Genomic DNA, 72,089 nt, shown 5'->3' with positions numbered 1-72,089 from the left:
AATAGGTTACCACTGAGAACAACTCATATTGTGGGTCTCATACCCATCTCCCTCGATGCATTATCTATCATATTATGTGATAGACCCTTGGTAAAAGTATCTGTCAGATTTTTAGACGTTTGGATATAATCCAACGCAATAACTCCGGAGTTTTTTATTTTCCTGACAGGCTTTAACCTTCTCTGAACGTGTCTTGATGACTTCATGTTATCCTTTGAGCTGCTCACTTTCGTGATCACAGTTTAATTGTCGCAGTTCATAAGGACACCCGGTACAGGTTCTCAACAACCGGCAAGTCATTCAAGAGCCGGCGAAGCCAATCTGCTTCAACCGTAGCTGTATCTAGTGCTGTGAGTTCTGCTTCCATTGTTGACCTCGTTAAGATGGTCTGCTTGCAAGACTTCCAAGAAACAGCGCCACCTCCATGAGTGAATACATAACCGCTCGTGGCCTTTATCTCATCAGCATCTGAGATCCAGTTTGAGTCACTATACCCTTCAAGCACCTTTGGATGCCCGGTGTAGTGAATTCCATAATTTGCAGTGCCTTTCAAATAACGCAAAACTCTTTCTAAAGCTTTCCAATGCACATCTCCTGGTTTTGAAACAAACCGAGTCAGTTTGCTAACAGCAAAAGAGATGTCAGGTCTTGTAGCACTGGCTAAGTACACAAGCGAGCCAATAATCTGAGAATACTTCAATTGGTCTCTAGCAATTCTTTGATTCTTTCGAAGCAACACACTAGCATCATATGGTGTTGGAGAGGGCTTGCAGTCACTATAGCCAAAGTGACTCAAGATCTTTTCCATATAGTGAGATTGAAGCAATGTAATCCCACCATCATCGTCTCTCAACAACTTGATGTTCAGAATGACATCAGCCACTCCTAAATCCTTCATCTCAAAACAACGAGATAGGAAATCCTTGACCTCCTTAATAACATTCAGATTGGTTCCGAAAATCAGTATGTCATCAACATACAAGCACAGGATAACTCCCTCGCCCCCACCATGGTGATAGTACACACATTTGTCAGCTTCGTTCACAACAAAGCCTGCAGATGTTAAAGTTCTTTCAAACTTCTCATGCCACTGCTTGGGTGCTGGCTTAAGTCCGTACAAAGACTTCAGCAGCTTGCACACTTTCCCTTACTAACCATCTAGTACAAACCCATCTGGTTGTTCCATATAAATTTCCTCGTCCAACTCTCCATTTAGGAAAGCAGTCTTAACATCCATTTGATGAACGAGAAGACCATGCGAGGCAGCTAGTGAAAGTAGAACTCGAATAGTGGTCAGTCGAGCCACAGGTGAGTAAGTATCAAAGAAGTCTTCACCTTCCTTTTGGGTATAACCCTTAGCCACGAGCCGAGCCTTGTACTTTTCAATAGTACCATCAGGCCTAAGCTTCTTTTTGAATACCCATTTGCATCCTATAGGTTTGCACCCATAAGGACGATCAGTTATCTCCCAAGTTTTATTCGCCAAGATGGAATCCATCTCGCTATGAACCGCTTCCTTCCAGTAGTCAGCATCTTCAGATGCATAGGCCTCTGAAATAGAATTGGGAGTGTCATCTATGAGGTACACAAGAAAATCATCACCAAAGGACTTTGCAGTCCTCTGTCTTTTGCTCCTAATAGGAACTTCATTGTTCTCCTCCACAGGACTTTCAAAGTGTTCTATTGAAATGGCAGGTTTGGTAATTGTAACTGGTTCCTGATTCGATGAACTAGGCATCTCCTGATTAGATGAGGTAGCCATATCCTTCATGGGAAAGATATCTTCAAAGAAAGTCGCATCATTCGACTCCATGATCGTACCGACATGCATGTCAGGTACCTCAGATTTTACAACCAAGAATCTATAGCCAATGCTATGAAAAGCATATCCCAGGAAAACACAATCCACTGTCTTTGGTCCAAGCTTCCGCTTCTTTGAAATTGGATCAATGACTTTCGCCAAACAATCCCATGTTTGCAGATAAGAGAGTTTTAACCTTTTCTTCTCTCATTCCTCGAATGGAGTTATCTCTTTGTTCTTTGTGGGGACTCGGTTCAGGACATGACATGCTGTCAATATCGCATCCCCCCACCATGCCTTGGAGAGACCCGATGTATCTAACATAGCGTTAACCAAATCAGTTAGAGTATGGTTCTTTCTTTCGGCCACCCCATTTGACTGAGGTGAGTAGGGAGGAGTCCTCTCATGGATTATACCATGTTCCGCACAAAAAGTATCAAACTCTTTGGAAAAATACTCTCCACCACGGTCGGACCTAAGCCTCTTGATTTTTCGATCAAGTTGGTTTTCCACTTCAGCTTTATAGATCTTGAAAAAGTTCAAAGCCTCATCCTTAGTTTTCAGAAGATACACACGGTAGTATCTAGTGGAGTCATCAATTAACGTCATGAAATATTTCTTTCCACCTTTTGTTAACACACCATTCATTTCACATAGATCTGAATGTATGAGCTCTAGTGGTGCAAGATTTCTTATTTCCGCAGCCGTGTGAGACTTACGAGGTTGCTTAGCTTGCACACACACTTGACACTTAGATCCCTTGACGGTGGTGAAACTTCAAAGTTAACATGACAAAGACGTGAATGCCACACATTGGATTCACTATTGTTGCAAATATGATTAACAACTTTATTGCAAACGTCTGATAAGGATAAACGAAACAAGCCTCCTGACTCATAGCCTTACCAACAAAGGTTCTGTCGTGGATTTGTCACGGCAGATGTCCTTAGTGTGAGGACTTAGTCGCGAGGCCAACGCATCTATGTGGTAGCTTGAGAGGGGTTGAGCGGAATCGAGAGATGCAACACAAGATAACGGTTTAGACAGCTTCGGGCCCCGGGAAACATCATCCGGTAACAAGCCTACGTGCTGTTTGAGGCTATGTCTCATTATGATCATGAGGAAGTCGACGTAAACCGGCTCTCCCAGTTAACCCTAACCCTTTAAGATTGTTTCTTCCTCCTTATCCCTCTTTTGGGGAGCCCTGCCCCTCCTTATATATGTTGAAGGGGCGGGTTACATGTAGAGTCCAACTCGGACTTAAGGCTTTAACTATTATGACTTCTCTTCTTGGGCTTCTTAACATCTTGGGCTTCATAACTTCTCGGGCTTCATAACTCCTGGCAACCCAGTTACCACTGCCTGTCGGGAGTTAACTGGTGCCGGTTTAAGATAGTCTGCTGGGAGTTAACTGGTGCCGGTTTAAGAATGTGTGTTGAGTTATCATCTGACTTAACTCATGTCTTAACTGTCAGCCGGTTTAACAACCTGCCGGTTTTACCGTCTGACTTAGCACCAACCGGTTTACCACCTGCCTTAAGACCTGCTGGTTTACTAAGTCCCAGCCGGGTTATAACTCCGACCGGATCATACCGCAAGGTATATCTCCGACATTAGCCCCCAGTTTAATTTGGAATTATGCATGTTAAACTGATCTTGATTATCCTTAAGTCCTTGTCACTTCCTTCTTCTATAAAATCCGAGTCAATAGACCGGCTTCATAATCAATTTGCTGACATTGGTTTGTCACAGAGAAATATTGCGAAGAATAACTCCTTCGACTTCAGCTCCCAATGCTTAACAAAAATATTGGCCTTTGAAATACTCATTTGATCTTCAGCCGGTGTAGAACTTGCCGGTTTAAGAATGTAGAACTTTTCCGGTTTAAGACTTAAACTTGCCAGTTTATCATTGCCGGTTTACAAATATTGATAGCACTAGGTCATAATTGTAGTTAACATTAAGCTTGAAAATATACCTCTTTATATGCCTATCACTTGTAGCCCCCAAGTCTTAAGAAGGTAGCATAGCTACAGCTTAAGACTTGCTTCAATATGAATGTCACAAGTTTGAAGAAATTCAGGTTGTTCATCTCAATCACCAGTCAGAACTGAGTATTCCACATATGTAGCCCCCAAGGGTCGGGTTGTCATGCTTGCAGCAACCTGGGACTTGAAATTGCCTTATGCTCATAAAAACTTCAACCAGTGTAGGCCCCAAGGGCCGGGACATTATGCAATAATGAGCAGGGACTTTGTAAATATAATCATGTAGACTTTGAACAGCAACGTGTAGTCCCCAAGGGCCGGCTCAGTAAGGTAATATTGAGCTTGGACTTTATATATAGTTCATTGCGAATAACATTATATAATGTAACCCACATCCACAAGGTTGAGAGCTTTGTGCATACCAACTGAGCAATGGATCTTTTAATAATAGATGAAAATTTATGTACCTTGAATTGTTAACAAGAGCAATTGGTAGCTCCCAAGGGCCTGCTCATTACGATGTGATGAGTCGGATCTTTAATAAGATGAGCAAATAATGACTTTGCATTAGCCCCCAAGTCTCATGGTGCATGCTTGCAGCGACATGAGAATTGTGTATTTGACGTAATCCCAATTTGAATAATGTAGCCCCCAAGTGCCGGGTCATAAGCCTGCAACGACTCGGGACTATTCCTTCAATTGTAGAATAAATCATATCCATTGATAATATGATAGCCATTGCGCTAAAGCGACTTTGAAAACCTTAATCATAATACTGGTTATTGATAACCGTAATAAATCCAGCCATGTTGGCTATTAAAGATTTTGAATAATATAACCTGTTTTGAAAACTGATACCTGCCATATAAACCGGTATATCCATGTAATGATGATGCAACGTATGATGCAATATCAGATGATGTATATGTATGATCAAGAGGGTTTAAGCTATGGTTCGGATACGACCAGAGCTCCCATGTAGTCATAATTGTGGCAATGCGCCGATCAAGAGGTGTAGCTACGGTTCGAATATGACCAAGCCCCCAAGTGATTTTCCTAGTGCCCTTATGCCTATCAAGAGGTGCAACTATGGTTCGAACCCATAGCTCCCAAATGATTTCCCTGATGGCCTTATGCCTATCAAGAGGTGTAGCTATGGTTCGGATACGACCAAGCCCCCAAGTGATTTTCCTGGTGCCCTTATGCCTATCAAGAGGGTATAAGCTATGGTTCGGATACGACCAGAGCCCCCAAGTGATTTCCCTGGTGGCTTTAAGTCTATCAAGAGGTGTGACTATGGTTCGAACATAGCCCCCAAGTGAATATTGCGAGCTGTGCTCAAGGGATACCCATGTTTGAGCTGTGCTATGCAACAGACTCTCTTTGGCCCCTTATGATAATACTGGCTTGATAGCCGGATTACCGAAGTAACCAGAGCTATGCTCTTATGGTAATATTGGCTTGATAGCCGGATCAAGAGGTGTAGCTATGGTTCGAATACGACCAAGCCCCAAATAATACTGTGAGCTATGCTCAAGGGGCACCTATGTTTGAGTTGTGCTGTGCAACAGACTCTCTTTGGTCCCTTTATTTTTTCCTGAGAACTCGAACTTGCGAGAGATTATTCTTTTTGAATCGGAAATTCTTAAACCGGCTACTGAGAGCTTCAAAGCTTTGTGGGAGATAGCTTTCCTTTGAGCCGGATTTTAAACCGAAATCCTTCTTAATAAGCCGAAAATTGACGGCCTTTAAATTTACACCAATATGGCGGTTTAAGGCCCTGCATCAGATAACTTTGCAAGCCGGAGTAATTGCTCTTTTAAAAAAAGCAATATGTAATATAAAAAATATATTGGATAGATTTCACCTGATATGTTAAGCCGGAATTTATCCGCCATGGAGCTTAATGATTACTTCAGCGAAGCTGAGATCAATATCGGGTGAGTCAGAGTAGTTTGGGCCACAGGGGTGCCGTCTTGCGCACGTCCGTTGAGTAGCTTTGTATGAATGGGTGCAATCCTGATATGCCGATATGGATTGTTCTGCAAGGGCAGCAACTTGGGTGCTTCTATTGAGTGGTATGGCAAGGACAAATTTCCGCGATATAACGTCATTTGGAAATAAATAATTGCCTTGCATACAAAAAAGATACAGACCAAAGTAATTGTTTCTTTGATGAAAACAATATTGTACTAATAAAATAGACGGATATCACCTGATTCTTATTTATGACGGATCATCTGTTCGTAGATAATTTTTCAGTACTGTTACTGAATTCCCTTTGATCCATATATTTATCCAAAGCATATTTGTGTTGATGCTGCCGATCTTCTTTTTCATTTGATCTCCACGTGGGTCGTAGCAGTACTAACTGATTTTGCTTCCATGCATGTGTATGGGAGTCAAACATATATCCGGTTTGACCCTCCTCTCCTTTTATCATGAGCTTCCTGTAATAAACCGCCCGCAGCGCTTTTCGGTCGTGGGATGTTTCCCCCTTCTTCTTTCTCTTTTTAGTGCCCATACCCCTGTCCTAACTCACCGGTTTAAACACCCCTTTTGCTTTGCACCAGCGAAACGGGCAGCAATTTGTGGCCGCAGGAGTAAAGCGGCGACATGAGGCCAAGGCGGGACGGCTCACGGTAAGCACGAGTGAGCGAACCACGGCGGCGACAGAATTGAGGCCGCTCGGGGCGTTCAATGACCCGGAACAGAGGTAGAGTTGTAGCCACGCGGCAGAGACGAGCAGCAGTGCCTTCAACCCGCCGGCCCACGAACCGTCTCGCCGGCTCGGCCCGCGGGCGGTTTATGGCAGCAAAAGCCACTGGTCGGCCACGGCAGCTCAGCAGTAGTGGAAGCCAAGGATTCCCATAGCAGAAGCAGACGAAAACGAGTTGGCGAATGGAGGTCATGGCTCGGAGGTACCGGATCATGGTGGTCTTGGCGGCTCACAACGGCGGTCGATGCTGCCCGCGAGGTGGCGTGGGCGGTTTAGAAACGGGACCGGCGCGGCTATGCGACCGGCGGCGGGTTGAGGATGCACCGGCGGGTTGGGTGCTAAAGCGCGGCGACCCAGCATGCACTGACACCGGCAGGCTCGACGGATTAGAGCAGCGGCTGTTCGAGGCCACTCCAGCAAGGGCGGCGCAAGGCGGAAGCTACTTACTGCCGAGGCGAGCAAGGGCAGCTTGAGGCCATAGCGGAAGGTGATTTCGAGGCGATGGAGGCCGGCGGTTTAGTGCGGGGCGGTTCAGCTCGTGACGGGCGCTGCTGTGATTCAGGGCTGGTTCTGGAGCGCCAAGGTAACTCAAATCGATCTCAAAGAAAGGCCGTACATCCACATACATAGACCATAGAACCTTTAAACCAGTCTCCAGGTAGTTTTCTTTTCAATGACGCCTCAACATGCATGGATTTGATTTTTACTCGAACTCAATCCTGCCTAGGACATCGTGCGCAGATCGGACAGGCCTGACTCGAATCTCCTGTTCGTCGTGACAATAGCTCCTGCGCCCCATCCGTCTATACCTGACAGCTTTGGAACGATGCGGCGGCGAGGCTGCGGGAGTAGAGGCGAGTCAATGGAGCACTTGGGCGAGGTGACTCAGAAGGACGACGACTTGGGCCATAGCGAGGCAAACGATGACCATTTGAGGCGGCTGAGACAAGGCCGGCGATTTGGCGAGGGATAAGGTTGCGGGGCAGCTCGACACGAAATCGAACAGAAACGTCTGGCAACTTGAAGACGGGGCCGCGAAGGCGGAGGCGCGCCGGCGACATCATTGTAGAGGTGATAGCATGGACCGGCGGCGGTTTAGAGACGGACTTGGCAGCAGGTGGCTTGAGGCAGATGCGACCGGAGGAGCATCGAAACTGCCGGACTGGCGCAGCGGCCGCGGCGACTCACGGTGAGAAGAGCAGCCGAGGCGGGTCATGCAACTGGCGGCTCAGCGACGGCGCGAATGGCGGGTTAGCAGATCTGGCGAAGTAGCATCCGGTTTACGATGACTTGGCAGAGGCGAAGCTCTGAGCAGTCAAGCAGCTTCGGCATGCGAGGCAAGGGCGGCTCGAACCATGGTGGTTTGGAGTAGGCCATGGTGACTCCACAGTGCAGGAAGAGTCGTCCGAGTCCGTGTTTACACCTGGGTCCTTCTCCAATTCGTGACTGGCTTGACCAATCCGTCCGACTTGTGGCTGATTTCCAATTATGCATTTGACTGCGTGCGTGTGGATCCGAACAACAGCGTAGCTTCCTGACGAATAATAGTATTACTAGATTGATCTTGACGGGAGTAGTCGGCCTATGTTTGATCTTCTCCTGGAGTAAATAGTAGCAGCAGTTTCAGTTGATGGCCCCTGGAGTCCTCCTTCAAGTCGTGGAGGTTTTATTCCCAATTGATTGGTGTATCAAGTTTTTCCAATGCCTTCACGTGAGTACTAAACCGGCCACTAGTACTTAGTACTGATTCTGGTTTGATGCTTGGACGTAGTGCGCAGTAACAGCAACAAGGTAGCAGCTTTCGGGATTTGAAGCGAATCTGCATACGTCAACTGTCGTGGATGCAATTTTCTTCACACGCACTGGCTCTGACAGTAGAAAACGGCAACTGAATAGCGGAGTACTCTGAATTAGTCTTGGTCTCGCCGGATCTAACTACTATTTTGATGGAAATCGACCCTACTCAGACGAGCGGACCGACTGGCCGCGTGCGGCAACACACACGGAATCCTAGCTTTTTTTGATCTCAAACCTTGTATTGCCAGCCCCAAAGTTAATCACGATCCCGATTATAAAACAACGATCTTGCCGGTTCTTCCTCATCTGACGAAATCACGAGCTCTTCGATCCCTAGATGAGATCCCTCCAAAAACTCAACATCACCGTGCGTGAGCCCCACGGTGTGCGTCAACTGTCGTGGATTTGTCACGGCAGATGTCCTTAGTGTGAGGACTTAGTCATGAGGCCAACGCATCTATGTGGTAGCTTGAGAGGGGTTGAGCGGAATCGAGAGATGCAACACAAGACAAGGGTTTGGACAGCTTCGGGCCCCGGAAAACATCATCCGGTAACAAGCCTACGTGCTGTTTGAGGCTATGTCTCATTATGATCATGAGGAAGTCTACGTAAACCGGCTCTGCCAGTTAACCCTAACCCTTTAAGATTGTTTCTTCCTCCTTGTCCCGCTTTTGGGGAGCCCTGCCCCTCCTTATATATGTTGAAGGGGCGGGTTACCTGTAGAGTCCAACTCGGACTTAAGGCTTTAACTATTATGACTTCTCTTCTTGGACTTCTTAACATCTTGGGCTTCATAACTTCTCGGGCTTCATAACTTCTGGCAACCCACTTACCACTGCCTGCCGGGAGTTAACTGGTGCTGGTTTAAGATAGTCTGCTGGGAGTTAACTGGTGCCGGTTTAAGAATGTGTGTTGAGTTATCATCAGACTTAACTCATGTCTTAACTGTCAGCCGGTTTAACAACCTGCCGGTTTTACCGTCTGACTTAACACCAACCAGTTTACCACCTGCCTTAACACCTGCTAGTTTACTAAGTCCCATCCGGATTATAACTCCGGCCGGATCATACCGCGAGGTATATCCCCCACAGGTTCCATACTTGGATATTACAAATTTATTCGACTCAAAGACAAGCTTGTAGCCATCTCTACACATAAGAGATCCGCTAACAAGATTTTTATTGACGGAGGGGACATAATGCACGTTCTTCAGCCGCACGATCTTCCCCGAAGTAAACTTCAGATCGACCGTGCCAACACCATGAACAGAAGCACTTGAACCGTTGCCCATCAGCACGGTTGAAGTCCCTGCGGTCTGATAAGACGAAAACATGGAAATATCACTGCATACATGCACATTAGCACCCGTGTCAATCAACCAGTTAGGAGAATGACATACTGAAAGAATAGTGGGAAATATACCATACCCAACATCCTTCATGTCAGTGTCTCCAATGACAACATTACCGGTCTCGCCGCCTTTCCCAGGATGACACTTGTCATAGCGATTAGGGCAACTAGGAGCCCAATGATCAGGATCCCCACACACATGACAAGCACCTTTCTTCTTGCCATTCTTCTTCTTGAAGTTCGTGTGTTGCACAACCTTGTTCTTTCCATCAAACTTTGCTTTTCCATCAAACTTGCCCTTGTTCTTGAACTTGTTGGGCTGGAAGTTCTGCTTCTGTACCACATTGGCACTAGATCCTCCCTCAATACCTCGAGCACGTGTGTCCTTTACCCTCGCCTTTTCTTCCACATCAAGAGTGCCAATGAGATCCGGGACAGAAAACTCCTGCCTCTTATGCTTCAGCAAGGTAGCAAAGTTCCTCCATGAAGGAGGAAGCTTAGTGATGATACCTCCGGCAACAAACTTGTCCGGTAGCATACAACTGAAGTGCTCAAGTTCTCTAGGAAATGACTGTATCTCATGAGCTTGCTCAACCACGGAGCGCTCTTCAGTCATCCTGTAATCATAGAATTGCTCCATGATGTACAGCTCAGTGCCAGCATCCGAGACCCCAAACTTGGCCTCGAGTGCATCCCACATATCTTTTCCATTATCAATTGACGCATACGCATCAACTATGTGCTCACCAAGAACACTCAAGAGAGCAGCCTTAACCAGAGTATCCATTTTCTGAAAAGCTTGTGCCTGTTGAGCATCAAGCTCTCCTTCAGGTTTGCCGAGAGTGGCGTCATAGCAACTCATGGTTGGAAACCACAAGACTGCTCTCACGCGCCACCTCCTATAGTGGATACCCTCAAACATAGGAGGTCTCATGGAAGAAGCAAAACCACTTGGGGTAAATTGCCTATAATAAGGTTTTTGGATTGTTGGAAATATGAGCAATTTACCAAATGATTTTATTAACAGAAATACTAGATAAAGCATGACTAATATAGTAGAGATAAAACAAGTCATGCGTTCTGACAGAGAGAAGGTAAATAGCTTCTGCATATATGAACCGTAGCCTATCATATCTAAAGCAGATAGTATAGCAAGTAGTATATATGAAGTAGAACCTATCATGTGTAGGACAAGGACTAGAACAAGGAACTGCGGCAGAACCTTTAACAGGAGAGACAAGAACACGTACGGGACAGCAGCAGCAGAAGCGCTGGACTTGGGGTCAGTGTCCTCGCCTGCCATGTCGTCGAGGAGGTCATGGACGTCGGGGAAGAAGTCGTCGTCGGGGAAGTAGTCATCGGCGACCGAATCGTCTGTGATGAAGCAGCCAGTAGTCGCGCTGAGCGCTTTCCAAAAACCTTATCACCCTTCTCCCGTACAGGACTCAAAAGGTGCGGTCTCGGAGGCCTACTGTCCCAACCTGCGGTGCACGCCACAAGACAGGATGGGGAAGAACGTAGCAGCAGCGCAGTGGTCGGAACTTTGTGGCGAGAGGAAGAGGAGCTTCTGTTGTGTCTCTCTGGAGAGGAGCGACCTCTCTTATATAGGCACAGGAGAAGGACGCGAAGAGGCTGCGGCAGGAGGTGAAGCAACGAAGGGAGACGAAGCGAACAGGCAGCGACCGAAGAGGCGCGCCGTTCGAATTCAGTGTCCACTACAGAAAACGTTTCAACTCCCACGTGACCTTTCGTATACCCGTCGTGCGTGGCAAAAATTTAGATATCGGCTCGGCTCATTCCCGCAACCTGTGGCGCGGCGCGTCGTGACCAGGCGTGGCGTGGCGAGGCGGGCGGCGGAGGAGGAGCGCGCGTGGATATCCCTCTTGTTCTCATGCTCGTACAAGTGGGGAAAGAACCTCCCTTATAAGGAGGTCCAACTCCCACTAAACTAGCAATGTGGGACTAAACTTTAGTAGTATCCCTTGCCTTGCACAAATGGGCTAAGTGGGCCTCTAGGATTTATTAGGAATTTCTGAAATAGTTATTGGGCTGCCCAAAATAGAGTAAATTCCAGCAATCCCCCACCAGACCCCAGAGGCACACAGAAATTTGCCTTTGGTTCCAAAACACTGTTTTATATACCGGTACTGCAGTGGAGACTGTTAAGTTGAACTTCCACCTAGAACTCTATGCTACACTAGTAATCAACTTGAACAGTGGACTGGGCCTTGAACTGCAAGTTTTCTACGAATCTAGCTTCACATAAAGCCTTGACCGATACGTGGCTACCGTGGATCTTCCCCGCGGGTGGAGCTTATGCGTCATACTCTATGACCTTTCATGAGTTTACTAGAGAGAACCCTACTCTCATAGATTGCGATGTTTGACAATCAGACTCATATAAGTGTGTTCTACAAAAGATGTTCTGCAGGATAACATCTCTACTTAAATAAGCCACTTAGAACACATTAAGATATACATCAACCTGCCATGCAGATTAGGAGAGTATTGCATCTTCATGGAGTGGTATTGTGAATAGTAAGGATACTCTCCTCTCAGTTGACCAACAGCTTGTCTTCCACATCTAATTCACGGGATCTCCGATCACAAAGAATATCTTACCACTGTGAACAACTCATATTGTGGGTCTCATACCCATCTCCCTCGATGCATTATCTATCACATTACGTGATAGACCCTTGGTAAAAGGATCTGCCAGATTTTTAGACGTTTGGATATAATCCAACGCAATAACTTCGGAGTTTTTCATTTTCCTGACAGACTTTAACCTTCTTTGGACGTGTCTTGATGACTTCATGTTATCCTTTGAGCTGCTCACTTTCGTGATCACAGTTTGATTGTCGCGGTTCATAAGGACACCCGGTACAGGTTTCTCAACAACCGGTAAGTCATTCAAGAGCCAGCGAAGCCAATCTGCTTCAACCTTAGCTGTATCTAGTGCTGTGAGTTCTGCTTCCATTGTTGACCTCGTGAAGATGGTCTGCTTGCAAGCCTTCCAAGAAACATTGCCACCTCCATGAGTGAATACATAACCACTCATGGCCTTTATCTCATCAGCATCTGAGATCCAGTTTGAGTCACTATACCCTTCAAGCACCTTTGGATGCCCGGTGTAGTGAATTCCATAATTTGCAGTGCCTTTCAAATAACACAAAACTCTTTCTAGAGCTTTCCAATGCACATCTCCTGGTTTTGAAACAAACCGACTCAGTTTGCTAACAGCAAAAGAGATGTCAGGTCTTGTAGCACTGGCTAAGTACATAAGCGAGCCAATAATATGAGAATACTTCAATTGGTCTCTAGCAATTCTTTGATTCTTTCAAAGCAACACACTAGCATCATATGGTGTTGGAGAGGGCTTGCGGTCACTATAGCCAAAGCGACTCAAGATCTTTTCCACATAGTGAGGTTGAAGCAATGTAATCCCACCATCATTGTCTCTCAACAACTTGATGTTCAGAATGACATCAGCCACTCCTAAATCCTTCATCTCAAAACAACAAGATAGGAAATCCTTGACCTCCTTAATAACATTCAGATTGGTTCCGAATATTAGTATGTCATCAACATACAAGCACAGGATAACTCCCTTGCCCCCACCATGGCGATAGTACACACATTTGTCAGCTTCGTTCACAACAAAGCCTGCAGATGTTAAAGTTCTTTCAAACTTCTCATGTGACTGTTTGGGTGCTTGCTTAAGTCCGTACAAAGACTTTAGCAACTTGCACACTTTCCCTTCCTGACCATCTAGTACAAACCCATCTGGTTGTTCCATATAAATTTCCTCGTCCAACTCTCCATTTAGGAAAGCAGCCTTAACATCCATTTGATGAACGAGAAGACCATGCAAGGCAGCTAGTGAAAGTAGAACTCGAATAGTGGTCAGTCGAGCCACAGGTGAGTAAGTATCAAAGAAGTCTTCACCTTCCTTTTGGGTATAACCCTTAGCCACGAGCCGAGCCTTGTACTTTTCAATAGTACCATTAGGCCTAAGCTTCTTCTTGAATACCCATTTGCATCCTATAGGTTTGCACCCATAAGGACGATCAGTTATCTCCCAAGTTTCATTCGCCAAGATGGAATCCATCTCGCTACGAACCGCTTCCTTCCAGTAGTCAGCATCTTCAGATGCATAGGCCTCTGAAATAGAATTGGGAGTGTCATCTATGAGGTACACAAGAAAATCATCACCAAAGGACTTTGCAGTCCTCTGTCTTTTGCTCCTAATAGGAACTTCATTGTTCTCCTCCACAGGACTTTCAAAGTGTTCTATCGAAATGGCAGGTTTGGTAATTGTAACTGGTTCCTGATTCGATGAACTAGGCATCTCCTGATTAGATGAGGTAGCCATATCCTTCATGGGAAAGATATCTTCAAAGAAAGTCGCATCATTCGACTCCATGATCGTACCGACATGCATGTCAGGTACCTCAGATTTTACAACCAAGAATCTATAGCCAATGCTATGAAAAGCATATCCCAGGAAAACACAATCCACAGTCTTTGGTCCAAGCTTCCGCTTCTTTGAAATTGGAGCATTGACTTTCGCCAAACAACCCCATGTTCGCAGATAAGAGAGTTTTAACCTTTTCTTCTCCCATTCCTCGAATGGAGTTATCTCTTTGTTCTTTGTGGGGACTCGGTTCAGGACATGACATGCTGTCAAGATCGCCTCCCCCCACCATGCCTTGGAGAGACCCGATGTATCTAACATGGCGTTAACCAAATTAGTTAGAGTATGGTTCTTTCTTTCGGCCACCCCATTTGACTGAGGTGAGTAGGGAGGAGTCCTCTCATGGATTATACCATGTTCCGCACAAAAAGCATCAAACTCTTTGGAAAAATACTCTCCACCACGGTCGGACCTAAGCCTCTTGATTTTTTGAACAAGTCGGTTTTCCACTTCAGCTTTATAGATCTTGAAAAAGTTCAAAGCCTCATCCTTAGATTTCAGAAGATACACACGACAATATCTAGTGGAGTCATCAATTAACGTTATGAAATATTTCTTTCCACCTTTTGTCAACACACCATTCATTTCACATAGATCTGAATGTATGAGCTCTAGTGGTGCAAGATTTCTTATTTCCGCAGTCGTGTGAGACTTACGAGGTTGCTTAGCTTGCACACACACTTGACACTTAGATCCCTTGACGGTGGTGAAACTTCAAAGTTAACATGACAAAGATGTGAATGCCACACATTGGATTCACTATTGTTGCAAATATGATTAACAACTTTATTGCAAACGTCTGATAAGGATAAACGAAACAAGCCTCCTGACTCATAGCCTATACCAACAAAGGTTCCATACTTGGATATTACAAATTTATTCGACTCAAAGACAAGCTTGTAGCCATCTCTACACAGAAGAGATCCGCTAACAAGATTTTTATTGACGGAGGGGACATAATGCACGTTCTTCAGCCCCACGATCTTCCCCGAAGTAAACTTCAGATCGACCGTGCTAACACCATGAACAGAAGCACTTGAACCGTTGCCCATCAACACGGTTGAAGTCCCTGCGGTCTGATAAGACGAAAACATGGAAATATCATCGCATACATGCACATTAGCACCTGTGTCAATTAACCAGTTAGGAGAATGACATACTGAAAGAATAGTGGGAAATATACCATACCCAACATCCTTCATGTCAGTGTCTCCAATGACAACATTAGCGGTCTTGCCGCCTTTCCCAGGATGACGCTTGTCATAGTGATTAGGGCAACTAGGAGCCCAATGATCAGGATCCCCACACACACGACAAGCACCTTTCTTCTTGCCATTCTTCTTCTTGAAGTTCGTGTGTTGCACAGCCTTGTTCTTCCCATCAAACTTTGCTTTTCCATCAAACTTGACCTTGTTCTTGAACTTGTTGGGCTGGAAGTTCTTCTTCTGTACCACTTTGGCACTAGATCCTCCCTCAATACCTCGAGCACGTGTGTCCTTTGCTCTCGCCTTTTCTTCCACATCAAGAGTGCCAATGAGATCCGGGACGGAAAACTCCTTCCTCTTGTGCTTCAGCAAGGTAGCAAAGTTCCTCCATGAAGGAGGAAGCTTAGTGATGATACCTCCGGCAACAAACTTGTCCGGTAGCATACAACTGAAGTGCTCAAGTTCTCTAGCAAATGACTGTATCTCATGAGCTTGCTCAACCACGGAGCGCTCTTCAGTCATCCTATAATCATAGAATTGCTCCATGATGTACAGCTCAGTGCCAGCATCCGAGACCCCAAACTTGGCCTCGAGTGCATCCCACATATCTTTTCCATTATCAATTGACGCATAAGCATCAACTATGTTCTCACCAAGAACACTCAAGAGAGCAGCCTTAAACAGAGTATCCATTTTCTGAAAAGCTTGTGCCTGTTGAGCATCAAGCTCTCCTTCAGGTTTGCCGAGAGTGGCGTCATAGAAACTCATGGTTTGAAACCACAAGACTACTCTCACGCGCCACCTCTTATAGTGGATATCCTCAAACATCGGAGGTCTCATGGAAGCAGCAAAACCACTTGGGGTAAATTGCCTATAATAAGGTTTTTGGATTGTTGGAAATATGAGCAATTTACCAAATGATTTTATTAACAGAAATACTAGACAAAGCATGACTGATATAGTAGAGATAACACAAGTCATGCGTTCTGACAGAGAGAAGGTAAATAGCTTCTGCATATATGAACCATAGCCTATCATATCTAAAGCAGACATTATAGCAAGTAGTATATATGAAGTAGAACCTATCATGTGTAGGACAAGGACTAGAACAAGGAACTGCGGCAGAACCTTTAACAGGAGAGACAAGAACACGTACGGGACAGCAGCAGCAGAAGTGCTGGACTTGGGGTCAGTGTCTGTCGTGGTTTTGTCACGGCAGATGTCCTAGAGAAAGGACTTAGTCGTGGAGCCATCGCGACGGGTTAGCTTGAAGGGGTTAAAGCGGACACAGGGACGCAACAGAGTTTATACTAGTTCGGCCCCTTCGATGAAGGTAAAAGCCTACGTCTAGTTGTGATGGAATTGATGGGGTTTCTATGACTAGGGAGCAAACAAGCTTCGCCTATGTCTCGAGTTGTTTTCTGTCTTTGAGCCGCCGCCGGGTCGTCCCCTTATATACACGGGTGACGCCCGTCGGTTCACAGAGTCCCAACACCGGTCGATATTCATATCCGGGTTGGTCTCTCCTTATTCCTAACTTACAATACAAGTTTATATACAAATCCGGTTTACTGCTACAAGTCTTAAACCGACTACGGGCCTTAAGCCCTCATCTGTCTTCCTGGGCTTTAGCACTCTTGAACTATTGATGAAGTTGATCCGGCCCAGATAGGCCGGTTTACGCCCGGCAGTAATATCCCCAACATTAGGCCCTAGATTGATTTGAACGGGTTCATGTCAATCCCTTAACAAAAGCTTCATCTTCAACATCTTCTCATAAATTGGTAAACCGCCATGATGTCATCTTCTCTGATTGCAGTAAACCGGAGTGACGTCACCTGTCATAACGAAGCTATCCATTATGCTTCCTTGTTTAATAGATCTGCGGAAATCGAGGCAACAGCTCCGTTTCGTGGCCCCTTGATTGTCGCGCCTGACACATGTTCTTTTGCCTTATAAATAGGACCGAACGGTCATTTCTTTTCTCCCCTTCGTGCCTTTCTTCTTTGTCTTCCTCGCGTCGCCAGCCTCGGAGCTCCGCTGCCGCCGTCGACCTCTGCCTCAACCTTGGCCGCTGCATCAACCTGAGCGCACCAGAGCATCGCGGCAACCTTCCGCGTCTTTCTCAGCTCCAGTAAATCTTCTATCCTTTCCCCCGCAGATCTGCTCTAGGGTTTCACAGTTCTTCAGTGTTCATCGTCTGCCTCTTGCTCATACGATAGATCTTTAGATGAATCCGCAAATCTTTATTCTGTGCAATGGTAGTTGTTTAACCTTCGCCTTCACTTACGCATCTCAAAACCATAGATCTATGTGTATGTTTTCCTCATTGATTCAGTACTGCTCCTTTTGGACCTCTAAATATTTATCTCTTTTCTGAACTTGCTTCAGATCCATCGCTGTAGAGAAATCTTATGAAATCTGTTTCTATAAACTTACTCATCTGCTTCAATGTTTAGACCAGGCGGTTTAACCTTGTAGAAAAAATTGCCAAACCGGTATATACCATTAGTCCCCTTGTTGAACCGCCAGATGTTGTTGCTTCATAAACTCCGGTTCAGATAGATCTGTCTCCGGTTTAACATTACTTAATGCATTTTTGAACCGGGATCTTCTACCTTGTAGATTTCATCATGGCCAAGCAAGTATATGAGTGCAATTGGGTTCCTTCTCGCGTCACAGAAGCTCAGCTGGACGATTTAGTCCTGATCGGCACTTTAGGCAGCAAAGATACCATCCATTGGAGAGCTCCTGGCAAAGAATGCCCTCCTACACCTCAAGAAGGAGAGGTGGTTGTTTTCGTAGATCACTTAGCCCGGGGCTTTAAGCCGCCCGGTTCTAAATTTTACCGGGATGTTTTAGCCGATTTCCAACTCCATCCACAAGACACTGGCCCCAATTCTGTTACAAATATGTGCCACTTCCAAGTGCTCTGTGAGGCGTTCTTTCAAGAGGAGCCCATAGTGAAATTGTTCAGAGACCTTTTCCATCTAAACTGCCGTACTGAGTTTATTGACGGCTCCAATATGGAGTTGGGTGGCGTGGCGATCCAGAAAAGGAAAGAGGTCACATACCCTCACGCCAAACTGCACAGCCATCCCAAAGAGTGGAATCAGACATGGTTCTATTGCAAAGACACCTCCCCTGCTGGTGAGAATCCCTTGCCTGGCTTTCGTCTGGAGCGGCTCAGCAATACACACCCCTTTCCGCAAAGATTGACTGCCCAGGAGAGAAGCAAATATGCTCCTCAACTGTCGAAGCTCAGAGCCTTTATGGCCAACGATTTAACAGGGGTTGATCTCGCTCGCTGTTGGATATCATGGAGCATACTGCCCCTTAGTCAGCGCTCCGGTTTGATGTGCGAGTATACTGGCAGTGTTGATGACCCACTGCGACATTCCAAAATCCAGCTCACCGATGAAGAAATCACAGAGGCTGTGAATAAGATGCTGAATAAACCGGAACACATCTGTGCTAAAAACGGCCTGCTTCCCTTCTGTGCCACCAACAAACCGCCAGCTGTAAGACTTTGATTTTTCTTTTTGCTGAATCTGTTATTGATATATCTGGTCATTGTTTAATATCGGTGTCTGTGTAATCAGGGCAATGATCCGTTTTGGAGCAAGAAACTGCCGCAGGAGAAACCAGAAAAACCAGACAAACCGGAAAGAGCAACCCGGCAAAAGACTAAAGCTGTGAAGAAGACTGCCCACAGAAAAAGAATCACTGCATCCTCTAATCCGGCCCTTGATGATGATGTGGATAATCCGGACCTTGAGGTAGAGCTTGACTCACTTGGCTTATTTTTCATGCGTCTTATTGATGATGATATTTGTCAGGATGATGCCGAAGCCAGCCACGCTGATGCTGCAGAGGTAATTATTCTCTCTTCTGATTCAGAACCTTTGCCTTCACTAAAAATCCGTCAGGCAAACCGGAAAGTTAAATTTTCCCAAATTTCCTATGAAGACCCAACAGCACGAAGCTCGTCGCACAACCCGGCATAGCGGCCAGGTAGGTACCTCCACCGGTTTACCGAACAGTCCGGTTCGGAAATGCCGTTCAGAGGTCTCTAATTTGCTTGTCAGTGCTTGTCCTAAAGCGGGCTGCTTTTGTCTACCTCTTAATCCATCTGACTCCGATTACCAGGTTACTTCCCACTCATCTTCTGGCGAGTCATCGGCTACTCAGCTGCCACCGCTCAAAACGGTGCTTGGGTAAGCTATACTTATCATAATATTTGCAGCACATCGCCTTAGAACATATGCTGTATTTGATTTTGTTATTCCTTTCAGGGCCAAATCTAGGCCAAGCAAGAAGGCTCGCCTGGACAAAGCGGCCGAAGAAGATGCCGTCCTTGAACCAGGCAAGACACCAGATCTTGAAGTAGCTATTCCTGAGGATATACCCAATGATCCACCGCAGCAAGACGACAATCTTATTGCTGAAGAGAGACCTACTGATGCCTCAGGTCATGTCAATCAGCCCACAAGCTCCATCCAGATTGAGAGATCCACCGGTCCAGCAAAGCCTACTGACAAGCCAACAGCCCCAGTGCAAACCGACGATACCCAGGACGATGAGGTTGTCATTACTGGCACTGGCCATACCGAGCCAAGCAATCCTGTTGATTTGTCCAAACATTCTGCCAAGGAAGAATTTGCTGCCTTTGGTAAAGGCAAGTGGAATGCTGATCTGGCGACTTACGCTGCTCTGAACGCCCAAGATATCCATTCCGGCTACCTGAACCGGCTGTATACCAGTCGTGACTATGAAGCCGGTCTGGTTAATATGATGAAGGATAAATATGAGGTAACTTCCATATGCTCTTTCCTGCTTGTATGCTTCAATTCTTGCTGACTCTCCTAGCCCCCAAGGGCCGGTTTGTAATATTCTTTCAAACTGGGACTTACTAATATAAATGTTAATGCTTTGAAATTCGCTGATGTAGCCCCCAAGGGCCGGTTCAACTTAGCATAGTTAAACCGGTACTTTAGGTAATTGAGACTGCTGCATCAGAATATTTACGAGCAAATAGCCATTAGCCCCCATGTGCCAAGTTGAATACTTGTATCGATCTTGGGACTTGTAAGCAATTGAAAGATGAAGATCAAATATGCATTAGCCCCCAAGTGCCAAGTGCATAACTTGTTATGTGGTTGGTACTTCAATCCTTGTACCGTTTTGTTGAAGCATATAACTGTCTGCATGCAGGCTGAGCTGAAGACGAAAGAAAACCAAGTCACCGATCTCCAAGAAAACCTGAAAACCCAACAAGCTGAAACCTCCAAAGCAAAAGAGGAATTAGCCAACGCTTTAAGCGCCATGGAACAACTTAAGGAGAGCTTCAAGAAGAAACGAGCAGATTGGGCCACTGAAAAGTCCGCTTTAATCAAACGAGCAGAGGATGCCGAGGCTGCACTAAAACCGGTGGCGGAGGAACTGACCAGCATAAAGCGGCACGTGCATGCCATGCCCACCGCTATCTTTGGTAAGCCAGTTTGACTTCTGAATTGACTCTGCTTTCTTACAGAGCTGCCAGTTTATTAACCCTTTATGATATTTCAGGGAGACGCATTGGTCACTTGGGGTTAGATGTGCGGAAGAAATTGAAAGCCGCCTATACGTTGGTTGAACAACTGTACACTGGTGCCCAATGGATCATCTGTACCACATCCCACAACAAACCGGCGCCCACTTTGATTCAAGACACTCTGATGAAACTGTCGGTGCTTCCTGCCTGGGTTGAGGAGCTGAAGAAATCTACTGCTCGAACTGGTGCGATCAATGCCTTAATCCGGGAAAAATCCTGGGTGCCGGATTTTGATCCTATTGAAGCGGCTCAGGGCTATCCCAGCTTGAAGGAAGACGGGTCAGAGTTTGGTGAAGCGAATCTGCGAGCAATAAACCGGGAGGTGCGTCCGCTAGCTTGTCAATTGGCTGAAGAAGCAGACTTGTCTCATTATCAAGCCCAATATGACAATCAGAACAAGCGAATAGCTGCACCAATCCATGAATCGAAAAATCTTATCCCTCCAATCCGTAAGCATACTTACGCTCCCGATATTGACCCGTCATTGCTGATCCATGATGAAGCTGTTTTTCAAGCATTAATGGGAATCGACTGGACAACTGTTGATTTCTAGCCGCTGGGTAGAGAAACTGAAGCTGAAGCGGTGCAGGATGACCCACAACCATCAGGCCAGGCTGGTGACCAAGCTTGAACCGGGTGCCGGTTGAAAACTGCTTCTCCTTTGCAAAAAACAATGATCTTATTATGGGCCCCATGTTGCCTTGTAATAGGCTAGCTGATACTTTTGATGTTGATATGCCTTCGTGCATAATTTGCTCTTCCTTTGGTGATGAACTTTCCAAAGTACTTTCTGCAGTAAAAAATTCTTCAAGTGCCACCGCGGTTGTACCGTCCGGTGGAATATGATGTCTGCATACATGAAATCAAAACATCCGAATTTTTTTAAGTATATGACCAAATTTTTGAGATACATAATACCTGCCATCGTTGAGCGTGAAGTTGGCTCGGCCAATCCTAAAGCGAAGTTTTGTAAACCCACACTGTTGGAGGAGATAGAAGCTCCCATATATATATAACGCCGGTTTACCATGTAAACCGTACCGGGTTATAATAAACACTGTGTTACTCCATAAGAGGATGTTTAACAAAAAAGATCAAACCGGGCAAATAGTCTCCGGACTGAAAATGAACCGTGTTCCGTCAATTGACAGTATGAACCGGTTGAAAACTTGTCGGTTTAAAAAAGACAATAAAAAGAAAGAAGTATCTTGCAAAGAAAAGTGTGAAGCAAATGCAATGACAAAATCGTTTGCAAAAAAGGTTTATTTGAACTGATCAGATGGCGTTACCATGGCCGAGCACGACCAAGCTCCCGTTAGGTGTAACTATGGTTCTAGTCAGCCAGGTCCCCAAATGAAACCGTGGCATTTATGCCGATCAAGTGGCATGGCAATGGTTCGGGTTCGACCAAGCCCCCAAGTGATTCTGTGGCCATAGGCCGATCAAGAGGCATGACTGGTTCAGACGTGACCAAGTCCCCAAGTGATCTGGTGGCTCTCGCCTATCAAGAGGTATGGTATTGGTTCGGACACGACCAAACCCCCAAGTGATATAACATGATGCTTTTAAAAAGCTAACTCAAGGGGTAAACCGGAGGCCGCTTTAGAACAACTCCGTGTAACCACACATGATGTAAAAGAACAGATACCCCGCTTTAGCTGAGGTTCCAGTTTATTATATTTAATCATAATATATACATCGTCGTAATATGTACATAAGTAGAGCCAATGGCTCAGGTATAGTAAGGCCAAAGATGAGCTATGTTCCACGGCTTGTTGGTCTCCTCCTCTGATGTACGTGAGTCCTTATGCTCTCGAATATCAATCAGATAGTATGACCCGTTGTGCAGATTCTTGCTGACCACGAAAGGCCCCTCCCAAGGTGGGGATAGCTTATGCATATCAGTCTGATCTTAGATGAGCCGAAGCACCAAGTCTCCTTCCTGAAAGGTTCTGGTTCTGACTCGGCGACTGTGATAACGACGAAGATCCTGTTGGTAAATCACCGATCGGGCGGCTGCTATGTCACGCTCTTCATCCAACCGGTCCAAAGCATCTTGCTGTGCTGTCTCGTTGTCCGCTTCAATATAAGCCGTCACACGAGGTGAATCATGACGGATATCACTGGGGAGAACCGCCTCCGCTCCGTAAACCATGAAGAACGGTGTGTATCCTGTTGATCTGTTGGGTGTTGTATTGATGCTCCATAACACAGATGGTAATTCTTCTACCCAACAACCCGGCGTTCTCTGCAAAGGAACCATGAGCCGGGGCTTGATGCCTCTCAAGATCTCTTGATTAGCCCTTTCTGCTTGACCATTGGACTGTGGGTGTGCCACTGATGAAACATCGAGCCGGATATGCTCCCGTTCGCAGAACTCCTTCATGGCACCTTTGGACAAATTGGTACCATTATCTGTATGATACTGTGTGGAAAGCCAAACTGGAAAATCACTTTTTTGATGAACTGAACCGCCGTGGCCACATCGCACTTACTAACAGGCTCTGCCTCCACCCACTTTGTAAACTTGTCAACCACCACCAGGAGGTGGGTCTTCTTATCCTTGGACCTTTTGAAAGGCCCAACCATATCCAGCCCCCAAGTCGCAAACGGCCAAGTAATTGGAATCATTCTCAATTCTTGAGCCGGTACATGAGCACGTCTTGAAAACCTTTGGCAACCATCACATCGTCTGACCAGATCCTCCGCATCAGCATGAGCAGTTAACCAATAGAAGCCATGGCGAAACGCTTTAGCCACCAGAGACTTTGAACCGGCGTGGTGACCACAATCTCCTTCGTGGATCTCACGCAAAATTTCACGGCCTTCTTCAGGAGACACACAGCGTTGAAATGCTCCTGACACACTGCAATGATGCAACTCGCCGTTGAGAATAGTCATGGACTTGGATCGCCGGATTATCTGTCGGGCCAGAGTCTCATCCTCTGGTAACTCGCCCCGGTTCTTGTATGCCAGGTAAGGAAGCGTCCAATCCGTAATAACATGAAGAGCTGCCACCAATTGAGCCTCTGGATCAGGAATAGCCAAATCCGCTTCACCAGGGATCTTGACCGACGGGTTGTGCAGCACATCCAGAAAGACATTGGGCGGGACCGGTTTGCGCTGAGAGCCCAGCTGGCTTAAAGCGTCCGCCGCTTCATTTTTCCGCCGGTCCACGTGGTCCACCTGATAGCCTTTAAAATGACCTGCAACAATATCCACCTCACGACGATATGCTGCCATGAGTGGGTCCTTGGAGTCCCAAGTGCCGGACACTTGCTGAGCCACGAGGTCCGAGTCACCGAAACACTTAACTCGACTTAGATTCATCTCCTTAGCCATCCGGAGACCATGGAGCAAAGCTTCATACTCAGCTGCATTGTTAGTACAAGGGAACATTAAATGGAGAACGTAACAAAACTTATCACCTCGTGGGGAAGTTAATACGAATCCAGCCCCCGAGCCTTCCAATTGCCCGGATCCGTCAAAATGGATGGTCCAATATGTATGATCCGGCTTTTCTTCAGGTGCTTGCATTTCCGTCCAATCATTGATAAAATCAACAAGTGCTTGAGACTTAATCGCCGTCCGAGGCACATACTTCAAATTGTGCGGCCCAAGCTCTATAGCCCACTTGGCAATCCGGCCAGTTGCTTCCCGGTTCTGGATGATATCCCCCAAAGGAGCAGAACTGACCACCGTAATTGGATGCCCTTGGAAGTATTGTTTAAGCTTCCGGCTTGCCATAAAAACTCCATACACCAGCTTCTGCCAATGCGGATACCTTTGCTTGGACTCAATGAGGACCTCGCTGATATAATAGACCGGACGTTGAACCGGATGCTCCTTACCTGCCTCCTTTCGCTCCACCACAATAGCCACGCTGACCGCGTGAGCATTAGCAGCAACATATAGCAGTAACGACTCCTTGTCAATGGGAGCGGCGAGCACAGGCGGATTGGCCAATTGCCGCTTTAAGTCCTCAAATGCTTCATCAGCAACAGAACTCCAGACAAACTGATCCGTCTTCTTCAACATCTGATACAAAGGGATTGCCTTCTCACCAAGACGACTGATAAACCAGCTTAACGCGGCAATCCGGCCTGCCAGGCGTTGAACATCATTGATACACTTCAGTTTAGCCAGGGAGGTGATGGCGGTGATCTTCTCCGGATTAGCCTCAATTCCCCTATTAGACACGAGAAAGCCCAATAACTTGCCCGCCGGTACACCAAAGACGCACTTGTCCGGATTAAGCATCATCTTGTATGTCCTCAGGTTATCAAAGGTTTCCTTCAAATCACCAATCAGAGTCTCCTTCTCCCTGGATTTAACCACGATATCATCCATGTAAGCATGTACATTACGGCCAATTTGTGTGTGTAGACAATTTTGCACACAACGTTGATAAGTTGCCTGGGCACTCTTGAGCCCAAAGGGCATAGACACATAGGAGAAGGCTCCAAAGGGAGTTATGAATGCCGTCTTCTCCTAGTCCTTAACTGCCATTTTGATCTGATGATAGCCAGAATATGCATCCAAAAAACTTAAACGCTCACAACCCGCTGTAGCATCAATAATTTGATCAATACGGGGGAGGGCAAAAGGATCTGCTGGACAAGCTTTATCAAGATCTGTGTAATCCACACACATGCGCCAGGTGCCGTTTTTTAAGGACCAGCACCGGATTGGCAAGCCACTCAGGGTGAAAAACTTCAACAATAAAACCAGCTGCTAAGAGCTTGGCTACCTCTTCTCCAATTGCCTTGCGTATTTCTTCGTTAAACCGGCGGAGGAACTGTTTCACCGGTTTGTATTTAGGATCCACATTAAGGGTGTGCTCAGTGAGTTGCCTCGGTACACCTGGCATGTCAGAGGCCTTCCATGCAAAAATGTCCCGATTCTCACGGATGAACTTGATGAGCACGCTTTCCTATTTCGGATCCAAATTACACTGATGCTGAACTGCTTGGACGAATCGCCAGGTACAAAGTCAACAAGCTTAGTTTCTGCTGCCGATTTGAACTTCAGGGCCGCATCATGCTCCGTAGTTGGCTTCTTTAATGGAGTCATGTCCGTCGGATCAACATTGTCCTTATAATACTTCAGCTCCTCGGTGGCACAAACCGACTCTGCATAGGCCGCATCTCCTTCCTCGCACTCCAAAGCGATTTTGCGGCTTCCGTGAACCATTATTGTCCCCTTGTGACCCGACATCTTGAGCTGCAAATACACATAACAGGGCCGTGCCATAAACTTGGCGTAGGCCGGTCGCCCAAACAGGGCGTGATATGGACTTTGGATTTTCACCACTTCAAACGTCAATGTCTCCGACCTGGAATCATGATCATCCCGAAAGGCCACTTCCAGAGCTATCTTACCAACAGGATATGCTGATCTGCCAGGTACTACACCGTGGAACATCGTATTAGACGGTTTGAGATTTTTATCTGTTAGTCCCATACGACGGAAGGTCTCATAGTACAAGATATTAATGCTGCTCCCTCCATCCATGAGCACCTTGGTGAACTTGTAACCTCCCACCTGAGGCGCCACCACTAGAGCCAACTGACCCTGATTATCAACCTGGGGAGGGTGATCCTCTCTGCTCCATATGATTGGCTGTTCAGACCAGCGTAGATAACGGGGTACGGCCGGTTCAACAGAGTTGACCGCCCGCCTCTGAACCTTCCGGTCTCGCTTGTCCAAGCTAGTGGTGAAGACATGGTACTGCCCACTACTCAACTGCTTTGGGTTGCTCTGGTAACCTGACTGTTGCTGCTGTTGATTGTAACCACCCTGGTTGTTCTGACTATTTTGATTGTTATGTCCGCCCAGATTACCGTTAAATCCTGAACCAGAATTTCCTCCACCGTAACCCGGCCCGGACCCCGAGCCACCACCGGAGCCGTGATCATACCGGAAAGCATTAGAATTCTTGAACTCTTGCATAATGAAGCAATCCTTCCAAAGGTGGTTTGCTGGCGCTTCCTTCGTCCCATGTCTTAGACAAGGCTGGCTCAGTAGATAGTTTAGGCGGTCCAGGTTAGGGTTGGGTGCCCCATTGCAATTTTTCGGCTTACCCTTGCATCGCTGGCCATTGTCCTGCGTGTTGGTATTAGCCACAAAGTCCATGTTACCATCCGCTTTATGCTTGCCTCCACCACCATTACCTGCCCAGTGATGCTGCTGGCCTTTGGAGTTGTTGTTCCTCTTTCCCTTCCCTGCCTTGTCATCATCAGATTCGGGATCCTTGGTACTATCAGAATCAGCATACTTTACCAAAGCAGCCATGAGGGTTCCCATGTCAGTGCAATGACGCTTCATCCGTCCCAGCTTCAGCTTTAGGGGCCCAAACCGGCAGTTGCCTTCTAGGGTTAACACAACGGTGTCAGCGTTGATGCAGTCTGATGAATGCAACACTTGTGAAACCCGGCGCACCCAATGAGTCGTCGATTCTCCTTCCTCCTGGACGCAGACAGCTAAGTCCACTATCGACATAGGCTATTTACATATATCCTTGAAATTGCTGATAAATCGGGCTCGTAATTGGGCCCATGAACTGATAGAATTAGCCGGCAAGCTTTTTAACCAAGTACGGGCCATTCCTTCAAGCATCATGGTGAAGTATTTCGCACACGCCGCGTCATCCACATCAAGCATCTCCATGGCCATCTCATAGCTCTCCACCCATGTCTCTGGAGGTTGATCCACCGTGTAATTTGGTACTTTGCGCGAGCCTTTGAAATCCTTGGGCAGGCGCACATTGCGTAAAGCGGGGACAAGGCAAGGCACCCCCAAAGACCTAGAAGTAACACCAGGTTCGATCGAGATAGTTGGACGAACCGGCGTGAGCTGCCGAGCCTGATGCTGTGTGGCTAACTCGGCCTCCCTGCGCGCTCGGGCCCGGTCCACCACTTCCTGAGCGTTATCAGCACCACCCGTCGGGTTGTTGCCATGGGGTGCTCCACATCGCTCATTACTCGACACTGCCGGTTCATCCATATGTCTGCTATAGCTCCGGCTTGGACGAGGGGTTGAGTGGATCCGGTTGCGGCTGTACGAGTATGCTTCCTGTTGGACCAAAGCTGTCCTCGGAAGCTCCTTGACCCGTTGCGTTTCTACTGCCTGCGGCGAGTCACCTTCAATTGGAATGGCCTCCAACCGTGCAGCGGCGGCGACGAGATTGTCCATTGGGTTGGAGTAATGACCCAGAGGTGTTAAAACAGCCTGAGGTATCACGGTGTTTTGACGAGGCGGGTCCATCTAACGAGGCTGAACCGGTGCACCGGTCCCAGGAGCTTCCACCCGGTTTCCCTCTAGCGGATTGCCGGTTCCTGCTCCTGGAGTGTTGAAAAGGTCTCTGGCCTCGAAAACCGGAGGCAAACGGGATCGGTACTTCCTCCTCATGACTTCCTGCGACGCGCTCTGGTCCAACATGAGCCTGTAGGCTTGTGCGTCTAAAGCGGCCCGCTCTGTGGCCATCCTGGTGTCCTCAGCTGCCAGATCTACCTTGGCCTGGGTGATCTGTTCCTTCACCTTTGCAATCTCCGCGTTATGAACGCCCTGATCCGCCGGATTAGCTTCCGCCATAAGCACAACCAATGCATCAAATAGCTCTGATAGAACTTGAGCCGGTGGGCGCACACGGTCTCCTGCCCCGGTAGCCGTCGCCGCTGCTGAACCGGAGGTTGTTGCCTCAGCGGTCGAAGAATGAAGCGCTGCTTGTGTGCCAGCCATGAATATTCCAACCCGGTTGAGCAGATCAGAGGGGTCCAGAATATTGTCGCCATCGGAACAGCCCCCAATCCGGCCGTCTTGTAGCTGATAAAGAGATTCGGTTTCTCCGGTCGATGACTCGTCATCGGAACAAACAGCGGTATCGCCGTGAGATTCCGATCCATCCTCATAACTTCCTCCATGGATGACTCCCACGAAGGCACGCTTCATGGCCGGTTTAACCCGGGCGGATCGCGCACGCTTAGCCGTCTCGACGAGGTCGGTGCAGATGTCCGGCTCAGGGCCCGGTTCACCGATCTTGCCAATGAAAATGTGAATGCCACCAAAGGGGACCCGGTACCCGTACTCAATTGAGCCGGCCTCGGGGCCCCAGCCTGCGTCGTCGATGTAGAGCTTGCCGCGACGACTCTTAGTCATCCGGCCTACAGCATAGCCCTCGAGTCCTTCAAAGCGGCCCTCCAAGAACCTGAAACCATCATGCGATAGCCCCACGGTGGGCGCCAACTGTCGTGGTTTGTCACGGCAGATGTCCTAGAGAAAGGACTTAGTTGTGGAGCCATCGCGACGGGTTAGCTTGAAGGGGTTAAAGCGGACACAGGGACGCAAGAGAGTTTATACTAGTTCGGCCCCTTCGATGAAGGTAAAAGCCTACGTCTAGTTGTGATGGAATTGATGGGGTTTCAATGACTAGGGAGCAAACAAGCTTCGCCTATGTCTCGAGTTGTTGTCTGTCTTTGAACCGCCGCCGGGTCGTCCCCTTATATACACGGGTGACGCCCGTCAGTTCACAGAGTCCCAACACCGGTCGATATTCATATCCGGGTTGGTCTCTCCTTATTCCTAACTTACAATGCAAGTTTATATACAAATCCGGTTTACTGCTACAAGTCTTAAACCGACTACGGGCCTTAAGCCCTCATCTGTCTTCCTGGGCTTTAGCACTCTTGAACTATTGATGAAGTTGATCCGGCCCAGATAGGCCGGTTTACGCCCGGCAGTAATATCCCCAACAGTGTCCTCGCCTGCCATGTCGTCGAGGAGGTCATGGACGTCGGGGAAGAAGTCGTCGTCGGGGAAGTAGTCGTCGGCGACCGGATCGTCCGTGATGAAGCAGCCAGTAGTCGCGTTGAGCGCTCCCCAAAAACCTTATCACCCTTCTCCTGCACAGGACTCAAAAGGTGTGGTCTCGGAGGAGCTTTTGTTGTGTCTCTCTGGAGAGGAGCGACCTCTCTTATATAGGCACGGGAGAAGGACGCGAAGAGGCAACCTACGGCGCGTCGTGATGAGGCGAGGCGAGGCAAGGCGTGGCGTGGCGAGGCGGGCGGCGAAGGAGGAGCGCGCGTGGATATCCCTCTTGTTCTCATGCTCGTACAAGTGGGGAAAGAACCTCCCTTATAAGGAGGTCCAACTCCCACTAAACTAGCAATGTGGGACTAAACTTTAGTAGTATCCCTTGCCTTGCACAAATGGGCTAAGTGGGCCTCTAGGATTTATTAGGAATTTCTGAAATAGTTATTGGGCTGCCCAAAATAGAATAAATTCCAGCATATGCTTCTTGTAGTATTTCCTCTCCGAGTCCCACCTGTCGACGGAGTCGGCACGGCCAGTGCTCCCGGTGCCTTCCGACGACGATGACGACGAGGAGGAGGAGCAGATGGAGCTGCATGGCTTCTTGCACTTCTTGTTCCAGTCCCACCTCTCGACGGAGTCAGCACGACTGGTGCTCCCGCTGCCCTCCGACGATGAGGACGAGGACGAGCAGATGGAGCTGCATGGCTTCTTGCCCTTCTTGTTCCAGTCCCACCTCTGGACGAAGTCGGCGCGGCCTGCCATGGTGGACACCAGCATGGTGAGGACGATACCCTGCAGCATCGGCAACAGCGGCAGCATCTTGCTCCTGGGCGGCGTCGGGAGGACTGGCAGCATCTCGCTCCTGGGTGGCGTCGGGAGCAGCGGCGGGAGAAGAGCTTCTACTGCCATTGATTTTGGTGGATCAGCCACCACGCTCACGTACACGCGAGAGGGAGATGTCGGTCGATAGCTTGTTTGATGGAGATGGAGAATCGATGAGTCCACGAGATACCTCGGGGAACTTATTTATTGTAGCTCGATCGCTATGTGCATGGGTCCGTTCTCGACTCAGTTCGAGTCCATAAAGCTACTGTCGGAATCCGACGAGTAGGGGACACGCAAATGAGGCCACGCGCCAGTCCGGAACTAAACTGGGTGTATCCGCTTGCGACTAGTGATGCATATTTTATTTCTTTCAATTCAATACAGATGTTATACTTTTGTATTCAAAGAATAAACGAGTACACACATGATATGTACACTGCCCATTCTATAAAACCTGAAACTATTTTCTTTTTGCGAGGTAAACCTGAAACTATTTATCCTTCCTTCACGTGACTTACTCTCTCGCATGTCGGTGTTAGAAAACCACATGATTTTTTTCAAAAAGGTTATAGTGAGTGTAATTTTTTCTTTAAAATATAGTGCAATGCAAGCTTTAGAAAATTTTCCTAAAGATTTCAATTCCTATAATCAAATAAAAAAGGTTACGCGCAAAAATTACAAAGAATCAAGTCCTCAATAAAATCTGAAATTGCTCAATGAAGGTTTTCGAACTAACCCCTTGATGCAGGCTCTAGCCAAGGCACCATGCCTCGACGATCTTCCCGAGGTGGGCATGCTCGCCGCTGGTGCTCGGCAGACGCTGCCTTGACTGCTTGATATTGTCTTGGAGCTCCACTGTGTTTATGGAGTACCTTTATGAGATTCTTGATGATGTTTGGGTCTCCTCATGTTTCGTGGAGCATGCCGGCCAGTGCCGTGGAGACTTGGAGGCTCCGGGCTGGCATTTGGAGTAGGGCGGCTGAAAGGATCGATATAGTTGACTAGAGGGTGGGGGGGGTGAATAGGCAACTAACAATTTTTAGCTTTTCTTTATCAATTTAAACTTCGCATCAAAGTAGGTTGTCCAGATATGCAAACTAGGTTAGCAACCTATATGATGCAACAACAATAAGTACACAAGCAAGCAAGGGATGTAACACAAGATAAACTTGCACGAGTAAAGGGATGAGATAACCAAGAGTGGAGCCGGTGAAGACGATGATGTGTTACCGAAGTTCCTTCCCTTTGAGAGGAAGTACGTCTCCGTTGGAGCGGTGTGGAGGCGCAATGCTCCCCAAGAAGCCACTAGGCCCACTGTATTCTCCTCACGCCCTCACATAATGCGAGATGCTGTGATTTCTCTATTGGTACCCTTGAAGGCGGCAACCGGACCTTTACAAACAAGGTTGGGGCTCTCTCCATAACTTAATTGGAGGGTCCCAACGAAACCCCGGAGCTTCACTAAAATGGAATGTGCTCCGAAGTGACCTCTTCCATCTAGGGCGCCCAAGCACCCAAGAGTAACAAAATCCACACAAAAAGTATGGGGGAATCAAATATCCTTTGGTGGAAGTGTAGATCTAGGTCTCCTCCTTCAATCCGTAGCAAATCAACAAGTTTGAGTGGCTAGAGTGTCACACCCTAGCTAGTTCATGCATTAGAGTGTTGCATCATGTTTATTCTTTCATCTGAAACCTGAAATGGGGATGACAGAACCCACAGCCCCCTCTGAAACCAACTAGGGTTTACTAAAAACTTTTTCAATGAACCTGAAATGCCCTTCTAAAATGCCCATCATTTTTGTTTTGGTTCAGAACCCCTGCCAAAAGTGATGCACATTTTCCTAGGTCATCCTAGGGTCTTTGAATTAAATCATAGATATTTGAATTTGGGCATTTAAAATGATATAAAATATTCAGATGCTCAAATATCTCCAAACTAAAATGTTTCATGTTGGAAATAATCCAACTTTGGACCAGGAGTAGTTTGGTAATTTTAGGAGTTGCCTAAGTATTTTTAATAAGTCAACAAAGTTGCAGAAGTATTAAAAAAATAGAAAACAGGAGAAATAGCAAAAAACCTACCTGGCGCCCAGCACCCGGCCCACCTGCCGGCCCAGCCCAGCACCGCTCCAGCGAGCTGCTTGCCGGCCAGGCAGGCAGGCAGGTGCCCGACGGCGACCGCAGAGCGCGCCACGCAGCTGGCCGTCGCCCTGCTTCACCTCCTCGCCTCGGGGCTGGATGGATGAGCTCCACGTCGCGCCGTGAACCTGCAGGACACCTCCATTCTCCCCCAACTTCTCTCTCTCGCGCTCCCCCGCCATGGCCGACGCCATCGCCGCCACCACCTCGCCGTAGCCACGCCCTCCGTCAACCCCACGCCGTGCCGCCGTGTCCAGGAGCTCCGCTGCCGTCCACTTCATCGAGCAAGCCGAGCCCCGAGCGCTCGCAAGGCCCGAGCCCACTGCATCGACCTAGACCGAACCGCCGTTGTCGGAGATCCCCTTCAACGCCGTCGTCGCTCCGGCTCATTCCCGGCCGCACCAAGTGCTTCGTCGAACTCCCCGTGAGCTTAGCTATCTTCCCCTCCCTTCTTTTCTTGCTCCCGAGCTATGTAGCGACCTCCCGGAGCTCAACCGCACCCACCGCCGCGGAGCTCGTCGCCGACGTGCTCCCGGTCACCCTCCGGCCACAAACTGGTGTCCATCATGTTCACCATGTCACGTAGCACCTAACCAGCTACTCCCCGCACCTCACCGACCCCTCTAGCGTCAAGTTCGTCTTCGGCCGAACTCCGGTGGCCGCCAAAGTCGTCGCCGGCGCCAACTCCGGCCACCCCGACCCCAACGGACTCCACCAAGAGCTGCGGCTCGTCCTCAGCTCCACTCCGATGGCCTCCGCGACCCATTTGGTGGCCGGAACGGCCAAAACCACTTCCGCCGCCGCGTCGGGCTCGCCGGCGGCTAAACGCCGGTGCAGCCGACCTGGGTTTGACCACGGGTGGGCCCTGGTTGACTCTCCTGAGTCAATGACAGGTGGGGCCCAGCCCTGTTAACTAATTAGGATTAGTTTAAATTAATTTTAGTTTAATTAATCACACTGACACGCGGGACCCACTGTCAGGTTTGACCCGGACCGTGTCCCGTTGACCTGCTGATGTCACACTGACGTCAGGCTGACGCAGTAATTGATTTTCTGGATTTAATCTAATATAGGAAATTCCAGAATATAGTTTAAACTTCAAAAATTCATAACTTTTATTCTGTAACTCCAAATCAGACAAATTATATATGAAAAATGATCAGAAAAATCCAATCTATCCATCTGTACTATTTTCATGCATGATTAAACAAGTTAACTTGATGTTTAATGCAGAACAAGATAAAGCACTTTAAAGGGCCATGTATGAGTTTGAAATTTGAATCTTTGGTTCAAATTGGTTCAAACCCTTCTGGCTTTAGTTGCATTAGCCCAACACACTCATATTGCCATGTTTCATGCATGCATCATATTGTTGCACATTGTTTGGTGATGGTTGTGTATCGGTGTTCTTTGCGGCAGGTTCTGCCCCCGAGGAGTACCGTGATTACCCTAACGAAGAACCGTATCAGTGCATCGAACCATCAGGCAAGCAACCAACCATTTGATCATATCGATACAATCCCATGTTCCCGCTCCTGCTCTCTTTTACTGCATTAAGACAACGCGTTTCAAACTGCTGTGTGCTACGGTAGTTGAACCCACTTCCTCTGCATGACCTGTCATTGCCACAGTAACTAGATGAAACCCACTAGCATGTGTAGGAGTTGATTGAGCCATATGGATGTGTTGTTCCTACCTTGCTATGCCTGCTATGCTTAGAGTCGTGTCAGGTCTGGTTCATCTGGGTGATGGGCTAGAGTGAAATGATCATGTCAGTAATGAGAGTGGTGTGGTGAACACGATTTGGTAAAGGTATCGATGAGAGGCCATGTAGGAGTACATGGTGGGTTGTTTCATTGAAGCCGACCTTAAGCACTGAGATCTGTATGTGTGATTTAAGATACAGCTACTACCATGCATTGGGCCCTGAAATATGACCCCGCTCGACTTCTTATTCACCCTAGTTCTCTGTCCAGGAGTTGCAAGTAGTTTCTGGTGTTTGTAGCCTACTGGAGGCCGTGGACAGCGCTGACCATAGGGGTGGGCTGTGATGCGGTAGGTACGTGGCCGGGAATACCAGGCACCCGTTAGGTGTCACGGAACCCTGTACACATCGTTCGGGGCCGTATGGGAAACCTCGGCCGGACTCCCTGCGGATGGAACCTGGATAGGCGATAAACCTGGATTGGAGACTTAGGTGTTTAGGTAGGTCGTGGTCTACACCCACGTCGGCTTTCGCTTGAAGTCTGCCGAGCACATGTCGTGTGCAGACGCTAAGTGGTGGAAACATGTATGAAGAAGTACACCCCTGCAGGGTTATCATGATCTATTCGAATAGCCGCGTCCGCGGTAAAGGACCACTTGGTTGCCTATACAGTTCATAGACAAGTAAATGGAAACTACTAAAAGCCTCAAGATAAGTGTGTGTGCCGAGGATGGCTCTTCCGTAGGAAGACGGAGGTGGATCCTCGGTAGTGTATTGAAGTGGTGAGTAGTGGACTCGTGTGCGCAAAACCATTTCAAGTTGGAGTCTCGTAGGATAGTCTAGCCAAGAGTCAAAGCTGGCTTGCTGCAATAACTCCACCAACCCTTCTTGATAAATGTGCATGTATGTAGGATCTGATGTAAGTCTTGCTGAGTACCTTTGTACTCATGTTGCTATAATTTACATTTTTACAGAAGACGCTGCAACCCCTTCTGATGGGTTCTTCATAGACGTTGACATCAATGAGTAGGCTTAGGCCCAGGTGGTGATCCTGAGCTTGTGAAGGACCACGTAGTATAGCTAGGCTTTCCAAGCCTCTTTTATTTTACTAGTTGTCTGTACTCAGACAAGTTACTTCCGCTGCTGGTTTGTATGACTGTATGACTTGCATGCTGGGTCGTGTGACCCGTACCTATGTGTATCTTATGTATGGCTCTCTGAGCCTTAAATAAAGTACTTGTGTTGTAGATTCATGTTGTGATGCCTTGTTGTATTTGCACATATCGAGCATATTGTGTGTATGATTGAAATGCTTGGTATGTGTGGGATCTGACTATCTTGTTGTTTATCTTTAGTAGTCTCTCTTACCGGGAAATGTCTCCTAGTGTTTCCACCGAGCCATGGTAGCTTGCCACTGCTCCGGAACACTTAGGCTGGCCGGCATGTGTCCTTCTTCATTCCTGTGTCTGTCCCTTCGGGGAAATGTCACGCATTGAGTACCGGAGTCCTGTTAGCCCGCTACAGCCCGGTTTACCGGAGTCCTGCTAGCCCAGTGCTACAGCCCGGACCCACTTGCTGATGACCGACACGTTCGAAGCTGGGTCATGGATGCCTGTCCCTGTAAGTCTGTGCCACTCTGGGTTTACGACTAGTCATGTCAGCCCGGGCTCCTTATCATATGGATGCTAGCGACACTATCATATACGTGAGCCAAAAGGCGCAAACGGTCCCGGGCAAAGGTAAGGCGACACCCGTGGGGATACCGGGCGTGAGGTCGCAAAGTGATATGAGGTGTTACAGGCTAGATCGATGTGACATCGAGTCGGGGGCCTGACAGCGTTGGCATCAGAGCCGGACTGCCTGTAGGTTCTCCAAGCCAAACTGGTCGATGTTGAGTCTAGAAATTCTTTAGTTATATGTAGGGGAATTGTTTGTGGGTTGGAAGGTAAGGCTCTTTTTACTCCTTTATCTTATGACATTCTGATCTGAGTCAGTCTATTCTTCCACCGGGGGTTAAGGAATTAGGATCTTTTCTCTCTATCAGGTTCACGTGTTACTAATCAGTAGTACCTTATAGGTTTGATGGATACAAGCCTAGTTCAGTTCTACTACCACATTATGTTGCTAGGATGGACTCAGAACTTGATATGATGTTGTTGAGTGTGTATGAAATCCTTTGTCAAATGTCTCAAAATCCTTCTTGAGCATTTACAGCTGTTATGCTGCCGAAATTTTGCTAGAAAATCTAATGCCTTTGCATTATGGTTGTGCTTTCAGATGGCCACTCGCGACCTCAATCAAGTGGTTCGCCTGACTCGATGCCTAGATGTACCCGGCCATACCGCCATGTTGGTCAGGGTAATGACTGAGGCTGGATACCGTTGGTATCCTGAGTACACGGTCGAAGAGCAATTTCGAGATTTTAATCAAAGCCAGTATCTCTGCACTGTCAGGATATTTCCATCTTATCCTGGATCCACCGAGCCCCTTCACTGCTCCTATGGACTCGGGGTTACTATTGAGATGGCTGTGCAGGATGCCGCCTACTCTATGATGACCATTATGCGAGTCAGGTCTGGCCTATCTCGGGACTCTGATTTCCGGTATATGCCAGGATCACTTCCGGGAGCACAAGGGTATCTCCAGGCTATCTATGCTGACCCCACTCAGGAGGATTCACGGACTCGCACCACTGCTGAGATGCTCGAGGATAAGGACCGTGAAAATCGGGCCTTGAGGCTAGAGCTTTTCAATACCCGTGCTGACCATTGGGCCACGTTGACTCGGTTTGCACCGGCGGTGCAAGCTGGATATTCGGATAGGCGCGATCTCTATCCTGTGAGATCTGCTCTGCCAGACGTGGTGGGTTGGCGTGATGTAGGAGGCATCACCCCACCTCGCGGTCCCCGCAGGCCACCGTCTGTTGGTCCAAGACCTCATCCTAGCCCCTATGGTCCACAAGCTCCGCGAGATCGTCTGTTCCCGGATGATCATGTTGAGCTTCCAGGCTATGGAGGTGACTTCTACGAGGACTACTACGGATCGGTCTGAGTTAGTGGTAGTACCACTAGTTCGTACTAGCTGTGTCGTCTATCGTCCTGCGTGACTCGTGGGATATGACCTAGTTTGTATCGCTTTCCGGAGGTGTAGAAAAATAATGTATAGGAGCTTGGGATGCCTCCGATGTGATGTAATCTTCCTTTCACCGTAATAGTACCTTGTTTGGTCTTGTACTAAACCTTGTATGGTGTGTATGACGATGGAATAGAGAAGCAGTTTCTGTATCTACCATGTCATACGGATGATCATCTTGCATTCCGAGTTATTCCTTACATTCTGTATTCTATGACGGAATCTTATCAGTCTGACTAAATCATTGTCTTGTTTACCTAGGATGGTCAACACGCACAATAACCCCGCTCCTCAAGAGCAGGCCGAAGGCAGTGAAGACAGGAATGCAAATCTGCCTCATCCTCCTTCCCTAGCCGAGGTTATGATGGAAGCCGAGAGAAACAAGCGGGAGACCAACCGTTTGTTTGAGCGTATTGAACAGAACACAGCACACCATCAGAGAAATAACTTGGTGTCACTCAGTGATTTCATCAAGTTACATCCACCCACGTTCCACCACTCCGTCGAGCCTCTCGACGCTGATGACTGGCTTCGCAGTATTTCCCACAAACTGCGTTCCGCGCTAGTAGCTGAGGCTGACAAGGTCACCTTTGCTGCATATCATCTTGAAGGCCCCGCCAGTCTATGGTGGGAGAATTATGGAGCTATGCGCCCAGCGGGCCATGTCACTACTTGGGCTGAATTCAGCGAGGCTTTCCGTGAACATCACATTCCGGAGGGTCTTATGGACCGTAAATGTGAGGAATTTTGCAGTTTCACTCAAGGCCGACTCTCTGTGGATGCTTACAGCAGGGAGTTTGGTAACCTTGCACGATATGCCGCTGAGGAAGTTTCTACTGATGCCAAGAAGCAAGCAAGGTTCCGTAAGGGACTTAGTCCTGAGCTTCGCCGCGACCTCCGTCTGCATGAGTGCACATCTTTTCAGAAGCTTGTTAACAAGGCCATCAGTGCCGAGACTGGTCAGACTGATTATGACGCAACACGCAAGCATAGCCGTGATGTGGGTTCCTCATCCGGTGCTGGTCCTCAGAAGCGCCGCGTGTGGGTACCTAACACTGCTCTGCCACCCAGGTTCACACCGAGGCCATCCTTCCAGGCGCCTCGCCCCGTTCAACAGTCTGCACCAGCCAAACCCTATGGTGGTCCAACCAATAGTGCTCCTCCATGTACCAATTTCGTGACTTGTTTTAAGTGTGGGGAATCTGGCCACTATATGCGCGAGTGCCCCCAAACCAACCCCAACCTACCTGCTAAAGCTGTTGGCCGTGGCAAGCCGATAGGTAAAGTGTTCCACGCCAAGCCGGCCACCGCTACACGTGGCCATGTCAACTGTATCTCTGCCGAAGAAGCTCAAGAGGATCCCAACGTCGTTCTCGGTACGCTCCTTGTTAATTGCCACCCGGCATCTGTTCTTTTCGATACAGGAGCATCTCATTCATTTATATCCGAGAACTATGCTCGTTTGCATAACACCGCATTCTGTGACCTGCCATCCACTATGGAAATTTCTACTCCCGGTTCTAGATGGCAAACCTCCAGGGTAAGTTATGGAAATGAAATCCAAGTCGACAGACTTGTTTTCCTTGCATCTTTTATAGCTCTCAAATCTTCAGATATTAATATCATTTTGGGTATGGACTGGATGTCAGCTCATCATGCCAAAATTGATTGCTTCTCTAGGACTGTTCAACTCACCCATCCCTCGGGAAAGATAGTCAATGTCTTGACCCGAATAGCCAAGCGACAGTTATATTCTCTTAACGCCAGCCTTTGCCAGACCCTGAGGACGTTCCGGTAGTCCGTGACTTCCCGGATGTCTTCCCAGAGGAATTGCCAGGTGTTCCACCTGACAGGGATGTTGAGTTCGTAATAGACCTTATTCCAGGAACCGTCCCGATTGCTAGAAGACCCTATAAGATGGCACCACTAGAACTAGCCGAGCTTAAGAAACAACTCGATGAGTCCTTGAAAAAGGGTTTCATCCGACCTAGTTCATCTCCGTGGGCTTGCCCCGTCCTCTTCGTCAAGAAGAAGGATGGTACGGACCGGATGGTTGTAGATTATCGACCTGTCAATTTGGTCACAATCAAGAACAAATATCCGCTCCCCAGGATCAACGACCTGTATGATCAGCTCGCTGGATCCTCAGTCTTCTCCAAAATGGATTTGAGGTTGGGCTACCATCAAATCAAAATCAGGAACGGGGACATTCCTAAAACGGCCTTTGTTACTCGTTATGGCCAATACGAGTACACCGTCATGTCCTTCGGTTTAACCAACGCTCCAGCCACCTTTTCTCGGTTAATGAACTCAATCTTCATGGAGTATTTGGATAAATTCGTCGTGGTTTACCTCGATGATATACTCATCTACTCCAAGAACGAGGAAGAACATGCCGAACATCTAAGGCTAGTGTTGAAGAAACTTCGAGAGCATCGCCTTTATGCCAAGTTTTCTAAATGTGAATTTTGGTTGTCAGAAGTGACCTATCTGGGTCATGTAATATCTGGTAAAGGTATTGCTGTTAATCCTGAGCGAGTTCAAGCCATCCTTAATTGGACTCCACCTGAATCGGTCAAGCAAGTTCGGAGTTTTCTGGGCTTAGCGAGCTATTGCCGTCGCTTTGTCGAAAATTTATCCAAAGTTGCTAAACCTCTAACCGAACTCCTCAAGAAAGATAAAAAGTTCGAATGGACTCCACAATGTGAGCACAACTTTCAGGAACTGAAAAGACGCCTGACTTCTGCTCCCGTACTGGTACCGCCAGACTTCTCTAAGGACTTTGTTATCTATTGCGACGCCTCGCGACAAGGACTAGGTTGCATTCTCATGCAAGACCGACACATAATTGCTTACGCTTCACGGCAATTGCACCCACATGAGGAGAATTATCCTACTCATGATCTAGAGCTTGCAGCCGTAGTCTATGCACTTAAAACTTGGCGACATTACCTTCTTGGTAATCGTTGCGAAATATTCACTGGTCACCAAAGTCTGAAGTACATCTTCACCCAACCGGATTTGAATCTCAGGCAAAGACGTTGGGTCGAGTTGATCACAGATTTCGACTTAGGAATAACTTACACCCCAGGGAAAGCCAACGTCATGGTTGATGCGCTAAGTCGTAAATCTTATTGTAACAACCTGATGTTACAACAAAGTCAACCGCTTCTCCATGAGGAATTTCGGAAGCTTAACCTTCACATTGTTCCTCAAGGTTTTCTTTCCACCTTGGTGGCGAAACCTACTCTTACGGATCAAATTATCGCTGCCCAAAAGCGAGATAAGGGAATATCTAAAATCAAGGAGAACATTGCTAGCGGAGGTGCTAGTTGTTTCTCCATAAATGATCATGGTGTTGTGTACTTTGAGAACCGTTTAGTGGTTCCCAAGAACCAGCATCTACGGCAGTTGATCCTTAAGGAGGCTCATGAATCTCCTCTCACCATTCATCCCGGTAGTACCAAGATGTATCATGACCTACGTCAGAGGTTCTGGTGGACTAGGATGAAGAGAGAAATTGCTCAGTATATTGCTAATTGCGACGTCTGCCGTCGTGTAAAAGCAGAGCATCAACGGCCTGCTGGCACCCTTCAACCCCTAGCTATTCCTGAATGGAAATGGGATAAAATTGGTATGGATTTCATTACCGGATTTCCCAGGACCAAGAGAGGAAATAATGAGATCCTTGTCGTTGTCGATCGTCTTTCCAAAGTGGCCCATTTCTTACCTATTCGCGAGAGTATAACCGCTAGTCAGCTGGCAGACTTATACATCTCCCGAATAGTGTCTCTCCATGGTGTTCCTTTGGAAATTAACTCGGATCGAGGAAGTCTTTTCACCTCTCGATTTTGGGAAAGTTTCCAAAATGCTATGGGAACCCGCCTTTCCTTTAGCACCGCCTTTCACCCTCAATCGAGTGGTCAAGTGGAACGCGTCAACCAGATCCTAGAAGACATGCTTCGAGCCTCTGTTATCTCATTCGGAATGGAGTGGGAGAAATGCCTTCCATTTGCCGAATTTGCTTATAACAACAGCTATCAATCTAGCTTGGGTAAAGCCCCTTTTGAAGTTCTCTATGGACGACGGTGTCGAACACCCCTTAACTGGTCAGAAACTGGGGAAAGACAATTCTTTGGCCCGGATATGATTGAGGAAGCAGAAGAGCAAGTTCGCATCGTTCGTGAAAAGTTGAAAACAGCCCAATCTCGTCAAAAGAGTCAGTATGACCGAAAACATAAGGCTATGACTTTCGAGGTTGACGATAAGGCTTACCTTCGGGTTACTCCTATGAAGGGAACCCATCGTTTCGGTATCAAAGGCAAATTGGCTCCTCGTTACATTGGACCCTTTCGTATTCTCGCTAAACGAGGAGAAGTTGCCTACCATTTGGAACTACCTCCGCATCTCTCCAGAGTCCACGATGTCTTCCACGTTTCTCAACTCAGGCGTTGCTTCTCGGATCCTATCCGTGGAGTGGACCACGAAACGCTTGATCTCCAAGATAATCTCACGTATCGAGAGTATCCCATTCGTATCCTCGATCAGGCCGAGCGTACCACTCGACGTCATAATATCAAGTTTCTCAAAGTTCAATGGTCGCACCATTCTGAGGATGAAGCAACTTGGGAAAGGGAGGATCGTCTTCGACTCGAGTATCCCGCCCTCTTTCCGGAGGAACCCAAATCTCGGGACGAGATTCTTTTCAGTGGGGGTGAGTTGTCACACCCTAGCTAGTTCATGCATTAGAGTGTTGCATCATGTTTATTCTTTCATCAGAAACCTGAAATGGGGATGACAGAACCCCCAGCCCCCTCTGAAACCAACTAGGGTTTACTAAAAACTTTTTCAATGAACCTGAAATGCCCTTCTAAAATGCCCATCATTTTTGTTTTGGTTCAGAACCCCTGCCAAAAGTGATGCACATTTTCCTAGGTCATCCTAGGGTCTTTGAATTAAATCATAGATATTTGAATTTGGGCATTTAAAATGATATAAAATATTCAGATGCTCAAATATCTCCAAACTAAAATGTTTCATGTTGGAAATAATCCAACTTTGGACCAGGAGTAGTTTGGTGATTTTAGGAGTTGCCTAAGTATTTTTAATAAGTCAACAAAGTTGCAGAAGTATTAAAAAAACAGAAAACAGGAGAAATAGGAAAAAACCTACCTGGCGCCCAGCACCCGGCCCACCTGCCGGCCCAGCCCAGCACCGCTCCAGCGAGCTGCTTGCCGGCCAGGCGGGCAGGCAGGTGCCCGACGGCAACCGCAGCGCGCGCCACGCAGCTGGCCGTCGCCCTGCTTCACCTCCTCACCTCGGGGCTGGATGGATGAGCTCCACGTCGCGCCGTGAACCCGCAGGACACCTCCATTCTCCCCCAACTTCTCTCTCTCGCGCTCCCCCGCCATGGCCGCCGCCATCGCCGCCATCTCTCGCCGTAGCCACGCCCTCCGTCAACCCCACGCCGTGCCGCCGTGTCCAGGAGCTCCGCCGCCGTCCACTTCATCGAGCAAGCCGAGCCCCGAGCGCTTGCAAGGCCCGAGCCCACTGCATCGACCTCGACCGAACCGCCGTCGTCGGAGATCCCCTTCAACGCCGTCGTCGCTCCGGCTCGTTCCCGGCCGCACCAAGTGCTTCGTCGAACTCCCCGTGAGCTTAGCTATCTTCCCCTCCCTTCTTTTCTTGCTCCCGAGCTGTGTAGCGACCTCCCGGAGCTCAACCGCACCCACCGCCGCGGAGCTCGTCGCCGACGTGCTCCCGGTCACCCTCCGGCCACAAACTGGTGTCCATCATGTTCACCATGTCACGTAGCACCTAACCAGCTACTCCCCGCACCTCACCGACCCCTCTAGCGTCAAGTTCGTCTTCGGCCGAACTCCGGTGGCCGCCAAAGTCGTCGCCGGCGCCAACTCCGGCCACCCCGACCCCAACGGACTCCACCAAGAGCTGCGGCTCGTCCTCAGCTCCACTCCGATGGCCTCCGCGACCCATTTGGTGGCCGGAACGGCCAAAACCACTTCCGCCGCCGTGTCGGGCTCGCCGGCGGCTAAACGCCGGTGCAGCCGACCTGGGTTTGACCACGGGTGGGCCCTGGTTGACTCTCCTGAGTCAATGACAGGTGGGGCCCAGCCCTGTTAACTAATTAGGATTAGTTTAAATTAATTTTAGTTTAATTAATCACACTGACACGCGGGACCCACTGTCAGGTTTGACCCGGACCGTGTCCCGTTGACCTGCTGATGTCACACTGACGTCAGGCTGATGCAGTAATTGATTTTCTGGATTTAATCTAATATAGGAAATTCCAGAATATAGTTTAAACTTCAAAAATTCATAACTTTTATTCTGTAACTCCAAATCAGACAAATTATATATGAAAAATGATCAGAAAAATCCAATCTATCCATCTGTACTATTTTCATGCATGATTAAACAAGTTAACTTGATGTTTAATGCAGAACAAGATAAAGCACTTTAAAGGGCCATGTATGAGTTTGAAATTTGAATCTTTGGTTCAAATTGGTTCAAACCCTTCTGGCTTTAGTTGCATTAGCCCAACACACTCATATTGCCATGTTTCATGCATGCATCATATTGTTGCACATTGTTTGGTGATGGTTGTGTATCGGTGTTCTTTGCGGCAGGTTCTGCCCCCGAGGAGTACCGTGATTACCCTAACGAAGAACCGTATCAGTGCATCGAACCATCAGGCAAGCAACCAACCATTTGATCATATCGATACAATCCCATGTTCCCGCTCCTGCTCTCTTTTACTGCATTAAGACAACGCGTTTCAAACTGCTGTGTGCTACGGTAGTTGAACCCACTTCCTCTGCATGACCTGTCATTGCCACAGTAACTAGATGAAACCCACTAGCATGTGTAGGAGTTGATTGAGCCATATGGATGTGTTGTTCCTACCTTGCTATGCCTGCTATGCTTAGAGTCGTGTCAGGTCTGGTTCATCTGGGTGATGGGCTAGAGTGAAATGATCATGTCAGTAATGAGAGTGGTGTGGTGAACACGATTTGGTAAAGGTATCGATGAGAGGCCATGTAGGAGTACATGGTGGGTTGTTTCATTGAAGCCGACCTTAAGCACTGAGATCTGTATGTGTGATTTAAGATACAGCTACTACCATGCATTGGGCCCTAAAATATGACCCCGCTCGACTTCTTATTCACCCTAGTTCTCTGTCCAGGAGTTGCAAGTAGTTTCTGGTGTTTGTAGCCTACTGGAGGCCGTGGACAGCGCTGACCATAGGGGTGGGCTGTGATGCGGTAGGTACGTGGCCGGGAATACCAGGCACCCGTTAGGTGTCACGGAACCCTGTACACATTGTTCGGGGCCGTATGGGAAACCTCGGCCGGACTCCCTGCGGATGCAACCTGGATAGGCGATAAACCTGGATTGGAGACTTAGGTGTTTAGGTAGGTCGTGGTCTACACCCACGTCGGCTTTCGCTTGAAGTCTGCCGAGCACATGTCGTGTGCAGACGCTAAGTGGTGGAAACATGTATGAAGAAGTACACCCCTGCAGGGTTATCATGATCTATTCGAATAGCCGCGTCCGCAGTAAAGGACCACTTGGTTGCCTATACAGTTCATAGACAAGTAAATGGAAACTACTAAAAGCCTCAAGATAAGTGTGTGTGCCGAGGATGGCTCTTCCGTAGGAAGACGGAGGTGGATCCTCGGTAGTGTATTGAAGTGGTGAGTAGTGGACTCGTGTGCGCAAAACCATTTCAAGTTGGAGTCTCGTAGGATAGTCTAGCCAAGAGTCAAAGCTGTCTTGATGCAATAACTCCACCAACCCTTCTTGATAAATGTGCATGTATGTAGGATCTGATGTAAGTCTTGCTGAGTACCTTTGTACTCATGTTGCTATAATTTACATTTTTACAGAAGACGCTGCAACCCCTTCTGATGGGTTCTTCGTAGACGTTGACATCAATGAGTAGGCTTAGGCCCAGGTGGTGATCCTGAGCTTGTGAAGGACCACGTAGTATAGCTAGGCTTTCCAAGCCTCTTTTATTTTACTAGTTGTCTGTACTCAGACAAGTTACTTCCGCTGCTGGTTTGTATGACTGTATGACTTGAATGCTGGGTCGTGTGACCCGTACCTATGTGTATGTTATGTATGGCTCTCTGAGCCTTAAATAAAGTACTTGTGTCGTAGAGTCATGTTGTGATGCCTTGTTGTATTTGCACATATCGAGCATATTGTGTGTATGATTGAAATGCTTGGTATGTGTGGGATCTGACTATCTAGTTGTTTATCTTTAGTAGCCTCTCTTACCGGGAAATGTCTCCTAGTGTTTCCACCGAGCCATGGTAGCTTGCTACTGCTCCGGAACACTTAGGCTGGCCGGCATGTGTCCTTCTTCGTTCCTGTGTCTGTCCCTTCGGGGAAATGTCACGCATTGAGTACCGGAGTCCTGTTAGCCCGCTACAGCCCGGTTTACCGGAGTCCTGCTAGCCCAGTGCTACAGCCCGGACCCACTTGCTGATGACCGACACGTTCGAAGCTGGGTCATGGATGCCTGTCCCTGTAAGTCTGTGCCACTCTGGGTTTACGACTAGTCATGTCAGCCCGGGCTCCTTATCATATGGATGCTAGCGACACTATCATATACGTGAGCCAAAAGGCGCAAACGGTCCCGGGCAAAGGTAAGGCGACACCCGTGGGGATACCGTGCATGAGGCCGCAAAGTGATATGAGGTGTTACAGGCTAGATCGATGTGACATCGAGTCGGGGGCCTGACATAGAGAGAGAGAGATCGGGCAAGAGGGAGCAACCATACACCCAAGTGTATCTTGAATAGTCATCCACAATCACCAAGCAATACTTTCTACCCCCAAAACTATCAAAGGATGAAGGCCCAAAGAGATCCAAGTGAAGGAGCTCCAAAGGCCTCTTTGAGTAGATGATAGTCGTGGGAGTGTGAGCCTTCTCATGTAGCTTTCCTTCAATGCAAGCACTGCAAGCACGATCTTTGGCAAAACTAACATTTGTTAGTCCATGTACATGGTCCCCTTGAGAATACTTTGCAAAGATCTCATATTAACATGGGCTAAACGGCGATGCCAAAGCCATCCCACGTCATCTTTAGCAATTAGGCATGTCGCGGTCTTAGTGGGTCGCTCCGAAAAGTTAATCACATAAAGACCATTCTCGACATGCCGAACAACGGCTACTTTATGAGTCTTGCTCCACAAGAGGGCCACGGTATCAATATCAAACAAAGTGGCAAAGTCCATGATTGCAAGTTGACGAACGGAAACTAAATTGTATGCAAGGGACTCAACAAGCATGACCTTCTCGATCGTGAGATCATGAGAAATGACAACATTGCCAAGCCCCAATACCTTAGAGGACGAGGCATCACCCCACTCGACATTGGTGGGCATAGATGGAATCTTTTGCACGTCCACCACAAAATCCTTGCTTCCGGTCATATGATTAGTGGCTTCACTATCGAGCAACCATGATCCCCCACCGGAAGCAAACACCTACAAGAGATCAATGCTTGTTTTAGGTACCCATTTTGTAATGGGTCCTTTGATGTTAGTGACAAGGGTCTTAGGAACCCAAATATACCATTCAATATACTCATAAGGAGAACCAACAAATTTAGTATAAACATGCCCATCACTAGCACGGCATAATACATAGGAAGGGTTAAAGTCGCCGGCTTTGTTGGAAGGGGTGGCATTGCCCTTGTTGACACCACCACCCTTCACATTGTTCTTCTTCTCCTTAGAGGCACCCTCTCCCTCTTTGAAAAAAGTTTGCATGAGAGGAGGAGGTCGTCTGACCTTGTCATTCTTCTTCTTGTTCTTGGACTTGGGTGCAAACCCAATCCCTTCCTTGGCCACATCTTCCTTTTGATTGCTCAAAAGATCGTTGAGGTTCTTTTCACCTTGTATGCATGACACAAGGCCTTTCTCAAGTTGCTCCTTCAACTTTGCATTCTCCTCAACAAGATGCACATGCTCACAACAAGGTTTAGTAGCATTTGCATTATCAATTAAAACCATATGAGGAAAAGTGGCTTTCTCCTTGGTTAGCTTCACTTGGAGTTGATCATGAGACTCTTTAAGACTAGCATGAGTACTCTTCAAGGCCTTGTGAGCCTTGTCGAGTATATCAAACTCCTCCTTGAGTATAGCAAGATCAACATCAAGTTTGGCCTTCTCGGAATTTAGCACATCAGACACAACAAGAGCATGATCAAGGATTTTCTTTAATTTAGCATGGTCATCATTGTGTGACTCCTCAAGAGCCAAGCAATGACCACGCTCTTCCTCAAGAGCATTAGAGAGATCCGATATCTCATTGGCATAGTCACGACTATGCCCCTCCATCTTAAAGATGGTGTCTTCGTGAGCCTCGATCATGTCATTGGCTTCACCAAGTTGTTCCAAGAGAGCAACGAAGTGCTTCTTGGATTTACCCTTAAGTTTACTCATAAAAGACTCAAACTCATTTTCCTCCACATTGGACCCCCCACTTTCATCAATGCAATCCGTTAAAAAAGGATGAGTAATGATGGTAGTTTTAATGTTGGGGGTTACCTTGTTGGTGGCTTTAGCCATGAGGCACTTGGCGGTGATGTTCTCATTGGGTGAGTCGTAGAGGGACGCCCGTGGGGTTGTCGCAATGGCCACAGAGGCCATGGCAACCGTCTCGCCGTCTTCATCATCATCATCCTCATTGTACTCTTGTTGTGCCACCAATCCCTTGGGAGGAGCCTTCTTGGTGAAGTGGTTCTTGTTGGGGAAAGACTTGGCCTTGTCCTTCCGGATGAGCTTGCCACCATTGTCTTCCCTCTTCTCATAGGGGCACTCCGCAACAAAGTGGCTCACATTGCCACAATTGTAGCACGTCCTCACACATTGCTTGCCCTTGGTGCCACTTGAGTTGCTCTTGTTGAAGTTGGGCCTTGAGTTCTTCTTGCTCCAAAATTGTTTTGAAGCAAGAGCCATGTGCTCATGATAATCATATTTTGTATCCTCGGGGTTTCTCTCCTCTTCTTCCTCTTCCTCATCTTCTTCCACACTAGCCTTGGCTTTCAAACCAAGGTTGGGCTTCTTTTCTCTTTGAGAATGCAACACCGCATTGTCGGCGGTCTTGTCCAAGATACTCATTGCCACAAACTCATCCAACACTTCACTTGAGGACAAGGTGTGGATGTCCGGCCTTTGACGGATGACGGAGGACATGGCCTTATGGTAAGGCATCATGGCTTTGAGAAATTTCTGCTTGATCCAATTGTCATTTGTATCCTTGCTCCCATGATCTCGGAGTGAGACCGCGAGTGTCGTTAGTCTCCGGTAGAGCTCACGAGGTTCTTCACCTTCATTCATAGCAAATCCATCGGCTTCATCTTTCACCACTTCATAGTTGGAGCGTTGAATGCTTGCACTTCCCTTGTAAAGGGAAACAACATGGTTCCATGCTTCCTTTGCCACGGTGAATGGTCGGAGATGCGCAATATCTTCGGGAGGTATTGCATCTTGGATGATGAAGAGAGCATTCTCATTGAATTGATGATCCGCGGCTTCTCTTGGGTGAAGTTTCTTGGGTCATGCGGATAGAAACCTTGCTCAATGTTCTCCAAAGGTTAGTGTTAACATGATTTAAATGACGTTTAAAGCGATAGACCCAAGCGTCAAAATCCTCATTTTTCACAATCTTAGGAGGAGAACCGGCATGATTTAAATGAGTGGAAGGAATCAGTCCTCCATAGGTAAGTGGAGGTTCCACATGGGCAAAGATGCCATTTCCACTTTTACCACTAGACAAAGGAACTTTATCACTGGAAGCTTCCCCCTTGTCGTAGTTAGCAACCATCACGTTGTTAGTGGGATCAACCACTTCTAATGGTGCGGTAACAATTTAAGACCATCAACAAAATCCTAGACCACGCCTTTAAACTCGGCCGTCATAGAGGTTTTAAATGTGTCCAAGGTCACATTGAGCTCCTCACGTGAGGTGGAGGTTCCCCCATCGGCCGTAGACGAGGACGGAATCACACCAGGGTGCTCCTCCTCACCGTCTACGATGTCAACCATACTCTTCGGATGACAAAGTCCTTAATAAAGAGACGAGGCTCTGATACCAATTGAAAGGATTGATTGAAGAAATATGCCCTAGAGGCAATAATAAAGTTATTATTTATTTCCTTATATCATGATAAATGTTTATTATTCATGCTAGAATTGTATTAACCGGAAACATAATACTTGTGTGAATACATAGACAAACAGAGTGTCACTAGTATGCCTCTACTTGACTAGCTCGTTGATCAAAGATGGTTATGTTTCCTATCCATTTACATGAGTTGTCATTTGATTGACGGGATCACATCATTAGGAGAGTGATGTGATTGACATGACCCATTCCGTTAGCTTAGCACCAGGTCATTTAGTATGTTGCTATTGCTTTCTTCATGACTTATACATGTTCCTATGACTATGAGATTATGCAACTCCCGTTTACCGGAGGAACGCTTTGTGTGCTACCAAACGTCACAACGTAACTGGGTGATTATAAAGGTGCTCTACAGGTGTCTCCGAAGGTAATTTTTGGGTTGGCGTATTTCGAGATTATGATTTGTCACTCTGATTGTCGGGGAGGTATCTCTGGGCCCTCTCGGTAATGCACATCACCTAAGCCTTGCAAGCATTGCAACTAATGAGTTAATTGCGGGATGATGTATTACAGAATGAGTAAAGACACTTGCCGGTAACGAGATTGAACTAGGTATTGAGATACCGATGATCGAATCTCGGGCAAGTAACATACCGATGACAAAGGGAACAACGTATGTTGTTATGCGGTCTGACCGATAGAGATCTTCATAGAATATATGGGAGCCAATATGAGCATCCAGGTTCCGCTATTGGTTATTGACCAGAGACATGTCTCGGTCATGCCTACATAGTTCTCGAACCCGTAGGGTCCGCACGCTTAAAGTTTCGATGATGGTTATATTATGAGTTTATGAGTTTTGATGTACCGAAGGTTGTTCGGAGTCCCGAATGTGATCACGGACATGATGAGGAGTCTAAAAATGGTCGAGACATGAAGATTGATATATTGGAAGCCTATATTTGGATATCGGAAGTGTTCCGGGTGAAATCGGGATTTTACCGGAGTACCGAGGGGTTACTGGAACCCCCCGGGGGCTTAATGGGCCATAGTGGGCCTTAGTGGAGAAGAGGAGAGGCAGCCAGGGCAAGGCCACGCGCTCCTCCCCCCTAGTCCAAATAGGACAAGGAGAGGGGGGCGGCGCCCCCCCTTTCCTTCCTCTCTCCCTCCTCTTTCCCCCTCCACCCCTAATCCAACAAGGAAAAGGGAGGGAATCCTACTCCCGGTGGGAGTAGGACTCCTCCTGGCACGCCCCTCCTGGCGGGTGATGACCCACAAGTATAGGGGATCTATCGTAGTCCTTTCGATAAGTAAGAGTGTTGAACCCAACGAGGAGCAGAAGGAAATGATAAGCTGTTTTCAGCAAGGTATTCTCTGCAAGTACTGAAATAAGTGGTAACAGATAGTTTTGTGATAAGGTAAATTGTAACGAGCAATAAGTAACAAAAGTAAATAAAGTGCAGCAAGGTGTTCCAATCCATTTTGTAGCAAAGGACAAGCCGGAACAAACTCTTATATAAGGAAAAGCGCTCCCGATGACACATGGGAATATCGTCAAGCTAGTTTTCATCACGTTCATATGATTCGCGTTCAGTACTTTGATAATTTGATATGTGGGTGGACCGGTGCTTGGGTGCTGTTCTTACTTGAACAAGCATCCCACTTATGATTAACCTCTATTGCAAGCATCCGCAACTACAACAAAAGTATTAAGGTAAACCTAACCATAGCATGAAACATGTGGATCCAAATCAGCCCCTTACGAAGCAACGCATAAACTAGGGTTTAAGCTTCTGTCACTCTAGCAACCCATCATCTACTTATTACTTCCCAATGCCTTCCTCTAGGCCCAAATAATGGTGAAGTGTTATGTAGTCGACGTTCACATAACACCACTAGAGGCTAGACAACATACATCTTATCAAAATATCAAACGAATACCAAATTCACATGACTACTAATAGCAAGACTTATCCCTTGTCCTCAGGAACAAACGTAATTACTCACAAAGCATATTCATGTTCATAATCAGAGGGTAATAATATGCATATAGGATCTGAACATATGATCTTCCACCAAATAAACCAACTAGCATCAACTACAAGGAGTAATCAACACTACTAGCAACCTACTAGCACCAATCCCGGACTTTGAGACAAGAATTGGATACAAGAGATGAACTAGGGTTTGGAGATGAGATGGTGCTGGTGAAGATGGTGATGGAGATTTCCCTCTCCCGATGAGAGGAGCGTTGGTGATGACGATGGTGATGATTTCCCCCTCCCGAAGGGAAGTATCCCCGGCAGAACAGCTCTACCGGAGCTCTAGATTGGTTCCGCCAAGGTTCCGCCTCGTGGCGGCGGAGTCTCGTCCCGAAAAGTTCCTTTCTATTTTTTTCTAATAGAAAGACTTCATATAGGAGAAGATGGACGTCGGAGAGCCACCAGGGGGCCCACGAGGTAGGGGGCGTGCCCTAGGAGGGGGGCGCGCCCCCCACCCTCGTGAGCAGGGTGTGGGCCCCCTGGCCTTCATCTTTGGCAAGGATTTTTCTTTATTTATTTTAAGATGTTTCGTGGAGTTTCAGGACTTTTGGAGTTGCGCAGAATAGGTCTCTAATATTTGCTCCTTTTCCAGCCCAGAATTCCAGCTACCTGCATTCTCCATCTTCATGTAAACCTTGTAAAATAAGAGAGAATAGCCATAAGTATTGTGACATAAAGTGAAATAACAGCCCATAATGCAATAAATATCGATATAAAAGCATGATGCAAAATGGACGTATCAACTTCCCCAAGCTTAGACCTCGCTTGTCCTCAAGCAAAAAGCCGATAACAATAAATATGTCCTCATGTTTAGAGGTAGAGGCGTCGATAAAAATAAAATACAGACATGAAGGCATCATGATTAATCTCACAACAGCAACATATATAGATTTTTTCATATGATTACTTATGTTCAAGTGATGATCTATTCACAATGCAAGAGTATAAATCATAAACCTTATTGGGCTCCAACAAACTATAATCTCAGTCATTGAAGCAATTGCAATTTATCATAACATCGGAAAGAGTCTATGTCAGAGCTTAAAGGCAAGTCCACATACTCAACTATCATTTAGTCCTCCATAATTGCTAACACTCACGTAATACTTGTGGTTACGGAGTTTTAATCGGACACAGAGAAAGATAGGGGCTTATAGTTTTGCCCCACAACCTTTTACCTCAAGGGTAATGTCAACAATAATGGTTCATGCTCCCCTACATCCAATTAGATATATATACCATGTTCTTTCCAACATGCTGAGCTTGCCAAAGGATAAAATGAAAAAGAAAAGGTGAAGATCACCATGACTCTTGCATAAGGTAGAAGATAATAATAAAAGATAGGCCCTTCGCAGAGGGAAGCAGAGGTTGCCATGCGCTTTTATGGTTGGATGCACAAAATCTCAATGCGAAAGAACGTCACTTTATATTGCCCCTTGTGATATGAACCTTTATTATGCAGTCCATCGCTTTTATTACTTCCACATCACAAGATCGTATAAAGCTTATTTCTCCCACACCAATCAATCATACATATTTAGAGCATTTTTTATTGCTTTGCACCGATGGCAACTTACTTGAAGGATCTTACTCAATCCATAGGTAGATATGGTGGACTCTCATGGCAAAACTGGTTTAAGGGTATTTGGAAGCACAAGTAGTATTTATACTTGGTGCTGAGAATTTGGCTAGCATGAGGGGGAAAGGCAAGCTCAACAAGTTAGAGGATCCATGACAACATACTTTATCTCAGATATAAGAAAGACATAACTCATTACATTGTCTTCCTTGTCCAACATCAACTCTTTAGCATGTCATATTTTAATGAGTGCTCCCAATCATAAAAGATGTCAATGATAATATATCTATATGTGAAAACCTCTCTTTCCTTATTACTTCCTATTAATTGCAACGATGACCAAGGCTATGTCTGCCAACTCCCAACAATTTTTAATCATCATACTCTTTCTATGTGAAGTCATTACTCTCAATAAGATCAATATGAACTCTTTGTTTCTTTTTTATTCTTTTTCTCTTTTCTTTTATTCACCCAAGATCATGGCAAAATAATCAAGCCCTTGACTCAACACTAATCTTTATTATATATAGCTCACGGACTCGATTACAAAGAGAGATCATAAAGCAAACTCAAAACTAGATCATGCCATAAACTTTATTCTACTAGATCAAGATACTACTAATAGGATCGAACTAAGAAAAAACGGTAAAGATAGGAGTTGTGATTGTGATACGATACCGGGGCACCTCCCCCAAGCTTGGCAGTTGCCAAGGGGAGTGCCCATACCCATGTGATTATATCTCCTTTGTCGGTGAAGAAGGTGGAGGTGTTGTAGATGATGCGGGCCTTGTGTCCATCTTCCAAGGCATAGGTTCTCCATCATAGAAATATGATCGAGTCTCCGGGATCCTCAAATTTGCAGCCAAACTCATCATTTTGAATCTATATGCATACTCACAGTTTTGGTTTTGCAGGTCATAGATTTGGGCTTGGAGGTGCTCGATCTTCTTATGAAGCTTGAAGATAGTCTCCTCGATGTTGTCAGCATCCAACTTGTGGTTGCTAGTGAACTCCGCGATCATCATGTGGTTAGAGTTGAGTCCACGTTCCACCATCCCTTGGCACTTGAAAACTTTTTGCTCCACTGCTTCGAGCCTCGTCTCCATGCTTCCGGTCCCCTTTGGCCCCTCTTCATCGCGGATGTGCAGCAACCCATCACGCAACTCAATGGTTTGAGGGTGTCGCAGCACCTCCGCGAGGTAAGGGTTGATGACCTTCTCGAAGAACTTGTCCTTGGAGGCGCTTGGGGCCGTCATGATAACCTAGATCTGTCAGAAAAATAGCTCGAAACAAGAACAGAGGAGATTTGCGTGATACGGGAGTCAAAACCTTCGGGAGGTTATATAATGAATTTTTACCGACCAAAATATGTAATGTGCAAGAAAACAGAGTCCGGAAGGCGCACGAGGTGCTCACGAGGTAGGGGGGTGCGCCCAGAGGGGTAGGGCACGCCCACCACCCTCGTGTCCTTCCCAGACTGCTACTTATTTTTCTATTTTTCTAAATATTCCAAAACGGAGAGATATTGCCTTAAAAATTGTTTTGGAGTCGGTTTACTTAGCGTACCACATACCTATTCCTTTTCGGAGTCTGAAACAGTCTAGAAGGTGTCCCTTATGTATTCCTCCGGGGTTACAGTTTCAATAATATTGGTTTCAACATTTATGGGATTAGCTGAGATATAATGTTTGATTCTTTGACCGTTTACCACCTTCGGATTTGTGCCCTCGAAGTTGTTGATTTTTATGGCACCGGAACGATAGACCTCTTCGATAACATAGGGGCCTTCCCATTTAGAGAGGAGTTTTCCTGCAAAAAATCTTAAACGAGAGTTGTATAGCAATACATAATCACCTACATTAAACTCACGCTTTTGTATCCTTTTGTCATGCCATCTTTTAACTTTTTCTTTAAACAACTTGGCATTTTCATAAGCTTGGGTTCTCCATTCATCAAGTGAGCTAATATCAAATAACCTCTTCTCACCGGCAAGTTTAAAATCATAGTTGAGCTCTTTAATAGCCCAATATGTCTTATGTTCTAGTTCGAGAGGTAAGTGACATGCTTTTCCATAAACCATTTTATAAGGAGACATACCCATAGGATATTTATATGCAGTTCTATAAGCCCATAATGCATCATCAAGTTTCCTAGACCAATTATTTCTAGACCAATTAACAGTCTTTTGCAAAATTAATTTGAGCTCTCTATTGCTCAATTCTACTTGACCACTAGAGTGTGGGTGATAAGGAGATGCAATTCTATGATTAACATCATACTTAGCAAGCATTTTATGGAAAGCACCATGAATAAAGTGTGAACCACCATCAGTCATTAAATATCTAGGGACTCCAAACCTCGGAAAAATAACTTCCTTAAACATTTTAATAGAAGTGTTATGATCAACGCTACTAGTTGGAATAGCTTCTACCCACTTAGTAACGTAATCAACAGCCACTAAAATATGTGTGTATCCATTAGAGGCAGGAAAAGGTCCCATATAATCAAAGCCCCAAACATCAAATGATTCAATAACAAGAGAATAATTCATAGGCATTTCTTGACGTCTACTAATATTACCAATTCTTTGACATTCATCACAAGACAAGACAAACTTACGGGCATCCTTGAAGAGAGTAGGCCAATAAAAACCAGATTGCAATACCTTATGTGCAGTTCTGTCTCCAGCGTGGTGTCCTCCATAAGCTTCGGAGTGATACTTGCGTAGGATCTGTTCCTGTTCATGCTCAGGTACACAACGTCTAATAACACCATCTACTCCTTCTTTATAAAGATGTGGGTCATCCCAAAAGTAATGTCTCAAATCATAGAAAAACTTTTTCTTTTGTTGGTGTGTGAAGCTAGGTGGTATAAATTTAGCAACAATATAATTAGCATAATCAGCATACCAAGGAGTACTACGAGAAGTACTTATAACATTTAATTGTTCATCAAGAAAGCTATCATCAATAGGTAGTGGGTCATCAAGAACATTCTCTAACCTAGACAAGTTGTCTGCAACGGGGTTCTCAGCTCCCTTTCTATCAACAATATGCATATCAAATTCTTGTAGCAAGAGAACCCATCTAATAAGTCTAGGTTTAGCATCTTTCTTTTCCATAAGGTATTTAATAGCAGCATGATCAGTGTGAATAGTTACTTTAGAATCAACAATATAAGGTCTGAACTTATCACAAGCAAATACAACTGCTAAAAGCTCTTTTTCAGTAGTAGCATAATTTCTTTGAGCATTGTCTAGAGTCTTACTAGCATAATGAATAACATTTAATTTCTTATCAACTCTTTGCCCTAGAACAGCACCTACAGCATAATCACTAGCATCACACACAATTTCAAAGGGTAAATTCCAATCAGGTGGCTGAACAACAGGTGCAGAGACTAATGCTTTCTTAAGTATTTCAAATACTTCTACACAATCATCATCAAAGACAAATGGTATATCTTTTTGCAATAAATTAGTCAGAGGCTGAGAAATTTTTGAGAAGTCCGTAATGAACCTCCTGTAAAATCCGGCGTGACCAAGGAAACTTATTATACCTTTGATGTCCTTGGGACATGGCATCTTTTCAATAGCATCGACCTTGGCTTTATCAACTTCAATACCTCTTTCAGAAACTTTATGCCCCAAGACAATACCTTCATTAACCATAAAGTGGAACTTTTCCCAATTCAAGACAATATTAGTTTCTTCACATCTCTGCAAAACTCGATCAAGATTGCTCAAGCAATCATCAAAAGAGGAACCATAGACGGAAAAATCATCCATGAAAACCTCACAAATATTTTCACAAAAGTCAGAGAATATAGCCATCATGCATCTTTGAAAGGTAGCAGATGCATTACATAGACCAAAAGGCATACGTCTATAAGCAAAAGTACCAAAAGGGCATGTAAAAGTAGTTTTTGATTGATCTCTAGCTGACAGAGGTATTTGAGAGAAACCAAAATAACCATCTAGAAAGCAGTAGTGTGTATGTTTGCATAATCTTTCTAGCATTTGATCAATAAAAGGTAAGGGGTAATGATCTTTCTTAGTAGCTTTATTTAATTTGCGGAAATCAATTACCATCCTATAACCTGTGATAATTCTTTGTGGAATCAATTCATCTTTATCATTAGGAACAACAGTAATACCTCCCTTCTTAGGGACATAATGGACATGACTTACCCACTGACTATTAGCAACGGGATAAATTATACCTACCTCCAGAAGCTTGAGTATTTCTTTTCTTACCACTTCTTTCATTTTAGGATTCAGACGTTGCTACATCTTGAGCTTGTGTTGGTTTTCCCCGAAGAGGAAGGGATGATGCAGCAGAGTAGCGTAAGTATTTCCCTCAGTTTTTGAGAACCAAGGTATCAATCCAGTAGGAGGCCACGCGCAAGTCCCTCATACCTACACAACACAAAGAGCTCAACGCAACCAACGCAATTAGGGGTTGTCAATCCCTTCACGATCACTTACGGAAGTGAGATCCGATAGATAATATTTTTGGTATTTTTGATATAAAGATGCAAAGTGAAAAGTAAAAGGCAAAGTAAAAACAAAACAAGATTAAAGTGATGGAGATTGATATGATGAGAATAGACCCGGGGCCATAGGTTTCACTAGTGGCTTCTCTCGAGAGCATAAGTTTTCTACGGTGGGTGAACAAATTACTGTTGAGCAATTGACAAAATTGAGCATAGTTATGAGAATATCTAGGCATGATAATGTATATAGGCATCACGTCCGTGACAAGTAGATCGAAACGATTCTGCATCTACTACTATTACTCCACTCATCGACCGCTATCCAGCATGCATCTAGAGTATTAAGTTAAAAATAGAGTAACGCTTTAAGCAAGATGACATGATGTAGAGAGATAAATTCATGCAATATGAAATAAACCCCATCTTGTTATCCTCGATGGCAACGATACAATACGTGTCTTGATGCCCCTTCTGTCACTGGGAAAGAACACCGCAAGATCGAACCCAAAGCTAAGCACTTCTCCCATGGCAAGAACTACCAATCTAGTTGGCCAAACCAAATAGATAATTCGAAGAGACTTGCAAAGATAACCAATCATACATAAAAGAATTCAGAGAAGATTCAAATATTGTTCATAGATAGACTTTATCATAAACCCACAATTCATCGGTCTCAACAAACACACCGCAAAAGAAGAAGATTACATCGAATAGATCTCCACAAGAGAGGGGGAACATTGTATTGAGATCCAAAAAGAGAGAAGAAGCCATCTAGCTACTAACTATGGACCCGAAGGTCTGAGGTAAACTACTCACACTTCATCGGAGGGGCTATGATGATGTAGAAGCCCTCCGTGATCACGGCCCTCTTCCGGCGGAGCTCCGGAACAGGCCCCAAGATGGGATCTCGTGGATACAGAAAGTTGCGGCGGTGGAATTAGGTTTTTGGCTCCTGTTCTGATCGTTTGGGGGTACGTGGGTATATATAGGAGGAAGGAGTACGTCGGTGGAGCACCGAGGGGCCCACGAGGTAGGGAGGCGCGCCCTATGGGGGGGGCGCCCCTACCCTCGTGACCGCCTCCGGTACTTCTTGGAGTAGGGTCCAAGTCTCCTGGGTCTTATCCGAGAAGAAAATCACATTCCAAAAAGGATTTTTCTGTTTGGACTGCGTTTGATATTCTGTTTCTTCGTAACACTGAAATAGGCAAAAAACAGCAATTCTGGGCTAGGCCTCCGGTTAATAGGTTAGTCCAAAAAATAATATAAAAGTGGAAAATAAAGCCCAATATAGTCCAAAACAGTAGATAATATAGCATGGAGCAATCAGAAATTATAGATACGTTGGAGACGTATCAGGCATCCCCAAGCTTAATTCCTGCTCGTCCTCGAGTAGGTAAATGATAAAAAGAGAGTTTTTGATGCGGAGTGCTACTTGGCATAATTTCAATGCAAAATTTCTTAATTGTGGTATGGATATTCAGATTAGAAAGAGTCAAGACAAAAGTTCATATTGACATAAAGAATAATAACACTTCAAGCATACTAATAAAGTAATTATGTCTTCTCAAAATAACATGGCTAAAGAAAGTTATCCCTACAAAATCATATAGTCTGGCTATGCTCTATCTTCACCACACAAAGTATTTAAATCATGCACAACCCCGATGACAAGCCAAGCAATTGTTTCATACTCTAACTTTTTCAAAACTTTTTCAATCTTCACGCAATACATGAGCGTGACCATGGACATAGCACTATGTGGAATAGAAGGGTGGTTATGGAGAAGACAAAAAGAGGGGAAGATAGTCTCACATCAACTAGGCGTATCAACGGGCTATGGAGAGGCCCATCAATAGATATCAATGTGAGTGAGTAGGGATTGCCATGCAACGGATGCACTAGAGCTATAAGTATATGAAAGCTCATCAAAAGAAACTAAGTGGGTGTGCATCCAACTCGCTTGCTCACGAAGACCTAGGGCAATTTGAGGAAGCCCATCATTGGAATATACAAGCCAAGTTCTACAATGAAAAATTCCCACTAGTATATGAAAGTGATATAACGAGAGACTCTCTATCATGAAGATCATGGTGCTACTTTGAAGCACAAGTGTGGTAAAAGGATAGTAACATTGTCCCTTCTCTCTTTTTCTCTCATTTTTTTATTTGGGCTTTTTCTCTTTTTTTATGGCCTCTTTTTTTCGTCTGGAGTCTCATCCCGACTTATGGGGGAATCATAGTCTCCATCATCCTTTCCTCACTTGGGACAATGCTCTAGAAAATGATGATCACCACACTTTTATTTTTCTTACAACTCAACAATTACAACTCGATACTTAGAACAAATATGACTCTATATGAATGCCTCCGGCGGTGTACCGGGATATGAATGAATCAAGAGTGACATGTATGAAAGAATTATGAATGGTGGCTTTGCCACAAATACGATGTCAACTACATGATCATGCTAGCAATATGACAATGATGGAGCGTGTCATAATAAATGGAAAGGTGGAAAGTTGCATGGCAATATATCTCGGAATGGCTATGGAAATGCCATGATAGGTAGGTATGGTGGCTGTTTTGAGGAAGGTATATGGTGGGTGTATGATACCGGCGAAAGGTGCGCGGCATTAGAGAGGCTAGCAATGGTGGAAGGATGGTAAAAAGTGCATATAATCCATGGACTCAACATTAGTCATAAAGAACTCATATACTTATTGCAAAAATCTAGAAGTTATCAAAGCAAAGTATTACGCGCATGCTCCTAGGGGGATAGATTGGTAGGAAAATACCATCGCTCGTCCCCGACCGCCACTCATAAGGATGACAATCAATAAATAAATTATGCTCCGACTTCATCACATAACGGTTCACCATACGTGCATGCTACGGGAATCACACACTTTAACACAAGTATTCTTTAAATTCACAACTACTAAACTAGCATAACTCTAATATTATCACCTCCATATCTCAAAACAATTATCATGCTTCAATCTTCTCTTAGTATTCAACGCACTCAAAAGAAAATTTCACATATGTTGAACACCAAGCATATTTATATTAAGCAAATTACCATGCTATTAAGACTCTCAAAATAATTTAAGTGAGGCATGAGAGATCAATAGTTTCTTTAAAACAAACCACCACCGTGCTCTAAAAGATCTAAGTGAAGCACATAGAGCAAAATTATAACGCTCAAAAGATATAAGTGAAGCACGTAGAGCAAAACTACATAACTCAAAAGATATAAGTGAAGCACATAGAGTATTCAATCAAATTTTAATTCATAGATGACTCTCTCAAAAGGTGTGTACAGCAAGCATGATTGTGGAACACTAACAAACAAAGACACAAATAATACAAGACGCTCCAAGAAAAACACATATCATGTTGGTGAATAAAAATATAGCTCCAAGTAAATTACCGATGGAAGTGGACGAAAGAGGGGATGCCTTCTGGGGCATCCCCAAGCTTTGACTTTTTGGTGTCCTTGGATTATCTTGGTGGTGCCATGGGCATCCCAAAGCTTAGTCTCTTGCCACTCCTTGTTCCATAATCCATCAAAAGAACTCACCCAAAACATGAAAACTTCATAACACAAAACTCAATAGAAATCTCGTGAGCTCCATTAGAGAAAGAAAACATAAAACCACTTCAAGGTACTGTAATGAACTAATTCTTTATTTTTTGTGTGTTAAACCTACTGTATTCCAACTTCTATATGGTTTATAAACTATTTTACTATCCATAGATTCATCAAAATAAGCAAACAACACACGAAAAACAGAATCTGTCAAAAACAGAACAGTCTGTAGTAGTCTGTAACTAAGGCAAACTTCTGGAACTCCAACAAATCTAAAAAAATTAGAAGACCTAGATAATTTGTTTATTGATCAGAAGCAATTGGAATCAGTATTTTATCACGTTCTGATGATTTTTAGTAATTCGGTCACTGAATGCAAAGTTTCTGGAAATTACAGCAAGATCAAATAACTATCATCCAAGAAGATCCAATAGGTCTAGCTTGGCACAAACACTAATTAGAACACAAAACCACATCCAAATAGAGGGTAGATGGGTTATTTATTCCCTAACATAAGAAAAACACAAAAAACAAAAAATAAAATTGGGTTGCCTCCCAACAAGCGCTATCGTTTAACGCCCCTAGCTAGGCATAAAAGCAAGGATAGATCTAGGTATTGCCATCTTTGGAAGGCAATCCATAAGTGACTCTCATGATGGTTTCATACGGAAATTTTATTTTCTTTCTTGGAAAGTGTTCCATGCCCTTTTTTTAATGGAAATTGGAATCTAATATTCCCTTCCTTCATATCAATAATCGCACCAACCATTCTAAGGAAAGGTCTACCAAGAATAATAGGGCAAGAAGGATTGCAATCTATATCAAGAACAATGAAATCTAGGGGCACATAATTCCTATTTGCAACAATAAGAACATCATTAATTCTTCCCATAGGTTTCTTAATAGTGGAATCCGCAAGATGCAAGTTTAGAGAGCAATCATCAAGATCGCGGAAATCTAGCAAATCACACAAAGTTTTAGGGATAGTGGAGACACTAGCACCCAAATCACACAAAGCATAAAACTCATGATCTTTAATTTTAATTTTGATAGTTGGTTCCCACTCATCATAGAGTTTTCTAGGGATAGAGACTTTCAACTCAAGTTTTTCTTCATAAGATTGCATCAAGGCATCAACAATATGTTCGGTAAAGGCTTTCTTTTGACCATAAGCATGCGGAGAATTTAGCACGGATTGCAACAAAGAAATACAATCAATCAAAGAGCAACTTTCATAATTAAATTCCTTGAAATCCAATATAGTGGGTTTAGCAACATATAAATTTTTATTTCTTTCAATCCCACTTTCGTCAATTTCACCATAAAGATCTAAATACTCCGAATTTTTGGAATGCCTTCTAGGTAAAGGAAGATCATATTCAGTTTCATCAAGATTCATATTGCAAAACAAAGATTTGATAGGGGACACATCAATAACTTTTAGATCTTCATCTTGATTTTCATAAGAATTAGAAGAACACTCTTTAATAAAGGCATCTTTGGAAGCAGGCATCCTAGCGGTTCTTTCTTTACACTCATCAATTGAAATTCTCATGGCTTTTAGAGACTCATTAATATCATGATTAGGTGGAATAGATCTAAGTTTAAAAGCATCGACATCAAGAGCAATTCTATCAACGTTCCTAGACAAATCATCAATCTTAAGCAATTTTTCTTCAATCATAGCATTAAAATTCTTTTGCAAAGAAATAAATTCTTTAATATTAGATTCAAAATCAGAGGGCATCTTATTATAATTTCCATAAGAGTTGTTGTAGGAATTCCCATAATTATTAGAAGGATTACTAGGATAAGGCCTAGGATTAAAATTCCCTCTATAAGCGTTGTTACCAAAATTATTCCTACCAACAAAATTCACATCCATAGATTCATTGTTATTCTCAATCAAGGTAGACAAAGGCATATCATTAGGATCAGAAGAAACACTCTTAGTAGCAAATACTTTCATAAGTTCATCCATCTTTCCACTCAAAACATTGATTTCTTCTATCGCATGCACTTTCTTATTAGAAGATCTTTCAGTATGTCATTGAGAATAATTAACCATAATATTATCTAGGAGTTTAGTAGCATCTCCTAAAGTGATTTCCATAAAAGTGCCTCCCGCGGCCGAATCTAAAAGATTTCTAGAAGCAAAATTCAATCCCGGCATAAATTTTTTGTATAATCATCCACAAATTTAAACTATGAGTAGGGCAATTACGTATCATTAATTTCATTCTCTCCCAAGCTTGTGCAACATGTTCATGATCAAGTTGCTTAAAATTCATAATATCATTTCTAAGAGAGATGATCTTAGCGGGAGGAAAATACTTAGAGATAAAAGCATCTTTGCACTTGTTCCAAGAATCAATACTATTTTTAGGCAAAGACGAAAACCAAGCTTTAGCACGATCTCTAAGCGAAAAAGGAAATAGCTTCAATTTAACAACATCATTATTGACATCTTTTTTCTTTTGCATATCACATAAATCAACGAAGCTATTCAGATGAGTAGCGGCATCTTCACTAGGAAGGCCGGCGAATTGATCTTTCATAACAAGATTCAACAAGGAGTATTGATTTCACAAGATTCAGTATTGGCAAGAGGAGCAATCGGAGTGCTAAGAAAATCATTATTGTTGGTATTGGTGAAGTCACACAATTTGGTAGTATCTTGAGCCGTCGCGACAAACAAGCAATCCAACACACGAGCAAACAAAAGGCAAGCGAGAAAAAGGCAAACGGAGAAGGAGAAGGGGAAGGAGAAAGAAAGGGCGAATAAAACGACAAGGGTGAAGTGGGGGAGAGGAAAACGAGAGGCAAATGGCAATTAATGTAATGCGGGAGATAGGGATTGTGATGGGTACTTGGTATGTTGACTTTTTGCGTAGACTCCCCGGCAACGGCGCCAGAAATCCTTCTTGCTATGTCTTGAGCTTGCGTTGGTTTTCCCCGAAGAGGAAGGGATGATGCAACAGTGTAGCGTAAGTATTTCCCTCGGTTTTTGAGAACCAAGGTATCAATCCTATAGGAGGCCATGCGCAAGTCCCTCGTACCTACACAACACAAAGAGCTCAATGCAACCAACGCAATTAGGGGTTGTCAATCCCTTCACGGTCACTTACGGAAGTGAGATCCGATAGATAATATTTTTGGTATTTTTGATATAAAGATGCAAAGTGAAAAGTAAAAGGCAAAGTAAAAACAAAACAAGATTAAAGTGATGGAGATTGATACGATGAGAATAGACCCGGGGGCCATAGGTTTCACTAGTGGCTTCTCTCGAGAGCATAAGTTTTCTATGGTGGGTGAACAAATTACTGTTGAGCAATTGACAGAATTGAGCATATATAGTTATGAGAATATCTAGGCATGATCATGTATATAGGCATCACGTCCGTGACAAGTAGACCGAAACGATTCTGCATCTACTACTATTACTCCACTCATCGACCGCTATCCAGCATGCATCTAGAGTATTAAGTTAAAAACAGAGTAACGCTCTAAGCAAGATGGATGATGTAGAGAGATAAATTCATGCAATATGAAATAAACCCCATCTTGTTATCCTCGATGGCAACGATACAATAATTGCCTTGCTGCCCCTTCTGTCACTGGGAAAGGACACCGCAAGATCAAACCCAAAGCTAAGCACTTCTCCCATGGCAAGAACTACCAATCTAGTTGGCCAAACCAAACAGATAATTCGAAGAGACTTGCAAAGATAACCAATCATACATAAAAGAATTCAGAGAAGATTCAAATATTGTTCATAGATAGACTTGATCATAAACCCACAATTCATCGATCTCAACAAACACACCGCAAAAGAAGAAGATTACATTGAATAGATCTCCACAAGAGAGGGGGAGAACATTGTATTGAGATCCAAAAAGAGAGAAGAAGCCATCTAGCTACTAACTATGGACCCGAAGGTCTGAGGTAAACTACTCACACTTCATCGGAGGGGCTATGATGATGTAGAAGCCCTCCGTGATGACGGCCCTCTTCCGACGGAGCTCCGGAATAGGCCCCAAGATGGGATCTCGTGGATACAGAAAGTTGCGGCAGTGGAATTAGGTTTTTGGCTCCTGTTCTGATCGTTTGGGGGTACATGGGTATATATAGGAGGAAGGAGTACGTCGGTGGAGCACCGAGGGGCCCACGAGGCAGGGAGGTGCGTCCTGTAGGGGGGCGCCCCCTACCCTCGTGACCGCCTTCGGTACTTCTTGGAGTAGGGTCCAAGTCTCCTGGGTCTTATCCAAGAAGAAAATCACGTTCCAAAAAGGATTTTTCTGTTTGGACTCCGTTTGATATTCTGTTTCTTTGAAACACTGAAATAGGCAAAAAAAACAATTCTGGGCTGGGCCTCCGGTTAATAGGTTAGTCCCAAAAATAATATAAAAGTGGAAAATAAAGCCCAATATAGTCCAAAACAGTAGATAATATAGCATGGAGCAATCAAAAATTATAGATACGTTGGAGACGTATCAGACGTCGTTGAGGATCACGAACTGGTTTGGCATTTGCTTCCAAATTTATTTTATGTTGACATAGAGTGGGACTAATGCCCTTAAGATCATCAAGAGTATATCCAATAGCAGTACGATGCTTCGTCGGAGTTTTCAATAATCTTTCTTCTTCATGCTCTGAAAGGTTAGCACTAATAATAACAGGATATATCTTCATTTCATCAAGATAAGCATATTATCAGGCAACGGTTTAAGCTCAAACACGGGATCACCCTTGGGTGGAGGAGGATCCCCTAAAATTTCAACAGGCAAATTGTGTTGCAAAATAGGTTCTTGTTTAAAGAATACTTCATCTATTTCCCTTCTTTCATTCATGAACATATCATTATCATGGTCTAGCAAATAGTGTTCTAAAGGATCACTAGGAGGTACGGCAATAGAAGCAAGACCAATAATTTCATCCTTACTAGGTAATTCTTCCTCACAATGTTGTTTACTAAATTTAGAGAAATTAAACTCATGAACCATATCATCCAAGCCAATAGTAACAACATTCTTTTTGCAATCTATCCTAGCATTAATAGTGTTCAAGAAGGGTCTACCAAATATAATGGGACAAAAGCTATCTTGCGGAGAAGTAAGAACAAGAAAATCAGCAGGATATTTAGTTTTCCCACACAAGACTTCAACATCTCTAACAATACCAATTGGTGAAATAGTATCTCTATTGGCAAGTTTAATTGTGACATCAATACCTTCTAACTCAACAGGTGCAATTTCATTCTTAATTTCTTCGTATAAAGTATGCAGTATAACACTAGCACTCGCACCCATATCACATAAGCCATGATAACAATGATCTCCTATTTTAACAGAAATAACAGGCACGCCTACCATAGGTCTATGTTTATCTTTAGCACAAGGTTTAGCAATTCTAGAAGTTTCACCTTCGAACTGAATAACATGCCCATCAATATTATCAGATAAGAGATCTTTAATAATAGCAATATTAGGTTCTACTTTAACTTTCTCTAGGGGTGTATAAGTTGTAATATTTCTTTTACGAACAACAGTTGAAGCTTTAGCATGATCCTTTACTCTAACAAGGAAAGGTGGTTTCTCAACATAAGAAGTAGGAACAATAGGATCATTATAAGTGACAGTCTTTTCTTCAACTTTAATAGGTGCAGCTACTTTTACTTCTATGGGAGGATGATATTTAAACCACTTCTCCTTAGGGAGGTCAACATAAGTAGAAAAAGATTCACAGAAAGAAGCTACTATCTCAGAGTCAAGTCCATATTTAGTGCTAAACTTACGGAAAATATCGGTATCCATAAAAGATTTAACACAATCAAACTTAGGTGTCATACCTGACTCCTTACCTTCGCCGAGGTCCCAATCTTCAGAGTTGCGTTTAACTCTATCCAATAAATTCCATCTGAATTCAATAGTCTTCATCATAAAAGAGCCAGCACAAGAAGTATCGAGCATGGTTTGATTATTATGAGAAAGCCGAGCATAAAAACTTTGCATAATTATTTCTCTCGAGAGCTCATGATTGGGGCATGAATATAACATTGATTTAAGCCTCCCCCAAGCTTGAGCGATGCTTTGTCCTTCGCGAGGCCAGAAATTATATATATAATTGCGATCACGATGAACAAGATGCATAGGGTAATACTTTTGATGAAATTCCAACTTCAATCTTTTATAGTTCCATGATCTCATATCATCACATAGCCTATACCATATCAATGCGTCTCCCTTCAAATATAAAGGGCAGACCTTCTTCTTAGCAACATCATCGGGTATACCTGCAAGCTTAAATAATCCACAAACTTCATCCACATATATTAAGTGCTCATCAGGATGCTTTGTTCCATCTCTTGTAAAAGGGTTAGCTAGCAGTTTTTCCATCATACTCGAAGGAAATTCAAAAGGAGTTTCATTTTCAATAGGTTCAGTAGGTTGAGGAGCAACTCTTTTCTCTACTGGACGGGGTGAAGATACCCCGAACAAGCCCCTCAGAGAATTACTTTCCATAGTAGCTAGTGACAGTAAATTTCAGCACACTATATAAATTTTTCCTTACCAAATTCCACCTACCAAAGGCGCTACATCCCCGGCAACGGCGCCAGAAAAGAGTCTTGATGACCCACAAGTATAGGGGATCTATCCTAGTCCTTTTGATAAGTAAGAGTGTCGAACCCAACGAGGAGCTGAAGGAAATGATAAGCGGTTTTCAACAAGGTATTCTCTGCAAGTACTAAAATAAGTGGTAACAGATAGTTTTGTGATAAGGTAAATTGTAACGAGCAACAAGTAACAAAAGTAAATAAAGTGCAGCAAGGTGGCCCAATCCTTTTTGTAGAAAAGGACAAGCTGGAACAAACTCTTATATAAGGAAAAGCGCTCCCGAGGACACATGGGGATATCGTCAAGCTAGTTTTCATCACGTTCATATGATTTGCGTTCAGTACTTTGATAATTTGATATGTGGGTGGACCGGTGCTTGGGTGCTGTTCTTACTTGAACAAGCATCCCACTTATGATTAACCTCTATTGCAAGCATCCGCAACTACAACAAAAGTATTAAGGTAAACCTAACCATAGCATGAAACATGTAGATCCAAATCAGCCCCTTACGAAGCAACACATAAACTAGGGTTTAAGCTTCTGTCACTCTAGCAACCCATCATCTACTTATTACTTCCCAATGCCTTCCTCTAGGCCCAAATAATGGTGAAGTGTTATGTAGTCAGCGTTCACATAACACCACTAGAGGCTAGACAACATACATCTTATCAAAATATCAAACGAATACCAAATTCACATGACTACTAATAGCAAGACTTCTCCCTTGTCCTCAGGAACAAACGTAATTACTCACAAAGCGTATTCATGTTCATAATCAGAGGGGTAATAATATGCATATAGGATCTGAACATATGATCTTCCACCAAATAAACCAACTAGCATCAACTACAAGGACTAATCAACACTACTAGCAACCTACTAGCATGAATCCCGGACTTTGAGACAAGAATTGGATACAAGAGATGAACTAGGGTTTGGAGATGAGATGGTGCTGGTGAAGATGTTGATGGAGATTGCCCTCTCCTGATGAGAGGAGCATTGGTGATGACGATGGTGATGATTTCCCCCTCCCGAAGGGAAGTATCCCCGGCAGAACAGCTCTGCCGGAGCTCTAGATTGGTTGCGCCAAGGTTCCGCCTCGTGGCCGCGGAGTCTCATCCCGAAAAGTTCCTTTCTATTTTTTTCTCATCGAAAGACTTCATATAGGATAAGATGGACGTCGGAGAGCCACCAGGGGGCCCACGAGGTAGGGGGCACGCCCTGGGAGGGGGGGCGCGCCCCCCACCCTCGTCAGCAGGGTGTGGGCCCCCTGGCCTTCATCTTTGGCGAGGATTTTTCTTTATTTATTTTAAGATGTTCCGTGGAGTTTCAGGACTTTTGGAGTTGCGCAGAATAGGTCTCCAATATTTGCTCCTTTTCCAGCCCAGAATTCCAGCTGCCGGCATTCTCCATCTTCATGTAAACCTTGTAAAATAAGAGAGAATACCCATAAGTATTGTGACATAAAGTGAAATAACAGCCCATAATGCAATAAATATCGATATAAAAGCGTGATGCAAAATGGACGTATCAGCGGGCCGCCCCTCCCCCCTTGCTCCTTTATATACAGGGGCAGTGGGGCACCCTAGAGACACAACAATTGATCGTTTGATCTTTTAGCCGTGTGCGATGCCCTCCTCCACCATAGTCCACCTCGATAATACTGTAGCGGTGCTTATGCATAGCCCTACGTCGTTAGAACATCATCATCATCACCACGCCGTCGTGCTGACAAAACTCTCCCTCAACACTCGGTTGGATCGGAGTTCGAGGGACGTTATTGGGCTGAACGTGTGCTAAACTCGGTGGTGTCGTGCGTTCGGTACTTGATCGGTCGAATGGTGAAGACGTACGACTACATCAACCGCATTGTGCTAACGCTTCCACTTTCGGTCTACGAGGGTACATGGACAACACTCTCCCCTCTCATTGCTATACATCACCATGATCTTGCGTGTGCATAGGATTTTTTTTAAAATTTCTACGTTCCCCAACAGTGGCATCAGAGCCTGGTTTTATGTGTTGATGTTATATGCACGAGTAGAACACAAGTGAGTTGTGGGCGATATAAGTCATACTTCTTACCAGCATGTCATACTTTGGTTCGGCGGTATTGTTGGATGAAGCGTCCCGGACCGACATTACGCGTACGCTTATGCGAGACTGGTTCTACCGACGTGCTTTGCACACAGGTGGCTGGCGGGTGTCAGTTTCTCCAATTTTAGTTGAACTGAGTGTGGCTACGCCCGGTCCTTGCGAAGGTTAAAACAGCACCAACTTGACAAACTATCTTTGTGGTTCTGATGCGTAGGTAAGAACGGTTCTTGCTAAGCCCAGTAGCAGCCATGTAAAACTTGCAACAACAAAGTAGAGGACGTCTAACTTGTTTTTGCAGGGCATGTTATGATGTGATATGGTCAAGACATGATGCTAAATTTTATTGTATGCGATGATCATGTTTTGTAACCGAGTTATCGGCAACTGGCAGGAGCCATATGGTTGTCGCTTTATTGTATGCAATGCAATCGCCCTCTAATGCTTTACTTTATCACTAAGCGGTAGCGATAGTCGTAGAAGCATAAGATTGGCATGACGACAACGATGCTACAATGGAGATCAAGGTGTCGCGCCGGTGACGATGGTGATCATGATGGTGCTTCGGAGATGGAGATCACAAGCACAAGATGATGATGGCCATATCATATCACTTATATTTTTTGCATGTGATGTTTATCTTTTATGCATCTTATCTTGCTTTGATTGACGGTAGCATTATAAGATGATCTCTCACTAAATTTCAAGATAAAAGTGTTCTCCCTGAGTATGCACCATTGCCAAAGTTCGTCATTCCCAGACACCACGTGATGATCGGGTGTGATAAGCTCTACGTCCATCTACAACGGGTGCAAGCCAGTTTTGCACACGCAGAATACTCAGGTTAAACTTGACGAGCCTAGCATATGCAGATATGGCCTCGGAACACTAATACTGAAAGGTCGAGCGTGAATCATATAGTAGATATGATCAACATAGTGATGTTCACCATTGAAAGCTACTCCATTTCACGTGATGATCGGTTATGATTTAGTTGATATGGATCACGTGATCACTTAGAGGATTAGAGGGATGTCTATCTAAGTGGGAGTTCTTAAGTAATATGATTAATTGAACTTAAATTTATCATGAACTTAGTACCTGATAGTATCTTGCTTGTCTATGTTGATTGTAGATAGATGGTCTGTGATGTTGTTCCGTTGAATTTTAATGCGTTCCTTGAGAAAGCAAAGTTGAAAGATGATGGTAGCAATTACACGGACTGGGTCCGTAACTTAAGGATTGTCCTCATTGCTGCACAGAAGAGTTACGTCCTGGAAGCGCCGCTAGGTGTACCACCTGCGCCAGCAACTGCAGACATTGTGAATGCCTGGCAGTCACGTGTTGATGACTACTCGATAGTTTAGTGTGCCATGCTTTACGGCTTAGAACCAAGACTTCAACGATGTTTTGAACATCATGGAGCATATGAGATGTTCCAGGAATTGAAGTTAATATTTCAAAAGAATGCCCGGATTGAGAGATATGAAGTCTCCAATAACTTCTACAACTGCAAGATGGAGGGGAATAGTTCTGTCAGTGAGCATATACTCAAAATGTCTGGGTACTGCAATCACTTGATTCAACTGGGAGTTAATCTTCCAGATGATAGCGTCATTGACAGAATTCTTCAATCACTGCCACCAAGCTACAAGAGCTTCGTGATGAACTATAACATGCAAGGGAAGGATAAGACGATTCCCGAGCTCTTCGCAATGTTAAAGGTTGCGGAGGTAGAAATCAAGAAGGAGCATCAAGTGTTGATGGTCAATAAGACCACCAGTTTCAATAAAAAGGGCAAAGGGAAGAAGAAGGGGAACTTCAAGAAGAACAGCAAGCAAGTTGCTGCTCAAGAGAAGAAACCCAAGTCTAGACCTAAGCCTGAAACTGAGTGCTTCTACTACAAGCAGACTGGTCACTGGAAGCGGAACTGCCCCAAGTATTTGGCGGATAAGAAGGATGGCAAGGTGAACA

This window comes from Triticum dicoccoides, chromosome 1A, assembly GCF_002162155.2.
Source record: "Triticum dicoccoides isolate Atlit2015 ecotype Zavitan chromosome 1A, WEW_v2.0, whole genome shotgun sequence".
NCBI lineage: Eukaryota > Viridiplantae > Streptophyta > Magnoliopsida > Poales > Poaceae > Triticum > Triticum dicoccoides.
Note: the sequence above shows the minus strand (reverse complement) of the source record.